Source organism: Dreissena polymorpha, chromosome 2, assembly GCF_020536995.1.
Source record: "Dreissena polymorpha isolate Duluth1 chromosome 2, UMN_Dpol_1.0, whole genome shotgun sequence".
NCBI lineage: Eukaryota > Metazoa > Mollusca > Bivalvia > Myida > Dreissenidae > Dreissena > Dreissena polymorpha.
In genome coordinates, this window is record NC_068356.1 from 70,881,906 (window position 1) to 70,953,994 (window position 72,089).

At 35.5% G+C, this 72,089-nt stretch overlaps 2 protein-coding genes and 1 long non-coding RNA gene across 4 annotated transcripts in view; all 3 read right to left on the bottom strand.

Annotated features, from left to right (window-relative positions):
* Positions 1–423: 423 nt before the first annotated feature.
* Positions 424–5,401, bottom strand: LOC127867539 (guanine nucleotide-binding protein subunit gamma-1-like). Its single transcript, XM_052408797.1, has 2 exons — positions 5,261–5,401; positions 424–3,250 (listed from the first exon to the last, which is right to left on the bottom strand). Exons 1-2 carry the CDS (start codon positions 5,277–5,279, stop codon positions 3,030–3,032), a joined length of 240 nt encoding a protein of 79 aa, XP_052264757.1. The 5' UTR covers positions 5,280–5,401; the 3' UTR covers positions 424–3,029.
* An 11,745-nt stretch (positions 5,402–17,146) lies between these two features.
* On the bottom strand, positions 17,147–33,231 carry LOC127867540 (uncharacterized). 2 transcript variants are annotated; one of them, XR_008043542.1, is made up of 5 exons: positions 33,108–33,231; positions 26,761–26,852; positions 26,059–26,118; positions 18,467–19,291; positions 17,147–18,174 (listed from the first exon to the last, which is right to left on the bottom strand). It is a non-coding gene; the product is annotated as an uncharacterized LOC127867540 (long non-coding RNA). The 2 variants fall into 2 exon arrangements; XR_008043541.1 differs by having other exon boundaries at positions 18,321–19,291.
* Positions 33,232–66,494: 33,263 nt separating this feature from the next.
* Positions 66,495–72,089, bottom strand: part of LOC127870302 (eukaryotic translation elongation factor 1 epsilon-1-like) — an 11,897-nt gene continuing 6,302 nt past the window's right edge. The window contains exons 4-6 of the mRNA XM_052412937.1: positions 70,590–70,685; positions 70,156–70,215; positions 66,495–66,676 (exon numbers count right to left, since the gene is read on the bottom strand). Of these exons, the coding sequence (XP_052268897.1) occupies positions 66,593–66,676; positions 70,156–70,215; positions 70,590–70,685 (240 nt within the window). The 3' untranslated portion in view covers positions 66,495–66,592. The remainder of the gene's footprint in view (positions 66,677–70,155; positions 70,216–70,589; positions 70,686–72,089) is intronic.

A 72,089-nucleotide genomic window follows, 5' to 3' on the forward strand; every position in this document is an offset into this window, starting at 1 on the left:
CTATACGTTGAATGAAGCAAAACCATTTTTATACAATCGTTTAGATGAACATCAACAACGTGTAGCGAAATATTGTGATTCTATGATTATATTATTCTATAGATAATCATATTTAAGCATCGTGTCTGTAAGTTTCGCAATGACAAACCAATTTAATTGTTAAATAATCATCGATGATTAGTCTTAAAGGGTAATTTATATTGAGTCAAGTATTTATAACAAGATGGACGTCACGTGGAAATATTTTAAACGCATTGATTAAGTACTATATTTGAATGTTCAGATCATATATCATTTTAGATGTGTGTAGATACATTGAATAAGCTTGACCGGTCATGAACCAATTGAAATAAGTAAAATAAGTTTGCGTTGTTTATGCAATCGTTTGACTAAATTCGGAACAAAGAAAATACAGAACACTGATTTCATCCGACACTTTATTATTTATTGAAATGTTCACAAAGCATGAGCCGTATACCGAAGTTCACAGTTTACAATATCATAGTGAACAAAAAGAAACACGTATATAGGAGAAAACAGAGCTATCATGTTTGGCATTGTCAGAAACAAGAAGATAGTTTGGCAGCTTCAACATAAGATGGTTTGAAACATAGGAGTAATAAATGCATTTCTGCATAACAAACTAAACACAATCATATATATGGTTTCACAATTCATCAATAGTAGCGCTATTTTTATGATCTTCATCTTTTTATATAAAACGAATTTTTAAATGACAATTAACATTCGCTTTTTATATGTGTGCACATTGTGTCAACATACATTTGTTAAACCCTTGTAAATTGCGTTGTTGATTCTTTTAAATTAATATTCCTGCACAAACGCATGCTACAATATATTTACTAAAATGCAAAATAATCACTTCAAAAACTTACACTGTCGAAACATAGCAACAGACTATAAAACAGTGAACAATATTATCTGGTTATAAAACGAATTAGATTGTGAATTACATTATTTCTGAGCTAACATAAACGTAAGGAATCGTGTTTCACACACGTGGCTTAAACAATGCATGTTTGTTTAGCTCGGCAGATACGTCCCAAGTGGTATACGTGGACACCAACAAGTTCAAAAGTCCTGTGATATAAATAAACTAGCTTAGGCACTTACAGGAAATACGTAAAGAAAATAAAAATAAAAACGTGTTTACACGTGAAACGAGTATTTAAGGGTTAAAGGCTGGAGTATTATGTATAATAGTGTATACCACATGTGAAATTCTAGAAATTTCGTTTTTTACCTATACTATTTCTAATTGTTAATAGTTTCACTGCAGTTCATGACATTATCTGTTATTTGAGAAACATATATTAAGGAACCGGTAAACCATTCGTCAATGCCTGTAACTGAATTATAACCAAACATATAAAGCACACGTGATACGTGCTCATCGTAATATACATGTAGTGATACTTAATAAATGAATTAACACAACTTCAATGAGTAAACAGATGTTCAAATAGCGGAGAAGTTCAATACCAGAAGTCATCTGAGAGATGGCTAACGTTTATCACTATCACGTGTATACAAGACTTTTTATACATGTACCAGTAAATATGTTTGACGTATGTCCCTTAGTAACATAAACTGCTTGCTATCAAATAATCAAAATATAACTGTCATTACAGTTGGAAAACTTTATAAAATAATTTCAATATAAAATGTATTAGCAAATGATTACAGGTTTAAAAAAGTAATCAATTTAATGAGATTAAACATGTTTCATACAGCTGCAATATCGTTATTAACGAAAGCAAAGCTATAGTTAACTTACGAAATCCAAGGTCAATACACGAAGTCATTTCTGCGAAAGGATGCTAGAAAACATGTTTTTAAGTTTAGCGCAACAAACGCTAAGCAAAATTGTGCGTCACATATTCGTTTCTAAAAAAAATAGAAGTGCTTATAATATATGTCACTGTTGTTAAGCTGAAAACTTGAAATGTGCCAGTACAAAATAGTATAAACCCATTAACCCATTAATGCCTAGCCTATAGAAAAAAGGCATTGGCAAACAGCGTAGACCAAGATGAGACGCCGCATGATGCGGAGTCTCATCAGGGTCTGCGCTGTTTGCTTAAAGGAATTTCTGTAAGAAATATTCTAAATATAGAAATCAATATACTAGACATCCCTAATTTTGGAAATAAATTGATCCAATTTAGAAGGATGGGAGAGTCCACTAGGCTTAAATGGGTTAAATGAACAGGTCCCATTCCGAAAACATTCCATTTCGATTAATAGTGATAATGATGACACATAAATGAACACAATTTATGGGAATATAATTTCAGTGTGGAGAAATCAGACGATACATATACGTACGAAGCATTAAATGGGCATGTACACTAAACATTAGCCGTGTGGATATAAGTAGGTAATGGTCTGACAAATAGAGACATACATACACACAGTTATAACATTTATAACGCATACTCCATGGGATTGATTCACAATAAAATCACAATATTGAATTCAATAATAAACTCATTCACGCATTCACGATTTCGGTCTCGGGAATTTTTCCCTTGTAAACGCCATCTATTTCTATAGGTTTAGATTAAAAAGTAAAATAAAAGTTGCTTATTAAAAAAAACACATTTTGAAAGTAATTTTTGGGTTAAAACCCATTATGTTGCGAAGGAAAAAAACATTTTGAAATAAGTTGTTTGGGTTTTAAATCTTTGTACGTTTCAATATATATGCAACAACACCTGATCTGACCCAACATTCACTTTAGCATCTAAGCGTATGCATCCCTAGTATAGACACATTATTAAGTGTATTATTTTTGTAAACATTAAACAGTTCACTACAATCATTCAATTATCAAAAATATAAAGACTTCATCGAGCAGTTTTTTTTGCTTATTTAGTTTTCGTATCAACGGACCGAAGTATGAACGTTCACATTGCACTAGACACAAATGTTTTGTAATGTGTTCACATGTTCAGACGAATCATCCCACAGCAACCCAAGTTTATCTCCCACACGACGCATGCGTTTCAGAGTATTGTGCATCCGCCCTTCTCCTTATATGGGTTGTCTCCCGGCTTAAGAAAACCGTTGATGAGCACGTCCTCATTTGTGTGCTGCTCGCAGTATTTCATGATATCCTCTATGCACTCGGAGACGCGCAGGCGCGGTACGGCTGCCTCCAGGCGGAGCTGCTCAACCAACTTCCGCTGCTGCTGCAAACCTTCCTGGAATTTGTTCATCCTCGCTTCTGAAAATATACAAGACATGTTAACATTATTAATCAGTGTTATATTTAAGCATATTACTAGATTGATGACCTGTAATCTTGCTTTTATATATGTGTATATAATTACAGGCGTTAAGCTTTGATGTTCAAACATAATTGAAGTGCAACGTATATTAAACTGAAAGTTCAAAGTTTGAAATGGTCAGCCCTGCATACCCCGCGGTAATAAGCGTACGAAGCTAAAACACATAAAGCACCCGTTAAGAATAGCGAAACTAGGTATGGTTTGGAAAGGAAGTGTCATATAAATACATTTTGGTTATGATACAAGTCACCTGCAAATAAGTAGGTAAGCGAAATAGCAACCTACGTGCATAATCGTTTAATACACTGTTAAGGACATTCTCAATACACGTAAGTCATTTTGTAAGTCATTAACCGTTCACGACACTATCCGTAAAATGTATTCAATAATGCTTCATTCTGGAAATAAAGCATTGCAATATCAAATATAGCATCAAACAAAGAACACCGTTTGCAATCCTCATTGATTTTGCTGCTTCAATGAGCGTCTTTTAGTATTGGAAAAGCGGCTGTACCAGATTAACCCTCTAGCGCCTTTACATAATTTTTTCATATGGGGTAGAAGATATTTTTTTTACAATAATTTTTTAATAATTATTGTAACCCTTGTGTTCATAGGCTGGATGATAAAAAGAGCTTTCAATAGAAAGAATGCCAAAGTCCCTAGGTCGCTCACCTGAGACGCGAAGGAACTGAACTATTTTTAGCCGGTTCATGATGTCTCTGTCAAAAACGAGGCTTCTGACTTTGCCTATTTACAAGAACCTTTTTAGAACTCAGTTGAGATGTTATTAGAACAAAAGTTATCATCAAGTTTCATGCTGATTGGGAAAACTGTGACTTCTAGCGTGTTTACAAGAATTAGTTCTAAACATGTAAGGAAAACTGCCCCATTGCTATGGTGGACATATTTTTCAAATGGACCAAAAGCAGGAAGAAAGCCAAACTATCCTTTGAAAAAATATTCCGATGAAGTATCAATAAGATTGGACAAAAATGTGACAGCTAGTATTCAAAAGGTTTCATCATGAGAACCAGTTTTCTGATCAATTTCGCGGAGATTCAACAATAAATGTGTGGAATGTGACTTCTAAAGTGTTTACAAACCTTTACATAAATGTGACCAAAAGACCTCATTCGACCCATTTTCGAACTCGGGCAAGATATAATTTGGATACATGTTCTAACCCAGTTTCATGAAGATTGGACAATAACGGAAGCCTCTTGAAAGTTAACAAGGTAAATGTGGACAACGGAGGACCGACAACGGACGAAGAACATTGGACAAAAGGCGATTACACACTTTTAGCATAAGCACGCTTTGTTCGTGCCTTCTCTAATTTGATTTAGGTAAGATTGTCATTAGCTTTGAAAGCTTTGTAATTTACTACGACTCGTTTGAAACTCATTTAACTGGCTTCGTCGCTGCAAACATACGGCAACGGTCAATAAGTTCAGCTTATCCGTTGACTATCGCTTTTATGTTTAGTTAATGGACATGTGATTTTCAAGGCCTACCTCCTTTGACCCCCTCCCTCGGCGCGATTTATAGCGGAGACGTTTTTCTCCCAAAATCAGAAATCCATGAATTGACGGAGCCATTTTTCGAATCAACCCTCATGCCGACAAATTGATATGATTTTGCAAATTAAAAAAAGTTCGCAGGAATCGCTGGAGACTCTTTATAATACTAATTAACCACCTTCATAACTATTTCGTTTTTTGTGTAAGGTGTTTATTAAGCCTTTGCTGTGGCATGCATTATTATAACAAGACTGCTTGTACTGTATTTTCTTGATATTCCAGATATGTAAATGTACAACGCATATTGGCATATAAAGTTTATTCACAAACAATAACATACAAACTGTATGATTTTGCAGTATTATAGTAGGAGATTACTAGAATCGTTGTTTGTGACAAGTTTGATCAAGTTAATATAATTACCTTTCGCGTTTGCATCCATTTCCAATGTTAAAATATTAAATCACTATTAATAAATATATAACAGAATGGCGTCTTAGTTATGTACTTCTGAATTTTGATACATACTGGTATATACAACAGAGAAAACCACATAAATGATCCAGACAAACGCACACGGCAAATTGGATTTTACAATAATAACGCGATATTAATGCTCTATTTTCATAATATATTGATAAAATACTTCTTTCATGTATTCATCGGTGCAAATGTTAACAGATCCCATGAGAGCAGCGAGTAGATGATCGCCTTCTCGGAACATCACACTTAATATATTAAAATACGAACACAAACTGAAACACCACTTTATTTCCTTGCAATTATTGTATTATCGACACACGGAGAATACATGGCAGAGAATCGACAAACAATCATTGAACTTCAGACCATCCTTATGATTTTTGCATGTTTTGAAGTTTGTCATTAAATGCTTTATATTGATAAATGTAAACATTGGATCTAAAAAGCTCCAGAAAAAAATCAAGAATATAATTTTAAAAAAAGTAAACCTCAGCAGGGTTCGAACCAGTGACCCCTGGAGTCCTGGAGTAAAAAAAATGCGACCTAGCCCACTCGGCCATCCTTCCAGCAACAATGTCAAATGTATTTTATAATCTTTATAAGTAATCCTCGTAGTTTCACAAAATATATCGACAACAGAACTCTCCAAATTATTAATTCGTTTAGCGCTGCAACGCTTTATAATTTTCAGGTTTGTAAATCGTCAAAATATGCATATAATGGCTATTTTAAAGCGTGGTAATTGTTTTATTTCTGTTTCCTCACAAATATCAAAACTAAAACGAAAATTTGCGAATCTGAAACAACTTTTTTCATTTTTGTCAATTTACCCAAAAATGTACCCAAACGTGAAAAGGCCCCTTTAAAACATGTTAACTAAACCGAGTACCATGCATTACATGCAATCTATAACGCTTACATATCGGAGTCAAAACGCAAAAATCATTTTATCGAAAGGAGTGAATGCATATTATTGAGCAAGAGTAAGAAATATTTTTTTCCATTTTGAGTTGATTGTCTTTATGAGACATATGATATAGATCGTTCACCTGAGACGTCGAGGAATAAAACTGTTCTGAGAAGCTTGAGTAATGTTTCAAAAAACATTTTCGAGATTATGAGAACAAATCTTCATGAAGACGACTTTCAGAGTGTTCTCTATGTTTCCTAAAAGCCATATTTAGGAAATTTGCACTCCACTGGTTGGTTATGTTTTTCAACGGACCGCGGCAAGTACTTTCTATCTATTTCGAGACATTATTTAAACAAGTTACCCCAAGGTAAGAACAATTGGACCACAAGGTGAGAACACTTTGACCCCAGGGTCATGGGTTTAGGACGTGTTCATATGTTTAATCTTGTTAAAGCTCTGGTGATATGCATATTAATTATTTTATGGACCGGAACTTTTTGAACAACTTTGAATGAGGGTCACCATAGATCAATCCTGTGAAGTTTCGTTTAAATCTGAGAAACGGTTCATGAGAAGAAGTCGTAAGATGAAAAAGTAAACGCACGCACGCATGGTCGCACTCATGTAAGGACTGACGGGCGACGGAAAACACCGTATAAAAAGCTCTACATGAGCACTACATGTAATCAAAAGAGCTAAAACGATTTTCAGTTCTGTTGCGAAGATCTTTAAACTGAAATTTAAATTATATACCTGTAATAAGAAAATCGAGGTAAAATCGATGCACATGTCAAAGTGATACAAACAAAACAACAAACAAGAGGATCATGGGCACTAAGGCGCTCACCTGAGACCCAGAAGAGTTAGACTATTTAAAGAAGATGACCAGAGACCCACTGTCGCTCCCCTTCAGGGAACTGAACTGCTCTCAGGAACATTTGAGATGTTTCAGAAACTATTTTCAATGTTGACAAAAAATTAACTAGAGAGTAAGCAATGTTTTACTATAGCCATAAAAGGAAAAATGTTCCGCCCACTGGCGGCCATGTTTTTCTACCAACCGGAACCATTTTCGAACTCGTCCAAGATATTACTAGAACACATGTTCTGTCCAAGTGGCATGAAGATTGGACTATAGATGTGAATTTAAGAGTGTTATGAGTTTTTATTATAGCCATATACGGAAAAAGCCACGTCCCCTTTAAACAACTGGAACCATTTTCGAACTCGTCCAAAATATAATTTGGACCAATCGTCTTACAAAGTTTCATGAAGATCGGGCAATAAATGTGGTTAAGAGTGTTAACAATGTTTTACTAAAGCCATATTAGGAAAAATGCCCGCCCCCTGATATGCTTTTCAAGCATCGGGAACTATTTTCGAACTCGTCAAAGATACGAATGCGACAAATCTTCTGACCAACTTTCATGATGATCAGACAATACATGTGGCCTCTATAGTGTTATCAAGGTTTAAAGGGACCGTCAACCGCGATATTTTAATCAATATAAACTAATAATTGTAAAAAAAACGGTATTTTAGAACTTTTCGTTTTTCGTCAATCGCGGTTGGCGGCCACTTTAACTATACCCATAAAGAGAAAAATGTCCCAATTGCGGCCATGTTTGTCAACCAACCGGAACCATTTTCGACCTCATCCAAGATATCATTGGAACAAATCTTCTGACCATGTTTAATGAAGATCGGAGAATAAATGTGGTATAAAGAGTGTAAACTAGGTATAACTAAAGCCATGTATAGCCATATTAGGAAAAATGCCCCGCCATGTTTTTCAAGCATCGGAAACCATTTTCAAACTCGTCCAAGATATCATTGGGATAATTCTTCTGACAAAGTTTCATAATGATCAGACAATAAATTTGACAACTAGAGTGTTAACAAGGTTTCACTATAGCCATATTAGGAAAAAATGCCACGCCCCCTGGCGGCCATGTTTTTCAAGCATCGGGATCCATAATCGAACTCTTCTTAGAAATCATAGGGACAAATCTTTTGACCAAGTTTTATGATGATCAGACAATAAATATGGCTCCTATAGGGTTTTCAACAGACCGGAATCCTTTCGAACTCATTCAAGATATTATTGGAACAAACGTTCTTACCAAGTTTCATGAAGATTGGACAATAGCTGTGTATTTTAGAGTGTTTACAAGGTTTTACTATAGCCATATAAGAAAATGCCCCGCGCCATGTTTTTCAACCAACTGCAACCAATTTCGAACTCGTCCAAGATATCATTTGCACAAAGCTTCTGACCAAATGTCATGAAGAACGGACACTAAATATGGCCTCTAGAGTTTCAACAAAGAAAATGTTGACGCCGCAAAACGCACGACGGACAAAAGGCGATTATAGAGAGAATAATAGGTTAATGCCTGATTTTTATCTTTATCAGGCAAAGCTTAGAACAATATAACGGCGAGGCTTGCCGAGCCCTTATTTTATTCGTGCCGAGCCCGATATATTTCAAAAAGATCAGGCAGTAACCTGTTTTTCTGTTTATCATACCTCTTATTCCCCGATTTTAAAGAAATCATGAAAACAAAATCGCTAAAAGCTGCATTTTAGCGGGAAATAATATGACTTGTCATTTGACGAGTTAATAATTACGTCATGAGCACGCGCGCTTAATATTTGTAAAAAAAATAATATTTTTTTGCAGTCTGTTTTGCATTTTCTGTTTAAAATATTTTACATCTTGGTATCAATTTGTTTGTTTTGTTGATTCTGATTCGATTTTTATCAAAATGATTACTTTATAGTTGATTTCGTGTAATATGACCTTCATCCTACCATTGACTGATATAAGAACTTCCTGTTGACCATGATATAAAATAATATATCAGGCAACGTTATATCAGGCAGATATCAATGTTGTGGTATGATAAATGCTGTATAAAAGCATTCTGAAATAGCCTTTGCGTGGATATATGCATTGTATCATTTTACCCGGTGATTTTAACATCGTTTACCAACACACGGGATACGCGTTGAAATGGCCGATTGTTTTAAAGTGTTTTTTTAAATATCAGTTTTAATTTTGCACCAAACAACCACGTATTTCAACTGTAGATTCCAGACACTCGCAGAACAGATTGATAGCAACATTTCTACAAACCAAATATTTACACGTGTTCATTTTTGTTTCGTAATGCTGCGCCAACCGAATAGGCGATCTCTAAATTAGTAATTTAACAACTTGAGCTGTTCGTTTCTGTGGAATTCTTTACGCATGTCCCCTAAAAATTAAATATGAATGCAATCACAGTAGAAACACGTATTGGTCCATGTTTGTTATGTATCGATAAATATACGGTAGTTAAAGATGAGTTAAATGTTAACCGTTTGGGGACTTACTGATTTATATTCTTTAGTGGAAAACAAAAGGGCAGTCTGCCCAAAATCGTCGCAGTCAACATTTATTTCAATACGATCATCAACACGTGCAGGTCATTGAAATGTGAAAGTTTGAGGAAAGTCCACCCATTAATTAAAGAGGAGTTTAAAAAACAAGCTTCAGATTTCTTATTATATATGTTGGAGCAAGATGGCCAACGTCCTTATGTCGCTCACCTGAGACCCGTAGGCCCTATACTGCATTGAGCAACTACAGTGATGCGAATGTAATACCTAACATGGTTTCCGACTTTTCTTGTTACCCAGACCATTAATGGACTCGGCTAAGACGTCATTAGAACAAATGTTCATGCTATCGGGCAAAAACTGTTACATTTGGAGTGTTTAGAAGGTAGCACAGTAGAAAAAAAATCTATCCCATGGTGACCAAAATGTGTATCAATGAACTTTTCATTTGACAAATTGTCCTGAGCAAGTTTCGAGAAGAATGGACCAAAAGAAGACTGCTAGTGTTCACAAGCTTTTAATTAAGTTATATAAGGAAACTGCATTGCCCCTTTCAATATTTTTTTCAATCGACCTTACATAAATGACATATTAATGTAAATGCTGGTTAGTCACTATTGCATTCTTGTAAATGGGGTAAAAATAGTATTACATAAAACAAGGGCTGTTTGTAAAACATGCATGCCCCCCTATATGGGCTATAAGTTGTAGTAGCAGCCATTGTGTGAATACGTTTTTTGTCACTGTGAACAACGGTGGTGGTGGTGGTGGTGGTGGTGGTGGTGGTTGTGGTGTTGGTGGTGGTGGTTATTGATACAATGCATTACAAAAATGCAGTTAGCCTTACATTTGGTAAAATTTTAATATATTACAAGGGAGGGAAATGCTGTAACAAAAAGAACATGCATAAACGGTAGTTCTTTCCCTTGTTTGAACCATGCTAAATCCTTAAAATGCCTATTTCCAGTAACTGTGACCTTCACCTGTGACCTTTGACCTAGTGACCGCAAAATCAATAGGGGTCATCTGCGAGTCATGATCAATGTACCTATGAAGTTTCATGATCCTAGGCCCAAGCGTTCTTGAGTTATCATCTGACAACCACCTGGTGGACGGACCGACAGACCAACAGACCGACCGACATGAGCAAAGCAATATACCCCCTCTTCTTCGAAGGGGGGCATAATAAAAACCCTAACAAACATATAAACATATGACATGCAGCATGCATGCAACTACTGCCTCTCTTTAAAATTTTATTGTTTTAATTTATATTGTACTAGAAGTTTTAGCTGAATAACCAAATAGTTGGTCCTTAAAATATAAATACCATCCATGCACATACAAGCCGTTTGTTAATAATCATGAACTCATGTAATAACCAATAATTTTATATTCAACAAGAGTGTATGAATGGCCCAAAGTTGCTCACCTGAAATACGAAGGAACTGATCTGTTATGTGCAGTCCAAAATATTATTAAAACAAATGGTCTGACCAAGTTTCATGAAGATTGAACTATCAATGTGACGTTAATAGTGTAAACAAGATTTTACTGAAGCCATACAAGGAAAAATGGCCCGTCCGATGAAAACTATGTTTTTCAACAGACCGTAATATTTTCCAACTCATCCAAGATATCCTTAAAACAAATATTCTCATCAAGTTTCATAAAGATTTTACAATTAATGTGACTTAAAAAGTGTTAACAAGGTTTTACCATAGCCAAATAAGGAAAACTGCTCCGAACCATGGCGGCATTTTTTCGACAGACCGGAATCATTTCCGAACTCCAAGATATCATTAGAACAAATGTTTGGACCAAGATTTATGAAGATTGGACTATAAATGTGACTTTTATACTGTTAACAAGATTTCACTTTAGTCATGTAAGGAAAAATGCCCGCTCCCTGGCAGCCATGTTTTTCAACCAACCGGAACCATTAACGAAGATATCATTTGGACGAATCTTCTGACCAAGTTTAATGAAGAGCCAAAATAAATGTGGAATCTAGTGTTCACGAGGTTTTACGATAGCAATATAAGGCGAAATTCCCCGCCCCCTCTGGCGTTTATGTTTTTCAACCATCATGAACCATTTTCGAGCCCGTCCAAGATTTCAGAGTGACAGATCTTCTGACCAAATTTCATGAAGCGGACAATAAATGTGGCCTCTAGTGTTAACAAGGCAAATGTTGACGACGCACGACACACAAAAGGTTATCACAAAAGCTCATCTTGTTGTGCTCATGTGAGCTAACAAGAGCACCGCAAAACGGGTGCCAACGCTCGGCTGGGTGCATTTTTTAATAAATGAAAGCTTGTCAGAATTTTTTTAGAGGTCACATTGACCTTGACCTAGTGAGCTAAAAATATAATGTTAAAACTGGTCTAAAAGTTGCATGATTTAATGTCACTGCATATGTAAACTCTTAACTGCCAACATTAATGTTGACTAATTAATTGAAATCCATCTCCAAGTTTCTTCACAATCTTAAGATGTTTTCTGCAAAATGAAGGCCAAATCTTAGATGTAAGAAATTGTGGCTTTGTATTACACCCTTTAGACATTAGAATATGCAGAATTCTAATAATATGTAAGTTTTTAAATCAAGCCATCAGTGAGCGGAAAAGTATAATGCGTTTGATTTTTCCTGCTAAGAAGGTGGCTGAAATGCCTTAAAATGAGTTAGTTGGAGGGATAAGGATTGGATTCCAGATAAACCATACATTCAGGATTGGAGGTCAAATACAGCTCAAGATATAACCATTTTTTTCAGCGAAAACTAAAGGTTTTATCCGATTTGTGTTAGAATACCTCATTAATGGTGTTTATATATCATTCCTTAAAGCGAGATTATACGATCTTGTCAGATATTTATTTATTTATATAAAATGTGCAAAAATCTTATAAACATATATTTCAAAATAAATTATAATAAAGTTAATAAGAACATGTGTCGAAAAATGCGAAATAAGCCAGATATTTAATTCTGAAATAGAAAATGTCTGTATTTAATTCTGAAATCGAAAATGTCTGTACAGTCGACTTCGCCAGCATGTAAATTATGCACGCACGATGTGAATCTAAATTTAGTTTAACGATTCATTTTAAATTCCTGCAACGATATCTATTCATACGACACACGAAAACTTACTTAAGAGACGAATGCTTCGGTTATTGTAGGAAAATATGTACGAAATATCTTCGCCACAATCGGCTTTGGGCGCTAATTTGTCTTTGCTGCATTTTATGAAACTCGTCTTCAATGTATAATTTTTCTTGCCTATTTTGTGTTATTGTAACATATTTTATCAATATATTACAATTTAACACATATAAACAATCATATAATCTCGCTTTAATGTACATCAACAACTCATCATCATTTTCTTTACAACAAACCAAAATCGACAACGTTTTTTGGCAAGGTATTCTATATTTTAAAGGCAGAATTAATATTCGGATGAATGCATTGAGGCGGTGAATGTCATACAATGAATAAATTGTAATCATATGGCACATTTGTATTCTCTTAAATGTACTAGTTAATAACATGTGTAAACGAGAGGGCCTGAAAAAAACAAACAAAGTCGCTTACCCGAGATACATAGGAACTGACCTGATCTGTGCAGCCAAAGATATCATAAGAACATATATTCTGACCAAGTTTAATGAAGATTGGACTATAAATGTGTCTTTGAAATTGATAACAAGTTTTTACAATAGCCATAAAAGGATAACTGCTCCGCCCCCAGGCGGCCATGTTTTTCAACCAACCGGAACAATTTTCGCACTCGTCCAAGATATCATTGGCATAAATCATCTTACCAAATTTGATGAAGGTCGATATGTGGCCTTTAGAGTGTTAACAAGCAAATGCTGACGCCGCACGACACACAACGCTCGACGGCAAAAGGCGATCACAAAAGCTCACCATCAGCACATTGTGCTCGGGTGAGCTTAACAAATATGACTTCCGGCGTGTTCAACTAGTCATATAAGGAAAACTGTCACGCCTCCCTCCCCGGGCCCGTGATTTTGAACGGACTGAAGCCATATTTGATCTCATCCGAAATATCGCACATGGTACCTTTTTGCACCAATGGGGCGAAATGTTCTGAGCAAGTTTCATGATGATTGTTAAAATGTTGAATTAGGGATCATTTATTCTTAACAACTGACCTAGTTTTTGACCTCACGATGGCCGAATTTTAACGAATTTCATGAAAAAATGGCAACAAATGTGGCCTCTTTGGTTTCATGAAATTATGGCAACAAATGTGGCCTCTTTGGTGTTTACAAGGTAATTTTGATAAAAAGTGACCAGAAACGCTCGAGACGACCACAATGTGCTCAGGGGACCTAAACATTTAAGTGAGATTATCAGGGTGCAGAATCAACGGGGTTTTCTGGGGTTTAAACATGGGTTGGACAGAATGTTATCACGCCGTTAAGAACTTTATTTTTGCAAATATCTCAAGTTGTTGAATTGCATTTGCAAAATTCTATAGTGCATAAAAGACCGTTTTAATTGCAGTTTGTGCCGTTTTCTTAAGATAAAAGAATTAATCCTTGAATACGTCTGAAATCGGTGACAAAATTTCACGTTGCGCGACACAACCGTGTACAGTGAATGCAGTAAAAATTGAATTTTTGAACAAGAACACATGCTTATTAAACAAAGTAATTCCATTGTAATTCAGATTGTCATAAGCAGCATTAAAATCTGCCTTATATGCACTCGTTGAAATTCTTAAGAAAATTTGTTTAAAAAAGGTTATTTGAAATAAAGCAAGACTTACCGTCGTGTGTAAATCCATTAAAGTTTAAAGGTGGAACCCCAAAAATCACGTGATCCTGCGCCCTGTTATGTTAAATGGTTCGAGGTAAATTAGAAGTGTATTATGTGGAATAGCAGTGTGCATGCGCATGCGCACGATGCCGGGTGCTACTTACCCATGGACATCGTTGGTCTCAGAGAAGCAAACTTATAGAAAGGGAGACGTACAAGTGTAACGCCTCTGAAAATGTACAACACATTAACTAAACTCTCATAACAAGCGATGTACAAACACAGTATTTTCATCATGTGCATCTGTCTATATTGAGTTACGTTATATCGATATTATTACGATGTGCAATTTTCAAAAAATAAATTATAAAACATCGTATAATACATCGCTTGAATACTTGGAACGCGAAAACGATTTAATCCGGAAAACTGGATAAGGATGCGTTTGAGATTTTCTACTACTTCCTTATGTATGTTTCAGGTCATGAATGATTATTTACTTGCCAAGAGCCTACAATACATATACCAAGTTTAAGATCTGTCTAACGTTTTCTTGATAAAGTGCGCATTGTTAAGCGACAACATTAATAGATTGTATGAATACCAATGTTACAACATATCAAATAAAAATGAACTAATACTTTTTTTCTTAATATATTATAGATTTGTCGAATGAAAGCACATGCGTCATTGTATACAACAGTCCTCGGTCGGTAAGGTTGTCTAAATATTGAATTATTCTTACCGTCAAGCCTTGACAAGATACACGTACATCTTTAATTCTGGATTATTATCATATGTTGTTTAATACTCATGTACGACGATCTGTACAGTTTCAGATAATTAAAATCCACGGTACCAATGCAATTCACAACTGATGCAGCGTTACTTAAGTGGATTAAGTTTATAAAAACATTAACAAATGCACATATCTTTATAATACTTTTTATTTACTATGTTATCGATTTGTCTAATAATCGCACATGCGTCATTGTGTACCACCGTCCTCGGTAAGGTTGTCTAAATATTGAATTATTCTTACCGTCAAGCCTTACCAAGATACACCTTTACTTCCGGATTATAATCATATGTAGTATTGTAGTTTAATCCTCATGTACGACGATCTATTCAGTTTCAGATTATATAAAATCCACGGACCTAATGCAATTCACAACTGATGCGGTGTTACTTAAGTGAGCATGCGTAAGACAGAAAGTCAGAACATGCGAGTCACTAATGCAGAACAACCAACACCAGCGAGTGCATAACTATTGAATCTACCTCTTGTCGGCAGTGTCACTACATCTGGCAGGAATTGATTTTAAAGCAGAGGTACGAACTGACAGAAAAGTACCCGTGACTTTACATCTTTAACAGGAATGGAAAAGTAGTAGGTAACATATTGATTGGCACAAAATGATATACTGTGCGAGGCTCTTTAACGGTTTGTTATTCGGTAGTAACAATGTATTGACACACGCGTAACATATTGATCACAAAAATCGATAGTTACGTCTTCTGAATTATTAACAGTTTCTATGTTATGGACTGTGCAGAGGTAGGCATAATTGTTTGAAAGCATCAAGCGAAAGAACACTTGCGTAATTCATTGGCTTTAACCAAGATGTCAAAGATTACAAAGATGATGAAATTCGCAACTCCCTGTTAATGAGGTTGAAAAACTATGTTAAGGTAATTTTGTTAAGTAAGTGAAACGGTTTTTGAAACCAATCTTCATACGTTTTGATGAATTGGAGCGTGTTAGTAAACAAACTTGGTGTCCGGTCTCCAAATACATCATTGTCAATGGCAATGTCGGGAAAACTATATGTCAATCCACTCGCATCTTCATGATTCAGTCATGATTCTATCAGAAATACACGAGTTCAGTGGTTCACGTGGTTTCTGTTCATAACCGTCAATATTATGATATCGATGTCTGTTGAACGCCATTCACGTACCATACACACAATAGAAAATGGAAATGGTACATGGATACCTTACTTTGTCTTTTTTTGCAACAAAAATACACGGAATAAAACACCACAAATAATCAACGATTTTGCTCAAAGCAGAGTTTGAATGCTTATTTTGTTCAGGCAACTACAAGTCAATGTAAAGAATTTTATTTAAGAAGTCAACATATCTTTCAGATTACACCTAAATGTACAAGAGATGTGTTTGTCAGAAACACAAGGCCCCCTATTGCACCGCTTTGAAGCCATAAATTTGACCCTTGACCTTGAACGATGACCTTGACGTTTAGCCACTCAAAATGTGCAGCTCCATAATACACATGCATGCCAAATATCAAGTTGCTATCTTCAATATTCAAAAAGTTATGACCAATCTTTAACGAAGGTTAAAGTTTTAGGAACGAAAAATACAATGATATTTGACCTTTGACCTTGAAGGACGACCTTGACCTTGACTTTTCACAACTCAAAATGTGCAGCTCCATGAGATACACATGCATGCATGCCAAATATGAAGTTTCTATCTTCAATATTGCAAAAGCTATAAAAGTTTAACCAAGGTTAAAGTTTTGTGACACACACATACAATGACTGAAACAATGACAGACAGACAGACAGGCCAAAAACAATATACCCCCGATCTTTCGATCCGGGGGCATACAAATATTATTTACCATAAAGTCTGTAAGTTGTAATGCCTAAACCTTCAAATAAATACTCAACAAAAAATAACGAATACAAATTCTGACTCAACGCCATTTAAAGAAACAAATAAATATTTTAATCCTCAAGATTGAAGAATAATACAAAATTTATTGTCAAATATACCCTTAACAGCACCAACATCATTATGGAAGTGATACAGGAATGGATAAACTTGATGCTCTATGAATCCAATGGCCGCCTGAACATGAAGCACCATGAATAGTAAAAAAGGTTTTAAAATTATTTTACTATTTGTTTCAAATTATACAATCAGTAAAATGAAAAGCAAATAGAAAGAACCTGTTTAATTTAAGATTTGAAGAGCTGTTTTCAACAAAGCAAAATTTACAAAATGTCTCAGTGCATTTGAAGGACTATAGATTTCGTATTATTAACAATATTGATTACAATCTTTACATGAACTGGTCACTAACGGCAAAACCCCCTCATAATTGGATGTTAACAAGAATTTTTCTTTACAAATGATTTTGTGACATAAAGATGCCTGATTATTTTTTCAAATCATAGTTTAAATTTTCACAAACACATTCTTTAGTACTTCAGTTGAGTTAAACACTGTTCACAAAAATCAAACACATTTAACATTTCATCATATAAACTTTGATTGAGTTATGCTTTAATCATATTTTCAAAGCCAGCCACCCTGTAATGATACGGCAAAAATATGGTTTGTCATGGAAAAGTTGCACAGCCATGTGGTTAATATTGTCAAGAGATTTAAATAATACGTCAATTTTAAGATTTCTTTGGTCCAAAACTTAAACACAATAGCTCAATTGTTTTGGTCAGATATCAGTTGTACTATTACACCAGTGGTTATATGTGTAATATGTGTGGTTACTTCAATACAGGAACAACAAACAAAATTTAACAAGATGTGTTTGTGAAACACAATGTCCCCCTATATGACGTTTGACCTTGAAGGATGACCTTGACCTTGACCCTTCACCACTCAAAATCTGCAGCTCCATGAGATACACATGCATTTCAAATATAAAATTGCTAGCTTCAATATTGCATTAGTGACATTACATGAGCAATTTTGACCCATATATTTGACCTTGAAGGATGACCTTGACCTTTCACCACTCAAAATGTGCAGCTCCATGAGATACACATGCATGCTAAATATCAAGTTGCTATCTTCAATATTGCAAAAGTATTCATAAAATAAGCGATTTGGGCCACATATATTTGACCTCTGACCTTGAAGGATGACCTTGACCTTTCACCACTCAAAATGTGCAGCTCCATGAGATACACATGCATGCCAAATATCAAGTTGCTGTATTCAATATTGCAAAAGTACTCATAAAATGAGCGATTTTGTCCACATAATTTTGACCTCTGACCTTGAAGGATGACCTTGACCTTTCACCACTCAAAATGTGCAGCTCCATGAGATACACATGCATGCCAAATATCAAGTTGCTATCTTGAATATTGAAATACTGCAAAAGTGTACATTAAATGAGCGATTTTGACCCATATATTTGACCTTTGACCTTGAAGGATGACCTTGAACTTTCACCACTCAAAATGTGCAGCTCCATGAGATACATATGCATGCCAAATATCAAGTTGCTATCTTCAATATTGCAAAAGTTATTGCAAATGTTAAAGTTGGCGCAAACCAACCAACAAACCAACCAACCAACCAACAGACCCAACAGACAGGGCAAAAACAATATGTCCCCCACTACTATAGTGGGGGACATAAAAATCAGGCAACTAATAATTCGTAACTAAATGTTGAACATAGGAATTCTCATGCTTGTAAGAAATAAACTGAACTGAAAATAGAAACACAACAATGGAAAGCACTTGAAGTCTACAAAATAACAGTGACTGGATGGGGGAAGACACGACAACATAAGTCCACCCGAAGCGGCTGCAAGGGTCTACAATATCTGGCAAGTCTTCTTCTCCTTAAAAGGGTTTTCTCGCACTGGGAAGATGAGCGGGTCTTCCATCTGGTGCTGCCGACAGAAGTTTATCATGTCTTTCAACGTGACAGATACTTTCTGTCTGTTCATGCGATAGTGGCGGTCAAGTGCATCTCGCTCATTCTTCTTCTTGATCACCTGCTCAGACTTCTGAGTAAAAGGCATGCTGGGTAGATAGCGTGCGGGCAAGGGACACGGAGGCTACGACTACACAACACAAGGCACTCACGCCTAAATAGACAGTGAAAACAATAATGAAAAAGGTGAGCTAAAAACAAAAAGAATTAGCTAAAAATGTGTTCAGTTCACAACAGCAATCATGCATATTCACATGGCAAACAAGATTTCAAACTCAATGTACTAAATGGTCAGGAATTCCGAATAGCTAGTCAATCGACAGAACTTCTATTAGATTTAACAAGAATATAAACGTTCAAACAAAATAAAATATTTATAAATAAATTCAATAGTTTAACTTAGTTTAAAAAGTATTTGCCTATGATGATAATAAGAATGAGAGACTCAACCAAAACTGTCAATGAAGATGATGAATGGCTCATTTCACAAACTTGCATTACATTAGTATTACTTTTATTTAAATTAATCTCATGTTTTTGTTGTTTCCTACTCCACATTAATTGCACACATGAGAAAAGTACAAAGTACACAAAAAAGTCATGTACGATGTCAGTGACAAAAAATTAATAAGTTGAAGAGCACATAACTCCAGGGCTTTCCAAAGAAATTTTTCTAAACTTTCTATATGTACTTATTCAAAATCGTCACTGCTTCAAGAGTTCTAACCATATCTTAAATATTGTCCCGTCAAATAAGACTGTATTACATATAAGTATTTTGTCATGCGCATAATTAAAATGTGATCTGAATTCATTTTTTTTAAGTTTTTTAAAGTTTCATATTGATAAACAGAAAACTAAGAGGAAAATTTACAACACAAAGTACACAGGTGCAGAGTGACAGAAAATGTGATAGACCGACTCATTTTATATTTTCAGTGACTTGTTTCCTTTTAATTGAACACAAGAGGGTAGCTTAGCCTCATTTAAATAAATAATATAAAATTAAACATATCATAACCATCTCTACAAGAAGAACACTGATTTAATACATGTGATGTACTTTACTTGCACAAAAAAATGCTTACTTCCAAGTTTTAGGCAAATTCCATTGCAAGAAATCATAGATGAATAATCAAGTAATTTTGCAAAGCATTTGACTACTTTAGACATCAACAAATCCAAAGTTGAACAGAAAATTTTTTCCAAATGATCTTTCAAAAGCAACACAAAAATCATCAGCCAAGTCAGACTAAGTAAAGGCTGCTTAACACAGTTGATAAGTTAATGAAAACTTAGTTTGGACTAAAAGTGAGAGCATGGGAATTCTGGCTTTATATTTACTTCTGAAAGTGTTCACGTATCAACACAATTAATGATTATCATCCTGTATCAATTGATCACTGTATTATACTAGTAGTTACAATCTTAAGATAAAATTTAATTTGTATTAATTAACCACTCCACAAAGACACTGTGCAAACAATGTGAGGGAGAATGTGATCAGCAATTGGGGTCCATCTGTTACACAGATGCCTATAATCAATACTCAGCAACACTCCTTGTGAAACTGGCAAACAATTCACAAAGCCCATTCAAATCTACATAACAGCAAGTTTGCATTTTGGTTAATTGTCAGTTGTTAAAAGTACACTGCAAATTGTTAAAAGTACACAGCAAATTGAAGAGATAAGATTGGGTAATGCTACATTGTTATTTTTACTACATGAACATTTCCTTTCCAAAAAACCAACCTAGCTTAATTTAGTTAAATGTCTCAATACCTTTGATTAATACACAGAGGTTAATAAATGGAGAGAGTTTTCTCTACAATGGCTTTAAGTAATTCCATATTGATTTAGCAGCAACAGAACAGCTAACCAAGCTGGGGTCAGACAGTTGTAATTTTGTAAAGACTTTTACATAGTCTTTCAAAGGAAATTGTGTTAAGGTAGCGCACCCCTAATGATTTCCCGCGATTTATTTTACGATCATTGCCGATCTTCAATAATCGGTTATTTCTGAGTGATGCATTTTATTTTTTCAAACTTCGAATTTTGATATATGATTATGTAATTCCTTTAGAATACATTATTTTCACAATAAATATTGACTTTGATCCAAATATCATCTGAAAAATACGATTTCGCGATTTCTTCAAAGATCGACAAGCCTTTTTACCTGTTTACTTATGGATATCTAATTTAAGCTTGCACTAATGTGAAGTTATCGTGGCCGAGTGGTTAAGGGGATGGACTAGAAATCTTTTGGGATCTTCCCGCGCAGGTTCGAATCCTACCGACATTGCATACTTTTTGCGACGCGTTTTATTTCTTTTCTAACGTAATTTGATTTAATATAGCATATAAGCTATGTTTATTGTTTAATATGTTGACATTTTTATGCACATCCTTCAATTTTTAAAATTAAAACAACGTTATGGTTGATTTACTGCTGAAAATACGAATGATGCATGTTGCATTTTTATTTCAAAAAGTAAACAGTAAATCTGTCTATTTCTTGGTATTTTTGCTGTATATAGTGTTTCTAAAAAAACTAAGTTTAAAATATAACTTAAATGATACTTTTTTGAATTGTATGACACTTTGTTTTTACTTGGCTGAAATCACTTACATTTCATGGCGCTTTTCCATAGATAAAAATTTGTAAAAAATAAATGTCTGTAAACCAATACTTATTTCATCTTGTTTAAACTTTAAACACCTTTACTGCATCTGTACACACCAACTGCATGCCCATATTTGGAAATTTGAATGAATTATGGAACTTTTATATACCCCAGGGGTGAAAATAAACTGGACAAAAGCCGAGCGTGGGGGTGGTTAACCGTTTAGAAAAAAATCGGTATATTTTTTTAAAAAGCATGGAAAGCCTACCTACAAATTTGCATGTAGTTCAGTGAAATGATGCTGATTAAGAAAATAATTAATTAGGTTATATTTGGATATGTGCCCATTAGGGGTGCGCTACCTTAAAGAGTGAAATAACAATCTTTGGAAGAATCATCTCAGCATGATATATACTAGTAATATCTGTTGTAACAAGAGATGTGTTTGTCAGAAACACAATGCCCCATATTGCGCCGCTTTGAAGCCATATATTTGACCTTTGACCTTGAAGGACGACCTTGACCTTTCACCACTCAAAATAGTGTAGCTCCATGAGATACACATGCATGCCAAATATCAAGTTGCTATCTTCAATAATGCAAAAGTTATTGCAAAACTTAAACCAAGGTTAAAGTTTTGGCACGCACACAATGAATGACAGACAGACAGGCCAAAAACAATATACCCCTGATCTTTCGATCCGGGGGCATAAAAATACATCATATGCCACACTGAATAAGCTACATTGTTTAAAGCAATATACCCATGACCAAAGCCTAAATGAGTAAGTATGTTAATTAATTGAGGTTAAATCCAACTAATTGATAACTTTTTAACAAGAGCTGTCCCAATACAGGAAAAATACTATTATTTCACATTGATACAGCAATGTACATTTTCTGTCAGGCAGGAGGTTGCAGTTGGAACATGTTTACTGATTGAACCCATTGTGCTTACAGATGTCAAAGACCTACATGTATTCTATAGATCTTTGCAGATGTCTGTTCTTGACAAACTGTGAGGCTCATTAATGTTGTATGATGGGTAATACAGTTGTATTATATTCATTTTGCACAAACATATGCATGAGGCAACAAAAATTGGTTGGGCATACCTTTGTTTACACACTAGTTCTGTGCATCATTTAAATCAATAAAAAGCTAATTAACCGGATGATGAGATGATGAATAAACAAACGTTTCCATCTCCAATGTATATGCTTCAATACTTATTTGGATTTGAAAGTAGAAACTACATGACATCCATTAAAATGCACACTTATGTATAAAATCAATGTTTCTAGTGTTTTAAGTTGGTAAATCGTTAAGCTTATCATGTTAAAACATGACTGATCATACAAATGCAAGAAATTATGCTTGGTTAGCTCTAATTTCATTCCTCTGAAGACTATCTCTTTGTGAATGCAGGAATGTGCTTACACATCTGTATATAGACAACAATAACATAGAGACTTCAAGATATGTATACCATGTGACAATATACATGTATGATGCATGATAATTAAAAAAACATGTCCTTTCCCAATTACAAAGAGATCAATACATGTACCAAAAAGTCAACCTATTTACTTCTTTTATGAAAAGCCTTGCACTAGTTTTTTTTATTTGTTTGCCATATACATGTTTGGTTTACAAGAATTGTTACAAATTTGAAAACTGTGAGGCAGACCGTAGGTGGTTAGCGTGTGGCTATGGTATTAATTAGTGAAAACATAATTTTGAATGATAAATAATCATATTACAACGAAAAATCAACTTTTCTGAAAAAAAGAATTCACTATCAAACATATATATAACGTATCTTCAACTCGAAATCACCCGAAAACAGGGTGTATCGCTTTGAACAGCCATTACTTCATCAATTTTGCAGCGATTTTCACAATCTCAATCTTATTCAAAGCATAAATGAATTTCCTTTCTTGAAATGTACATGTCTTGCACTATTTTACAAATACTGGGTCAACTTATAAGAAATAACTCTAAATAACTCGCGTGACCCACTTAAAATCGATAGGACAGGATCTAAGACTGAAATCTTCACGGAGTAAAGGGCATTTTCCCTGCAAAGTTCACGGACCTCGATACCATAATTCATTCAAACATATGAAAACACATTCTGACCGTGATTTCCATTGCAGTATGCATCAAAACTAACTGTCCAGCGCAGTTTGAAACCTTTGTTTACATACATTTCAACAACGGACATTTTAAACACACAAGTGATTTCATTGGTCCAATGCGAAGGTGTGTCTTTACGCCTGGAGATTTCGTTCATTAATCCTGTCTGATCGCTGTTAAGTAGGTCACACGAATTGTGTATTGTGTTATTTCTAAAAATTTGACCCAGCATGTGTAGAAATATAACAAGATATATACATTTCCAGAAAGGAAATTCATTTCTGCGTTGAATAAGACCGGGTTCATGAAAATCGCTGCAAAATTGATGAAGTAATTGCTGTTCAAAGCGATGCACCCTGTTTTCGGGTGATTTCGAGTTGATAATAATATATATGATATATATTTGATAGTGAATTTTTTTCTCCAGAAAAGTAGATTTTTCATTATAATATTATTATTGATCCTTCAAAATTATGTTTTCACTAATCAATATCAAAGCCACACGCTAACCACCTGTGTCTAAGACCTAAGGGGGATCCATAGGGTTAGAAAATATGTATACATGCAAATTTAAAACACGTGACTATAAACATGACCTCTGAAGTGCGTCAAGTGATAATTAAATTTGTTGGTTTTTTTTTATATGTTTTTTATCCCTTATCAGGCAATTTTGGGGGCATAATCCTGATTAAGGACTGGTTAGTTAAAGGTCATTTACGGATGAAAAAGACCCTAAACAAATCTTCAGTGGATTTAAAGTTACAGAAATGTTGCACACAATCATTATTCTGAAAACAGGAGAAAAATACTTTTAACTTGCAGTTCCTAGTTATGGGCCTTGTTAGATACCTAATATGATCAACATGATCGTATTGGCAAAAATGTCACAATTTCAATTAGGAATGGTAGCAAGTACGGTCGCCACTAAATTTTGCAATTTAAAACATTATTTTTTTGTCAATGATATTGGACACAAGTCAGTCTTTAAATGTTAGTGTTGCCATTAAACTGCAATACTATGAGTAGAACTAAGCATTAAAGTTCTTAACAATAGGAAGTTTATACTTAATGACACTCGGATGTCAACATATTAAATAATGTAAATTGTTGTCAATATTGTTATTACTTTTTTAAGAGTCTCAAATATGTAAGAAAATATAAAAATAACATTTCACTAGCAGGTTGATAAATACTCCTTCTCATCAACACCTGTTTTGTGGACTGTCTGTCAATTATTCATAATAAAATCATCTTTACTCAGGACAGGACCGGTTATTATGTTCCAAAATTAATCTAGACAACAGTTGCCCCTTTGCTTCCACTCCAACAGTCAGCCTCATTTTGAAATGAAAGCAAACCAAGTCACAAAATAATCTTATCCACTATTTGTTTTGCTATTTTGAATTTACACTCTACCTATTGCAAGCAAATCATTATAAAATGATATCTGGTCAGAAGATGAAAAACAAACATTGATATTAAAATTTCATTGTTTGCGCCTAGCCAAGCAGGAAACTTGTGATGTGACATCAGAGAAAAGCTTGTAGTATCACTACTGCTCTTGTCTGCAACATTAGGCTCAATAATCATCGGATAACAAACCATGCTCTTTGTGCTTAATCTGCTTGAATAAATGACTGCCATTTAATGACTGCTCAGCTTTCGTGAGTTTAGTTAAGAGTATCCCCAAAAAATGGTCAATTGAAAAATGACCAATTTTTAAAAAGTATCGCACATTTTGTAAATTTGACGACAGGAGGACAAGGAACCCTGATGACAATCTGACATCTGGGAATTTTCAATTTATTAACTGTCATAGTTTCAGAGATATGTACTTGTTGCACATAAAAAGTTCATCTTAATTTCATTTTGCACACATACCCTTACCAGACTTATAAGTTAAAAGGGGCCATAAAACTACTTAAAATCTTATCATAGTTAAAGGTCTTCGTCTATGAATGTTCATTACCACCTTAAACATGTGAAGTTTGATTTCAATATTTGTAACAAATCCCAAACTGATTAATTGATAAATTGTTTAATTACAGAGAAAGTCATTATTTTGCTAAATTGCAGGTCAGAGTTATTCAAGCCTCTATGTAGTATGTTTCCTCCTTCAATCCAATTACAAAACAATGACACCTTGAACTTACCAGTCTCTGCAGATGCTTTCGTAAATCACAGAACTCAATGTGCGCTCACTGTCTGGTGACCTGAAGTGTAGGAGAGACACACGGACAGTCACTAATTGAAATTAGCAGAAACCAGCATGCCCTGCACTGGTTAATTTTCAAACACGCTGGCTAAGATTCTCAGTTTTACATAGACAGTCCTTACTGTTTACATTTTCATGGTTGTAAGATAAAATGTATGTTTTCAGACATGCTTTGTGAAACTTTAAATGACTGGAACACTAACACTTAGTTCAAGTGCTGGTTAACATGGTATAAAATTCAACCCTTTAGGGGCAATATTTTGAAATAAGGCAAACTAAATAAGTTTACAACAAATGACAATATTTACATCCAAATTATTAAGGCTTCAGAAGCCAAAACAACTCAGACAGGAGAATACAAACTTTTTGCGAACAACGTCCTTGGATAATCTTTTAAAGAAATTATTATTTTTAAGTCGGAATAAGGCCAGGGTCAAAGCTTATTTATCATTTAAGAAATAGGTGAATAGAGACCAACTGTGTGAATTTCAAAGACAGAAGGATAATCACTACGCGCCTCTCACTTCAAGATTGGTGTATAAGGTGAGGTGCATAAAAATGAAACTTTTTCACGAAGACATCTACATGCTAATCTAAATGCAAATATACAGAAAGTTTTAATTTATAACTGTTTACTCACCAACTTTCTTGTGAACGTTACTAACAGCTCCCAACCAGCTATGTTATGTAATGTCAACTGCCACACTGGTTCCTATCCCAGTTTTGATATGGCTACAAAGTAAAATACCTCAGAAATTAAACACTGCGCTGGTGGCCTCTTAGTGGCAACATTTTATTCAGTTATAATTCATTTCATTGCAAACTATTAGTTTAAACCTATTTATTTTAGCTCGATTGCATCGAAAGCCTAAGGCTTATATAAACGCTCTCGAGTCCGTTTCCTGGGCCTAGAACCAGTACTTGGTGTCTTTGGGGAAGATCTAAAGAACGCTCCCAGGGTGGGGATCGAACCCGTGACCTCCCGGTCGCTAGGCGGACACCATATCCATTACACCACAGCGACCTTGAAAACTATGCAAACTATTATCATAGCATATTGAGAAGCTGTAAAATATCATAACCTCTTATACTATGTATGCATTGATAACACTTTTTTATTCACAGGTACACATACTTTTAATGTTTTCAGGGTAAGTCATTTAGAAAATTGTCAGATTTTTTTTTTATACTTATATCAAATTCCACTCAATTTTGATGGTACAGTAAATGTGCATAAGAATATCATAAAAATACAAGAGTTCCACTTTGTTCAAATACACAGACAAAAGAATTATTTTTTTATAACAGATGTCCAATCAAAACATTGGTATTCCCTATTGTTATGTATCAACACGTAACTAAATGTGCGCGCTTCTTATTCAATTATAATGATCAATCAAAATGTAAATTTATAATCAAATTAAATGTTCCAATAATGTCCTGAAAATGGGTGAAAGCAATGGGAAATGTTGGTGTATCATGAAAACATTTGACTGCATACAATTAAATAGGTTATTTTGTATGCTACATGGCAGATGCTTTTCTAAATCTCAGTTGGTTTAAAACACATCATCATCATCATGTTAGTAATGTTTGGCTACACATAATAAAAGCAGTTGACTTTTTCAAAAGCCATATAATATTATTCTCTTTTATATTGGTAGCAATTAGCAATCACCATGAATGCATGACACAATATACAGATGTTCACTTTGAATTTATGTGCAAACAATAATTGCATAACATTTAAACACAGAGTAAAGAATTGTTTTGTCATTTTAAGATTTATTTTTGACAGAAACGTAACTGTAATAAAAAATCAATCATACAGAAAATGATTATGAAAATGGAAAACCCGATTACAATCAATTCATGTGCTCTGTTGTACTCTGCTCTTAGTTCTGCTTTATTATTGCTGAAATTAAAAAGACAAGTTTACAAACATCAGTCCATTATTTTAAACATAAACAACCTCTTCTACCATTTATAAATTGGCAAACTCCAATCTTGATCCATTTTTAAAGTAATTTTAGTGCGACCATTGTGTTTGTAGGGTAAAAGCTGACAACTTCGGACGTCCTGAAATTTCAGACACTTAACCGATTATAAACCACTTGCGCTTACCACAGATGAATACTTAAGGCAATTTAAACCAAATTTTTGGTTACAGTGTTTAGATTTATTAAACCAGTCAATCAAGCATGTCTGTCACGTGATGTTTATTTAAACCGCACACATTTAACTCCCTTTACACCCTCGCTTCGAAGTTCACTAGGCGCGAAATTTGAAACACGTGAAAGGTATTGTGGTTTTTTACATTAATTAAAAGGTATATTGCATATTTGACATAATTACCTTAACAATCGTGCAGTTTAATTTTAAGACTTGATAAATGTTATAAATAGATGTCATTTTCTATTTAAATTCTATTTTAAAATCCCTTTTTAAAATGTATGAAATTACAATCCGCAGATGATCCAAGTGACTGTAATTTTGAACCTTTACATACTGTAATTTCGGACAACTTCAAAATATCCTTAAATGAAGATACATTAGACACAGCAAACTGATTTTTTCAGAAGGCGCGAAAAAAAAAATACGACGATAGCGTATTAAAACAGGCGGTGGAAGCAGTAAAGGGGGTGCTTAAAGCTTAAGACAGGCTTCTAAGCAATTTCAAGTCTCTAAATCAACCCTTAGTGATCGATTGAATGGCAAAATTGATATGGATGCTAAACCAGGTCGCCCTCCTGTTGTTCCTCTTGAAGTTGAAGAGAAAATTATTGATCAAGTTACAACTGCCGCAAGCTGTGGTTTTGGCATAACGCAACAAGAGCTTCTTGTAAAGATGGGACAACTTTGCCAAAAGATTGGATTGAAAACGCCGTTTAAAAATGGAATTCCCGGGAAAGGCTATTTTAAAGGTAAAAAAAAACGGCATCCATCAGTTGTCATACGCAAGCCTGAAAAACTCGGGACATCTCGTGCCAGAATGTTTAATCCAACAGTTGTTAATAATAATGTCAACAATCTGGGCAAAATTCTTGGGAGCCTTGGTTTGTTGGAAAAGCCAACCCAGATTTGGAATATGGACGAGACTGGCAAGTAGTTTGAACACAATCCCGTCCGCGTTGTTGCCCGTAAAGGTGTCAAAAATCTTCCCGGCAGAACATCGAATCAGCGAACACATACAACCATCGTAGCCTCTGTTAATGCTGACGGCAGAGCCATGACCCCTTTGTTCATCGTCAAAGGAAAAACCAGTCGCTGCCTTCACTCCTAGAATACTTTTGAAGCTCCAGCTGGATCAAAATGGACTTTTCAGGAGAACGCATGGATGACCGATGCTATGGTATCTAAGCTGGTTTGAGGACATTTTCTTAAAAGAGTGTGGCCCTGAACGTCCTCAGCTACTGATATGCGACAGTCATAATTCTCGTGAGGCATTCAATCTCATCAAAACAGCAAAGGCCAACGACATACACATCTTAGCATTGCCACCTCACACAACTCATAAATTACGGCCCCTCAACAAGAGCGTATTCGGTCAACTGAGCTCTTATTTTAACCAAGCCTGCACGGAGTATTTCTCTTCACATCCGATCAATACCATCAGCAAATGGTCATTCCCGCGGTTGATCGCAAGAGCTTGGGAAAGGTCGATGACGTCACGCAACATCAAAAGCGGCTTTGCTTCCTGTGGCATTTACCCATATTCTTGCTCTCCATTAAGAAATGAAGAAATGATGCCCTCTCGTGTTTTCGACAGACCACTTCCGGTTCCAAATGCAACTTCAACCTTTTGTAGCAGCCATGGAAGCCACCAAGAATGCGAGGCAACACCGAATACGGAACTACCATCTCCGGCTTCACCTGAATGTAACGGCACACTCAAAAAATCAACAAATGTCACAGATAGTGCCATCATGCTAACTCCACAAATCTTCCCCAGTGACCCCATTGTCTTTGTTGAGCTTGTGCCTTCGTGGAACATTGACATAAATGATATTACGTCATTTGGCGAAGCAACAGATATACCAGCATGCAACTGGAACGCAGACGTCGACGCTATATTTGCTCCGCCACAAAACATGACTGAAACGCGTCCGACTGCCCCCAAGAAAGCGTGTTTGACAACGCACAGATTACTGACATCCCCGGATATCATTAAAAAAAAGAAAGAAAAGAAAGAACATAAGGAAAACATTTTGAAGAAAAAGGAAAACAGACGAATCGATAGGGAAACCAAAAAGGCCCTTACATTCCTAAAATAATGACGTTGTATTTCCCCAAACACTCATACTTTGTCAATCATATTTTACATGATTTCTTAAAATTAGTCAACGTTTTATTTTACAGATTACATTATCAAAGCTTTATGATGGTACAGAGTGTTAACATTAGTCGGTGTATAACTTGGTATTATTTTATTTTCAGGATACAAAGATAAACAAAAGTAATGTAGGCTACTATGCGACATCATTTTGCTTGATTTCAGGATGCAACGATCGGCTGTTCTGAATGTACACAACTGTGAGATTAATGGTCAGCTGAGTAATAGATGGCAAAAACGTTTTGAGATGGAAACCGATTTGAAACATTTGTACTACATGTATCATGAAACTGTATATGAACATCACTTGTTATACGATGTTTATGTTAACCTTGTTGATGTTATTTACTATGACGCAGACTTTATAAAATTTAACATGCTTTGTGAATGTTGGGAGCGAATGAAATATGACGAGGATAAAAGTATCGTATGGTTAGCGTTGAGATTTTGTTCGAAATGTGTTGATGATTATTTGTTGACTATTGTTGATGAAATCAGATGTTATTCTTTGCAGATCCAGTTGTAGCCAGGGTGAATTAGTTAATTTGTTTACAATGATGTTTGCTTATATTATGTATAACAATTAACTCCAATTTATTGGCTTAATTGAACCAATGTTCATCTATGTTAACCAGTCGTATCAAACTTTGACGAATTCTTGTTTGGTCGCTGAGATGTATTTAAATGACAATGACAATTGTTAAGAACATTTGATTTCCGTAAAATAACTTGTAATCCGAATTTCCCCTCCACGGACCGAAATTCCTCGCCTTTTAGCCTCAATGGTTTTGTCTGAATTTTAATCAGTTTATTTTTCGTACCACTGAAAAGTTTAATAAAATACGCGAATATGGTGTTCCTTCAATCGAGTACGACGTGACATTGCAAATTAAAGGCCGGGGTCCACTTGATACACCTCATTGACATCCTGAATTACAACAACTGTCCGAAATATGCGTCCTTTACCCTAGTAAGAAGGTTTGGGCCGCTGATGGGAAACTCATCAACGGAAAGCGCTTCTAGTATTTTTACAATTTGTTATGGGAACCGAAATGTCGATAGATATTAGACAATGAATTAAAAGTCACACAAAAACATTGACAATGTGAATATATAATGCCTTTATTATTGATTAATAGGAATATGCATTCATGATTGAGCATAGCTAAAGAAACTTCAGCGTACAGTTTATTTAGTATTGACATACGTGTACGCTGAAGCCAACCCCATATCGAAAGTCAACCAGAGCCGTAACATATTTATGTCACGCTATAAATCAAAGAAAGCTAATTTTCTTGGATACATTTCTATGTATATTGGTGAATGATTACAAATTTCTGCATCGGGGAATATTTTAAGGTTCAAATGTTTCAAATGCATCTTACAATAGATGAAAATAACTCTCATCAGTCAGAAATTCACAATTTTGACGCCATTGTCGCTTCGTCATCTGACGAGTTTTCATTTGGATACTTTCGGATCGACCTTGACATTTTTTGCTGAAATTGTAAACATTACTTTCGCTTTCTGAAATCTATTATTTGAGATTAACAACTTACCTGTACTTCTGGTGGATTATTAGACTGATTTCAGTGTGAATCAGGTAGTTTGAAATACTATTTACCTTGAGTTTGTATTTACACTACAATTTGTTTACAAAACAAGCCAGAATAATCTAAAATACCAGGAAATGTCATTCTGAATTTGAAAACACTTGAGCACATGGTATGTTACTAAAAATAGAAATAACATCATATGACAGTGAAATCTCGGGAGATTCGCATTTCAAGAAAGTCTGTCACATCGCTGTTTTTCTCGATATGTAAGAGCAGAATAGATAAATTTAAAATGTTTAACATAGTAATTTGTGCAAGAATATATCAGTTAAATGTGAAAAATGTCAATCTTTCTATCAAGTGGTTGATTCGGGCCAATAACTGCATTAAAAGCTGTTTTGGACCGGTCTTTGTGAACTGTCAACTTTTCTGGAATTTCTGGTTGACTTTCCAAATGGGGTTGGTCCATTACTATAAAGTTGCCCCTGTCAAAATTCATAAAAAGCGACATTTGAAGTTACGGTAGCCAGAACTAGATTGAGCATCAAACAAAACTAAAAGGCTCATTTCATCCAGACATATAGCCTTATAGGTACGTTTTGATCAAATTGCCAAAGCTAATCGACAAACAGTTTTGAGGCAAATCACTTTTTTGTTACAAAAAGCTTGTTTTGAGAACTAATTTACATGAAATCTTATACGTTGACTTGATAAGATTTCGGACTGGAAAAAAATAGACGCTTCATTATCATTAAATCAGGGTACGCATTGCATTTGGGACGAACATGGTCATGGAGTCGGAATGGTTGACATTCACGCGCTTTCCACTTGTTTAAATACTCAATAATATAAGACAATCACAAAAATTCGTCATAAAATTCAAAACTTTATATTTAAATCTTCAGAAATAGTTCGCTTCGGCAGAAAACACACAACCGGCAGAGACAAGATGACGTTTTTCATCTGTCAAACTATCATGCGAATTGAATAACGTCTATTTAAATTAAATCAAATGATTATCGATGAAATAATTGTAACACTATTATTTAAATTCCGCCCTAACATTCGTTCCAGTTATTTAACTCGCTTACAATTTACCTTTATCTATTTCGGACATTTAGTATCAGTGCTACACCCTATTTTTCTTTTGTTTTCTTCCAATATGGCCGCTGACTTGATGTAAATGTAGCCTCGTTTCCGGCTTACAGGGTTAAGGCTGCACACCACACTTTTTAGCCACCAGGTCATAATGGGTCAGTATAAAACGCGGCATTTAGCGCAGCCTGCAAATTCTTCATCGTGTTTCCGGCAGCCATTTTGAACAGAGATCAATTTTTGTAAATAAAGATTAACCGCCACTTCAAAGAAAAACAAAGAGAAACAGACGAACCAGAGAGCCACAACAATACCAGAACATCTATCCACTACGCCGCACTGTCCCTTACCCGTCCATTGATTCTTTTTTTTGTTTTTTCGTAAATTTCTAAAACTTGCAGCATTTCGGACGTCATTTGGTATTCGGAATTATTTTTGGCTTCTTCATCGTATAAATTAAACATTACCAAATGACAAATTAACTACCTTATTTACTTATATAAACTATATTGGGTTGTTTACCGGTGCGGTGCCTGCATTTAGTGCTTTGTACGTATTGAGAGCTGTGTCAAATAAAAACCATTATTATATCACACACATAACATCTAAGATTTCCACGAAACTAGCGTCGTTCCTTCTTTATTTCTTTTTCATTTCTACAATATGTCGTCCTACAAAAGAGCATCCATCTACCCATCTAAGGGGCAGTGTCAAAACCTGACCCCTTTACTAGGGGAGGCACGTTCAGGGTCGGATAGGCATCACCTATCTCATAACATCATGCCCTTTAAGTGCCTCCTCCAGTCAGCTGGAAGTGTAGCCCCCATCATGTCTCTTCTTACCATTTTTCAATTGGCCTCAGGTTTGGCGGGGGTACTCCCCGGACTAGTTGAGCGGGCGGTGCCCCTGGCGTCTGGCTGCGTGCTTTTGCAGCTCAAGTCCGCTCAAGCGCTTGCCACCCTCCTTTCTAGGGGTACTTTCTATCTTGGCAAAGTCGCGGTCCGGGCCTTATCCCCGTCGAACATGAGGACGGTTCATGGTTATATAGCAGGGATCCCGGAAAGCCAGGATTTGATGGAACTTCAGACATCTCTTTCTTTTAAACCTGCAATCTCTATCTCTGATATCCTGATCACTAATTTGGAAAGGGTTGAGCCTTATCGCCCTGCCCCACCTGGCTTTCCGAGACTGGTCAAAATCTCTTTCTTAGCGTCCGTACCAGTCCCAAATAAAATCTTAGTCAAGGACACCAGTATCACGCTTGACATTCGTCCCTGCCCCGTCACACCTGCCCGTTGCTTCAATTGCCAGGGCTTTGGTCATATAGCCAGCAGGGGTAAATGCTCTAATACCACCTCTTGCTGCCGCTGCGCCGGCGCTACTTGCCAAAGAAGGTGCACAAACAAATTTCGTTTGTGCGCCAACTGTGGCGGCCAGCACTCTGCATCCTACCAGGGGTGCCCCTCCTATAAGAAGGCTATCCATATAGCCACCTATGCCAATTTTTATGGGGTCACCTGGTCCGAGGCGGAGAGCAGGCTACTTGCACCTGACACTGTGAGCCACAGCGTGGGCGCCCTAAACACTATCATCACAACCGGTTCCGCTTCTTCACCTAAACATGCCTCTCCCGGTTCTATCTCGCCCCAAGCCGGGAGGACATGCACCATAGTTGAGGGGCTAGTGGGTAAGAGTACCCCCCCTCAACCTATAAATAGGGAATCCCCCCCCAAGGTTACCTTTGCGGAACCGGCGACCAAACACACACCCGATTTATGCACCACCCCCCCTGTATCGCCTATCCAGGGGGATCCACCCACTCAGAGACGCCCTCCTGTGGCTACCAGGGGGTCCTCCCCGTCCACCACGTTGACCGACGGTGCTAGCGACACCACCTGTAGTGGTCCTACACTGTCGGACGACTCTATGTTTGATATCACGGGGAGAGACTCTCTGGTGTCAGTGCACTCCAGTATATTGGAGAACCTTTCTATCTCTGGTATCTGTGAAATAGAGGAGGAACCCCGAGTTAGTGTCCCCCCTAACCGTCCCAGAATGGTCGACTCCCAAACATCCCCAATGAGCTCCCCTTCCGACAACACCAGCAGACGTAACTCGTTTGCTGGGGACTCATTTATTAAAATCAAGGGTCCGCCAGCAACAGGTCCCACCTATAGGAAAATATATCTCAGCGAGCTGGCGGATCTGGTTGCTGAGATAATAAAGGACCAGAAAAGGCCCACTGGGAGTCGAATTATATCTTACATTTATAATAAAATTGATTCTCGATTCAAAAATTGCAGAGAATCAATAACAAAGGTTATCCCCCCTGATAAAATTTTAACTTATAAAATCCATTCTGGAACTGGGGATCCTCCAATAGTAGTAGCAGATCCAGGATGCCCCCCCCCGGCCAGCGGTACCCGCCCTGCAAATAAGAAACACGTTCGGCTTGCCAGGACCCCCGCGAAACTCAAAGGGGCCTGTGCAGGCCACAAACTAGGAGTTAAATCTCCTCACCACTCAATTAATCAGATTAAACGCAAGTTAATTTCGCACCACTATGGACAGTAACCTGCAAATAATATCATTCAATGTTGGTGGTCTTTCCGCCAACAAATTTACTGAATTAAAATATTTTATTGACTGCAACCCTAATACCCATATTATATGTTTACAGGAAACTAAATTTTCAAATATTTCTGTAAAGCAAATACCAGGGTATAACTGCGAATTTAAGAATTATGTTACTTCAAACCAAAATATTGCTGGTGGTCTTGCCATATATGTTAAAAATACAATTAATTATGAACACCTGGGAGTGAACAACCAATTTAAATCTGATGGTAGCACTGCTATTGAGGCATTAGCAATTAAATTGGTTATTGACAAGAACCGGCCTCTTATCCTGGTCAACTTATATTCAAGAGGATGTGATCTTGAAACTCTGAACGGCCTCTTTAAGGAATTAAGGACCATTAAAGGACCCTTTGATGTAATATTCACAGGCGACTTTAATGCACATCACCCTGCTTGGGGTTCCATAAATTCAGATGCAGAAGGTCGGGCGGTAATAGAATGGTTGGACGAGCAAGATCTTATACTGCTCAATGACGGTTCTCCAACCAGGCTAAACCCCACTGGTTTAAACTCCCACATTGACCTTACTGCTGTTAATGCCAGGATAGCAAGTGCGTCTGCATGGGCAACTGTTAAAGATACCATGGGATCTGATCACCTCCCACAACAGGTTACCCTGCTCAACTATATTGCACAGGGAACTGAGGCCCAATGCTCAGGGGAGCAAAAGTTTTTATTGGATAAAGCTAATTGGGCTCAGTTTAGGGACCTCTGCTCAGATCTCTCCCTTGCAGATGTTCACTCCCAGGATCCTAATCTGTTTTGTATTAACTTAACCAGCAGGATACTGTCCATGGCGGAATGTAGCATACCGGTCTCCTCCGGCAAGGTCAAAGCCAGAAATAGGGTCCCGTGGTGGAATGAGGCGTGCTCCAATGCGGTACAGGATCGTAAAAATGCTTTAAAAATCCTTAAAAAGAACCCCGCTGAGCATAATCTTCTTAATTATAGGTCCCTCGAAAATCAGGCAAAGCGGGTTATTTTGGACGCAAAAACTCAAAATTGGAAAGAATTCTGTGATTCAGCTATCATTAATAAGAAAAATACTAGGGATTTTTGGCAAAAAATTCACAGAATTAAAGGAAATTCATTCACTCCTGTACCGCTACTTAAATACAAAGGCGAAATTGCCACAACCCCAAGGGACAAGGCTCAATTTTTGGTACAACATTTCCAATCTGTCTCCAGTGACTCAAACCTTCCCGTTGAAACTCTGAATTATCAAAAGCGGTTTGAGACTGAGCACCGAAATATTTTAAATGAGCCTGGGGATAATAGCACGCCTCTCAATTTACCTTTCACTATTACAGAATTATTAAGTGCCATTAACAGCAGGAGCAACACCGCCACGGGGCCTGACAAAATAGCATATTTAATGTTTAAAAATATGCCAGCCATAACTCTAAAAATCTGGCTTAACCTATTCAATCAGGTGTATAGGACAGGCAGGATACCACCCGAGTGGAAGCAGGCCACAGTGATTCCAATTCCTAAACCTGGTAAAGACAAAAATGATCCAAACTCATATCGACCAATAAGTCTAACATCACATGCAGGTAAATTACTAGAAATAATGGTCAAAAATAGATTAGAACACTTATTGGAATCAAATAACATACTAAACCCCTTCCAGTCTGGCTTTAGGAAGGGGCGATCTACTCTTGATCAGCTAGCTAGATTACAACATGATATTCTTTCTGCAAAAAATCAAGGGCAATCAGTATTAGCAATTTTTTTGGACCTTCAGGCTGCCTTTGATTTAACATGGACCTTCGGCATACTAAAAAAGCTAGCTGACTATGGAATCACTGGATACTGTTTCCACTACCTCAGAGCATTCCTAGAGGGCCGTAAAATCCAGGTCAGGGTCGATGGGGAGTTATCAGAGGTAGCCATAACTGATCGCGGAACCCCTCAGGGGTCCGTAATATCCCCAACTCTGTTCTCCCTCATCGTAAACGGTCTACCTGATGCCGTAAAAGACTCAGGAATGGTTATCTCCCAGTTTGCCGATGACTCAGGCACTTGGTTAAAGGGGTCTAACATGTTACGCCTGCAAAAGAGGGCTCAAGCAGGCTTAGACTCCATATGGAAATGGGCAATTGAATGGGGATTCAAAATTTCTCCAACCAAAACAGTAGGAGTACTATTTGGCGAACAATTTCAGCACTCTTTGGACTTAAATTTAGGCGGCACCAAAATTATCTTTGAAAAAGTGGTGAAATTTCTAGGTATGTACCTAGATAAACAGTTAACTTTTACTCACCACTTTAAATATTTGGCAGAAAGGTGCGAAAGGGACCTAAATTTAATGAGAATGTTAAGAGGCACAGGTTTCGGATCAGATAAAAATAGCCTCTTAACACTCTACAAGTCCCTTATACGTCCAAAGCTAGATTATGGAGCCCAAATCTATGCATGTGCTAAGCCAAAGGCCCTAAAAATGGTTGATGCCATTCAACACAAGGCCCTAAGGATAGCTCTGAGAGCCCTAAACTGTACACCGGGTGCACTGCTAGAGGAGGAGGCCGGTGTGTTACCTCTTGACTTGCGTAGAAAACAACAGTCCCTCAATTTCTGGGCCAGGGTTAAGTCTCGGCATGGTTCAAACCCCGTAAACAAACTTGTCGGGACTGGCACCTTCGTCAAGGGGAAAATACTTAAGCGTAAGCATGTCGCCCTACCTTTTGGTGCGAGTATTAGGACCCTGGTTGAGGATGCCGGTCTCGACAAGGTACATGTAGCAGACCTGAGGCCCTCCAAGGCCCCCCCCTGGACGCTTGGACCCATTGATGTTGACCTATCACTCTCTAATAAAATAACGAAAACTGACTTGCCACAACTCATCAAGTCAGAAGCTCTCTCTCTTATAGATAATATGTATGCTGAGCATCTAAAAATCTACACTGACGGCTCCAAATGCCCTAACTCTGGTTTGGTAGCCAACTCTTTTGTAATCCCTTCAAAAAACATTAGTAAAACGCACAGGCTCAGCAACAATCTCTCTATTTTTACAGCAGAACTTTTGGCAATTAAATTCTCTCTGTGCTGGATATTGGTCAATAAACCTACCAAAACTGCTATTTTATCAGACTCAATGTCATCTCTTGAGTCCATAAAAAACAGAAATAGCAGATCTAGGCCTGATATTTTAGCTAGCATTTTGGAACTTCATCAACAGTGCCTAGATAAATCTTTAAAGGTCACATTAGTATGGTGTCCAGCACATGTCAACATCAGTGGGAATGAACAGGCCGACAGGGGGGCCAAAGAGGGCCTCTTGAGGGGGGCCGTAGATGTTGGGGAACCCCTGGCACCTTCTGAGATCTACTCCCTGACAAAGAAATTTGTTTTGGGCGAGTGGAATCTCCGGACCGACAATTTGTCTTCCCGTCGACATACTTTTACTAGACCTGCGAAAACCCTCAGGCCGCCTGACAGATACTCAGCAAGCATTGTGCTTGACAGAGCCATCACGCGCCTGAGGATGGGAACCACCCTATTACCCGGTGGCGCAGGAAAGTATGTCCTCGGTATAGACCCTGCATGTCCTAGGTGCCAGGAACCTCTCACTGCGCCCCACATGCTGCTACACTGTCCTAACCATAAGGCGCAGAGGGACCACCTTGAAGCTGCATTGCACTCCCATGGACTAGTTTTTAACCTTACCAACGTGCTAGACCCCAAGGGAGCAGCTAGGGGCCCGGTCTTCTCTGCCCTCTCCAAATACTTACTAGATTGTCAAATAACTGACAAAATCTAGGTCATTGGGGGAGGGAGAGCAGCCAACACCCACCTAATTATACAGTCTTGTGACTGTTTTCTTTTAAAAATGTGTAATCTCTGCACAAACCTGATGTAATCAAATAATTGTGTTGGATTTGTGTCGCTTTTACACAACCTTTATTTTAGTTTTTAATGGGTTTATTGTTCTACCCCGCCCTTTCTAAATCAGGCCAATGGCATTGACCTGGTCTTCTTTATTTTAACACATTTTTTATGAGAGCATGACGTTAGTCCACCATTTACATTTTTCAGTTTTTTAATACAATCATATTTTATGGCATTTCTTACTACAAGAAAGGACGAGGCTGTCCAGTAACCTGGGATTGTTGGCTGCATTGCACCCCCTCCCTTCCTCTTTGACACCCCACCCTTTCTCCTTCAAACTCGAAGAACCATGTCGGACTGGAGTGCACGGTGCAGGGCCTTATACCATTATAAACACCTATTTAGCCCTATCTAGGACAAAGTATTGTCGACCTTGTTGAAAGTACTAATCTTGTACCTTGGAGTACATTAAGGATTACTATAACTGCTATCTTGTGTAGCAATTTCCTTATTTTTGTGAAAACTGCTATTTTATATAGCAAATTGCCTTAATTTTATTATTATTGCATTAACTCATGTTAAAATTGCTATTTTTATAGCAAATATCCTAATTTTTATATTACATTGCTATTTTATATAGCAAATTGCCTCAGTTTTACTGTCTAATTGTTAATTGTTAATTGTCAAAATTGCTACTTTTATAGCAAATATCCTAATTTTTATATTAAATTGCTATTTTATATAGCAAATTGCCTCGGTTTTACTGTCTAATTGTCATCTTGGATACCATATAAGGTACTTTAGTACTATTTCTTCCAATGTTATCATCAGTATACTAATAATATTGGATAGATTAGAGCTTTTAGGGTTTATCTTAACGTATCTAGGTAATATTTGGTCTTTTTACCATTTTACATCTTACCATTATCAATTTTCCTTCAATAGTATACAAACTATTTTTTATTGACCGTGCACTCCCTCTGGTCCAGGGGAAACAACCATTGTAGACTTCATCATCATAATTACCTCCCTTGTACAACTGAGTGACACCACCCCTGCTGGCTCTTCTTTTCCCCCACCCATATCGGCCTACACTTCCATAAAATCTCTCCTTCTTTCAACCCTCCAGGGTGGCAACATGTATTTTAAATATATAAATGCATATAGTCCTGTACATATTGTAAATAATGTACATCTTGTACAAATTTAGCTGTCTGTCTTATTTTTAACTGTAAAGTACATTGTCTTACCCTTAATTTTTATGTGGCCCTATGAAGGTGACCGTTTGGAGACACGTAAGTTATTGCCCTTAACATAAGGGTTTATTACTAAACCCACTTTTAAAATATTGTTTTATTGCCACTCTGGGGGGATCTCTCTTTCCTATAGCCCAATCCTCCTTAAGTTCCATACAGACAGGGTCTTATGTTGGAGCATTACGGCTATATTCCCTGTCTGCAAGTGTTCAACATTGAGCCACATACATAAACTTGTACTCATTAATTTTTTAATAACACAATACTTAATTGCAATATTAATATATAATTGAGAGTTACACGCTCTATGTGACATCATATATTGTCTTTTTTTTTTTTTTTTTTTTCCTTCCCTTCTCATATAATTGCATTTTCACATGCAACTTCACTCTACATTTGAGAGCTGTTAAATCAGGCTCTGGCATCCCTATTAATAAATGTTCTTAGATATAAACATATCTCTCTTATGATTAGATCTTGTTGTTTGGCATTTAGTTTAAACTTTAAACATACACATAAAAATGGTACTTGACTATGCATGTAAACATATTGTGGCAATGTTCAACCACTTTGTGATCTGGAAAACCCTCAAATATTATTATATTGTTACACAAACATATTACACATCTGTGTATTCCTTTTTCTATAATTAATATATTAAATAGTCCTATTTGGATTCAAATTTTTAAACTACAGATCACAAAGTCTAAAGACTCCAACAAACCCATTGCAGTATATACTGAACAATGGGTCTGGTAATGATGCTGCCACATACAACAGTATGTGTGTTTTCACCATCTTTACTTATAAAAATTGGGCTATTCTTTCTCTCTCTCCTCCTTAAAAAACAATACAAAGAATAACATACAATAACAACATCATATGAATGATATAAATTAATAATAAGCACAGTAATGTAACAAAAAACATAGTAATCTAATACTATAAAACAAATCCAAGTTCTTTTGGATTAACTCATTCTTGTTCTTTCATTTATATTTTTGCATATCAACCATCATTGTTTACTTTTTCTTAAAAGTACAAAGTCAGCCGTGGGAAAATCTATTTTAAAACGGATTGACCTACTGGCAATCCTTAATAAGAAATTTCGGCCAATCAGCGCCATCGTTATATAAGCGCATCAACCAATTAAAACGCCGCTTTTTAACCGCGTTAGGCCTATTCACTGTATAGCACTGCGTCTTTTTAACGCTTCATATAAAGGTTATATATTTTTAAACCAATAGATTTTTATTAAGGCACCGCACCAACACTGCAAAGTTTTATATTTATACCAATGGTACAGCCCAGTAAAATCGGGCTGTCCATTTTATGGCCGTTTTCGGCTTTTTATGCAGAGTTCTATGTTAAGCAGTGTGCTCGGGCAATGGTTTTTAACCGAAGTCCCGAGGGTAAATAACCCCAATAGTCAGTCAGCCTGCAAATTGCAGGCTGCGTTATCGGGCCATAAAACGCAGCCAATATAGACATCGTTGCAGTCAATATAGATATCGTTGGAAAACGCAGGCAATATAGACAAAGAAGGAATACGCGGACGATATAAAACTATAAGGCAAAACGGGTGAAATTCGAGAGAATTACCGTATCAATAATTCGAAGGTTTTAATTAACAGTATATGTATGAAACTGGTAAAGGTCAAAACAATTATAAGACGTAAATTATCGTTTTAATCGCTAAAATGGCAGTTTAATTATAAACGCATTGAGTTTTTCTGTATCAAGAAGAAGACATAATAATATGTTTTGATTGTTTAACATAATTGTTTATGAAATAAATGTATGTAAAGTATATGTACAGATTAAACGGGTTGTTATTTTCAACGCAGTCAATGCAGCCAATGTATAGACATCGTTGCAGGCAATATAGAAATCGTTGGCAAACGCAGCCAATATAGAAATAGAAGGAATACGCAGCCAATATAGAGATAGACGGCAAAAAAGTTCGAGAATGACTGTACCAATAAGGTTTTTATTTATGGGTCCAAACAATTTTAAAACTTATCGTTTTTTATCGCTATAATGGCAGTAAATTTATACAAATTTTATTATTTTGTTTATCAAGTTGAAGACATCATAATTTGATTTTATGAGCACACATGAGTAATAAAAATTGTATTAACATAATTATATAAAATGTATAAAATGTATGTATGTATATGTATGTATAGATTGAACGAATTGTGGTTTTTAACGCAGACAATATGGACATCGCTGCAAATTGCAGACTGCGTTATCGGGCCATAAAACGCAGCCAATATAGACATCGTTGCAGTCAATATAGATATCGTTGGAAAACGCAGGCAATATAGACAAAGAAGGAAAACGCAGTCAATATAGAAACAGAAGAAAAACGCAGCCAATATAGAGAAAGAAGGCAAAAACTTATTGATGTTGTTTGTGGCTAATTTTATTTTATCGAGATTGTCTAAGTGTGAATATAAGGATGTACATCAATTACCTGCCAATTAATACTTCCCTTTGAATTTTAACCCAAAAGACCCTTAATTATGCCGGGTGTTTATTTGCTCAGATGACTTCAAAGTTATTTAAATTGCATCTTAAGGAATGAAATTTCACACATATTGTTAAAGAAATTGTTATATTTTAGCGAGTAATTCTTAGTCGTATATTTATATCCGATTTTTTGTATCCATTTCATATCATTGTTATTACTTGTAATATCAGTGCTGGCAGTGATTAGTGTGATATTTGGAATACGTGTTTTGTGTGTGTTGTGTGTAAAGTGCTTTTTCGTGTTTTTCAACAGTTTTTTTGTGTGTGTTTATTGCGATATTTGGAAGAAGTGTTTTGTAATTTTGTGTTCTTTTTGTGTGTATAGTTCCTATAGTGTTTTCGTGTGCCGTCTAGTGAGTGTAAAAGAATGGCTTTGATTTTCGGACACAGCCAGGTGAAGTATATGCACCAGTATCTCAAAAGTGAGGACATTATAACATTGTCATACTCCGGTTTCACAACGGTAGATCTGTGTGAAGAGGAGTCGATTTTTGAAATCGTGCCCTCCTGCAAGGTGAGTTAACGTTACCTGTTGTTGCTTTTGTGCGTGAATAAAACCATATTGTTATGAAACATTTTTAAATTAATTTGGAGAATTAGAAGTTCGTCTTTAAATTTACCACAATTTATAAGTATGATGGAAATCATACAAACAATAACTTACTTTGTATAGCAGGCTTATATCAACATTACACATTCCTCCATATATACGAACAAAAATTTATTAACAGGCTGTATAATTAAGAAAATAAATCCGTTCCAAAATGCACTGATGTTTTATTGTTAAGTGGCACCACTTGTTTATTGTTTGTACTGTCATCTTAATAGGAATTTTATTAATATTGCAACTTAAAGCAAAATTAATAGTTGCATTTGATGCAATCGTCACATTTGCAGGGGTGGTAGCTTGGGTCCTCGTGACATCTCATGACAACTCTCTTGTGTGATGACATATCTGAACTGTTACTTGGGTGAAAAATATTGAAGCTATTGTTTTTGCAATTTCCTTGTTAAATGTATAATATATGGGTGCCGGTCCACTCGCACGGTAGTCAACTCGCACGTTTTTTGGTCAACTCGCACGGCATCTCTGGTCAACTCGCACTTTTCGAAGTCAACTCGCACGCCTCGAAAAAATATATAGAAATAGATGAAGGATGTAATATGATCAGAAGTTTATAAGAAGTAAAAATAATAATGTCCTTTTTTAATTATCTGAATAAACGGTTGTCACATTTAATTGCTCTGTTACACTTGTGGTCGGTGTTTTTCACGGGTTATATGAATGTTTGCAGTAGTTGTGAAAGGTCTTATATACAACTAACAATTATTAAAGTAGCAAAGCAATAATCAAATAAACTAAATTGAATGATAGATGCATGTTTGTTTTTGTGGTACTTCTATCACTCGAGTCAAGTATTTTGAACCAATATTGGAAAATATGTAATTTGCAATTATTAATTCAAATACGTGTAATGGTTCGGGTGTTGATTTATAATAGTGGAAAGTCTATGTAGAGCTCTATTTCTGCGTTCATGTTTTTTTGTTTTTTAATTATTTGTATTCGAATTTCTATTTAATTGTTATAAATTTTGTATAATCTTATATTTTTTTACTTCTAATGAGCTATGAAAGAAATTGAAAACAGCTGTCTCCTAATCAGTAACAATACCCTAATTCTCACCACTAAAATTACAATAAACCGATAATCTGTCAGTCATTCAGAGCTGATGAGGGCACTGATTATCGAGGAGTAGATAAGGCTATTACTGATAGGGGTTGTCTAGAGATAAGGCTGTAGTATGGAATACTTAAATAAATATTTTTTTAATTTGTTCATGCTAAACAATTTAATATTAAATTAATTAATGTAGAACCGTAACTCATGTTCACATTTTAAAAATGTTGGTAAATTTTTATTAAAGTAGAAAATAAATAAACATTTGATTCTTGTAAAAATTGCATGATAAAGAATTGGTGTAAAATTAATCATTGTTTCGTACAACCATGTTTAAATACATGTAAGTATGATAATTATATATGCGCGGTTTACGTTTTTTCCCTATAATTGTGTGCGCAATAAGTTTTCCATACGTAATGGGATCTTCATTAATTGTTTTATGACAAATTATTAACTTCTTAATAATTAATAAACGGACATGTCGGTTCTATAAAAGCTATACGCGAACGATTCAACTCGCATCATTGCAGCGCGAAATGCTTCAACAAGTCGTCCGTTTGTCAAAGTGTGAAAAAATGTTGAAGCTATTGTTTTTGAAACTTCCTTGTTAAATGTAGTATATATTATTGACTGTTTCAAATAAATGTATACCATTGATATTTCGATATAATTAATGCTTGGTGACTATTAAACGGACTTGTCGGTTCTATAAAAGATATGCGCAAAAGATTCAACTCACATCATTGCAACGCGAAATGCTTCAGCAAGTCGGCCGCGAAGAGATGCGAACTAAATTAAACAATTAAACACTGATAAAAATGACATCTAACCCGACCCGAATGAATACACCGTGTATTTGCAACTTGCTGTGGTGATCCCTCTATTATAATCTCAATACAGGGATACACTCAATACACTGATTAACTTTGTAATCCGTCTTATTGATCATATATTGTAAATAAGATACATTAAAACAATATATATATAGGACATTTGAATATTTCATTCAAAAAAAAAATCAGCGCGTAGTCGCATATAAAAAGATACATTAATGACAAAGACCAAGTCTGGGTAATTAATATTAACCCTTTGCAAACATCTCCCAATTGATAACATCAACTCAATACATTTTCATCCGATGGCTAAACAACTCAATTAGTGCACACGCTTGTCGACTAAAGGTGTGATAATCCCTATTTATACCAATTTACCGAATCTCTTAAAATAATAGTGGTAGTCATTGTTGACTTAAAGACTGAAATAATAGAATTTCTTCAGTTCCTCGCCTTAATATCAACCTGATGCATGTTGTCTATTATTGTATCTTATCACTATATTTCGATTGTGTTTGCATCACTTAGAAGATTTAATACTATTAACGTTAATGATATTGAGTGTAAAGAGTGTCTGAATTACTGGTACGATTGAATCTCAATTAATTTCCTAAGTGTTTGTTTTATTAATAAGATCTTTGGGCAAAATACAACGTTCGACTGCCGTTTAATACATAGAATTATTTAATCAAATTATGTCAACAAGTCTGTGGAACGTTGCCGTGAGGTATTGAAATTTATCAATCTTGCATAAAACGAAAAGATGTCATTGATTTATTGATTTGTATGTGTTATATATTACTTATCTGTACCTGTGGAATAACATAATCAATAAATCATACAGTAATTCTCGGTATAGCCAAACTTCATCTTATTGTGTATATGTATTTATGATATGATTCATTTTGCCAAAAGCATGTATCGCTGATTATGGGAATAAATAAACAATAAATGTACCAAATTTCTTTCACAATTTTTGGAGTAACGTAGCTAGTGGCCGCCTTAGTGCGTAGATAAGATCTGGATCACCACAGCAGGTCGAAGAAGAGCTTATCGAGCTGTACCACTTAGAGCTGTATGATATAATTGAGTTCATGTTAATCAGAAATACCATCCAAGAAATGCCGTTGATTGGATATATTGAGTACATATGTTATATTTTAAAAAAAATTGAAGTTGCAAACAAACGATTCATTGTTTTTAAACCGCTTGCATAAATAAAAAAAAAATGAAAATGCTCAAGCAAGTTGTATAAATTGATCATATAAAAGCTATACGCGTTTTCTACGTATGTCGTTTTTTGTGTTGATATATATTACGTATTGAATAAATCTAAAAGAAAGTTTGATTTTAATTGTTAGGTCGTGGTCATCGTTGCGGGAGCGAACGACATCGGACATTCGTCTCCTGCTGAGATCGTTCGCGATTTCCAGCAGTTGTGCGAAAAGGTTCGCTCTGCTAACCCACGGTAATGCCAATATTGGCCACACTTTAATAATAAATGTTTAAAAAAATATAGAACTTTTGTTATGGTCAAGTCTTCATATTTATTCATCACACCCATAGAGATCATTGGGTTTCTACTATCTTATTCAACAACAAAATATATTTTTTGGACATTGTGGGTATCGAACGCTCGGACGATGCAATAATTCCGGACGGTTTAAAAATTCAGTTATCACATATATATGGTCGCGATAAGAAACAAATTTGTATTGAACTCCCCGAGGTTATGCGTCAAAATAATAATGTAGACTGTGGGTTATTTGCCATTGCTTTTATTACTGCTTTTTGTTTTCGAAAAGAGATTTGTTTAAACCTCATATTCGATACGACACAAATGCGCCAACATCTAATTAATTGTATAGACACCGAACAAATGACCGAATTCCCATTAACAAAGAAAACAATCAGCGTACGACGACAAAAACATTGTAAAACTATTATTATTAAAAACTATTGTATTTGTAATTTGCCTGATTGCGTCGAGGATATGGTTCAATGTGATACCTGCAAAGAATGGTTTCATAAAAGTTGCGTTTCTGTGCCACAAGATAAATCGCTAGATGATTATGATTTTTCGTGTAATGTGTGCATTAAAAGTACTTGATAAAAGCATTTCTTTTGCCATATAGGTTTTTCATTCTTACGTGCCGGTAGTTGAAATGATCGTCGTACGAAACGCAGGGATGATTCTCGTGTTCTCCGTTTCAAAAACAACAGTTTACTTTCTTTCTTTCAATGCCCCAATTATCTCACGGCTTTTGCAAATAACAGGTTTAATACAGTGCTTAACGACCAAATAACGAATAATAATGTATTGATTGGTTTAATATCTACAGATTCCGAGTTGATTTACTACTGTGATTGTTATTATTTACGTTGTGATTATATTGGCTTGTGCTTTTGTTATTGCTTTTTGTTGTTTGCTATTTTTTTTTCACTTTTATTGTTGTTGCTGTGCAGTCAACACAGGCTAATTTGGGACGACACTTTCCGCTTGTATGGTATATTCTGTTCAAACGAAGTCTCTTCTTAGCGGAAATCCAGTTTGGGCGGAGAGTGTCGACTCTAATTAGCCTGCGCAGACTGCACAGTTCTAAGAAATTGCATCGTTTATATTGTGATTATATTGGCTTGTGCTTTTGTTGTTTGCTATTTTGTTTTTTCACTTTTATTGTTGTTGCTGTGCAGTCCGCACAGGCTAATTTGGGACGACACTTTCCGCTTGTATGGTATATTCTGTTTGAACGAAGTCTCTTCTTAGCGGAAATCCAGTTTGGGCGGAGAGTGTCGACTCTAATTAGCCTGCGCAGACTGCACAGTTCTAAGAAATTGAATTGTTTATATTGTGATTATATTGGCTTGTGCTTTTGTTGTTTGCTATTTTGTTTTTTCACTTTTATTGTTGTTGCTGTGCAGTCCGCACAGGCTAATTTGGGACGACACTTTCCGCTTGTATGGTATATCCTGTTTAAACGAAGTCTTTTCTTAGCGGAAATCCAGTTTGGGCGGAGAGTGTCGACTCTAATTAGCCTGCGCAGACTGCACAGTTCTAAGAAATTGCATCGTTTATATTGTGATTATATTGGCTTGTGCTTTTGTTGTTTGCTATTTTGTTTTTTCACTTTTATTGTTGTTGCTGTGCAGTCCGCACAGGCAAATTTGGACGACACTTTCCGCTTGTATTGTATATTCTGTTTAAACGAAGTCTCTTCTTAGCGGAAATCCAGTTTGGGCGGAGACTGTCGACTCTGATTAGCATGTGCGGACTGCACAGTACATGTACTAAGAAATTGCATTGTTTATATTGTGATTCTATTAGCTGGTGTTTTGGTTATTGCTTTTTTTGTTGATTGCTATTTTGTTTTTTCACTTTTATTGTTGTTGTATAGCCGCACAGGCTAATTTGGACGACACTTTCCGCTTGTATTGTTTATTCTGTTTAAAGGAAATCTCTTGTTATTGTTTTACTATTATTGTTGTTGCTGATAGAATTATGGAAAAGAAATTATTTTAAACAAATTTGCATTGCTCATATTTTGCTTATATTTGTTGAGTAACAGGGGCGTTTACATAACGTGCAAATGAATTACTAATTTATTAAATTTGTGAGACCTCCATTTTCATAACTACACAGACATATTTACGAACATAAGATACATAAGCCTTCAGACCAATTAAGTGCAGTTAAAACCCCGGTGACCGGCGTCCTTCGAACGTCTACAAATGTCAAATATTGAGAAGTTAGTCAACAGGTGTCACATTCATTATATTTGTATATTAAGTTGACAGATTTCGCACCTTTTTCGAACGCACTATCCCACAATAAAGGATAATCGGACAGACACTGTAACAGACCCCTGGTTTAACATGTATAACACTCCTTTCAAACGGTCTTTTGTTTATTCTTAAGCTTCTCATATCGTTCTTCAATTCTAATAAGTAAACATGGCAAAATGAAACTTTTTCACGTGTCAGAAATATGCTTGCTCCATTTTCTCCCTTGGATGAGGATTAATTTATGGATGATAACACAAAACAAGGTACAATCCAATTCTTTATTGCTCTACTGAGTTCGAAACGTATAATGCTTTTATATTTCATCATTTAATATAAATAATGATTTACAGACGTTTCGCGCCCAAGTCTTTTCGCACCCTAGTTATTTCGCCCCCAAGACGTTTCCGCCCTGGTCGTTTCGCACCTGGTCGTTTCGCCCCCATACTAGCGGAACAATAGTTGTTGAGTAGTTTAAAGAAAACAAGACTTTAAACAGCATCTGAATTAATGTGACAATATGAATTAAAAATGCATATTTTTCAAGTATTCTTTATGTTATAATTACATGTTTTAATATATATTTCATGGTTTTTTTTCTGACATTTTAATGCAACTTGTGTCACTTAATTAACATTTTTTAGTAGTTTAGTTACATAAAACGACAATGAAAGCATTCTTTATTTATATAGTTTATGAAGTACATAAACATGACAACACGAAGAAATGTCCGTAGGGTCTATTTGAACACATTCGATATTTCAGTAGTTTTCCGCAGGCACGCGGGTAGGTGAGTTCGACAGCGTACATCACTCCATGTCTGGCGGTCCGTCAATATCGCCGTCATCGTCCCCGTTTCCAGTTGTGTCGTCCATTTCGTTTCCGGTAATGTGATCACCGTCAATAGCGCCGTCATCGTCCACGTTTCCATTCCCTTCTGCCCGCGTACTGTCCAAGTCCTCGTCGGTGACGTTGTCATGAATGTCGCTTATGTCGAATCCCATTTCCCAATTTGCAGCAAAGTCATCGACATCAATATCGGCCTCTGATCTATGTGTCTGTTCTTTTTTAGAACAAGGACTGCAGACGAAGTCAAGCTCGCATCCTGACGTCACAGCGGCTTTGTATTCATCAAGAGAAATACCTGTGAAACGAAGGAATTATTGTTTAATTACTGCATAGCGTCTCTTAAAATAAATACATCTAAAACAAAGGCCTCGATCTAAGAAAAAAGTAATCGCCATACAAATTACAACTTCTACCTTTACGGAGAATTATTAGAAATAGTGACATCCTTTAAATACTTAGGTATTACAGCCCAAACACTAGCAGAACGCGAAAATAGAGCTCTACATAGACTTTTCACTATTATTAATTAATACGAAAAAATACATACAAAACTACTGCCATGTAATTTAATGTTTGTATAAGTAAATAATTCTTCAATTTTCTCGTATTACAATTTAATAGATTAAGTACTGATGAATTACTGTCTTTTTGTCAACTACATACAAAACTACTTAGACTATAGCAATGTTATTTAATTAATTACATATAATATATCGATGGATTATATAATAACTTTTTTATAATAAGTAAATGTATATCGTTTTATTAGTAAATCAAGTACATAGATGAACAAGTTGAATTATCATTTCATTATAAATAAATAATAATAATAACCCTAAAAAAACGACATTTTTAAAATCATTTTTACTGTGAAACGAATACACGACGATTTTTATCTGATAGTTAAAATAATATTACGCAACAACATCGGATTAGTGGCAATGTTAAGATAAGCTGTCCGCATTGAATGGCATGTTTATAACACCTGTTCATACTGTTTATCAAATATCCATTTAGGGAGCACTTTAAAAGAAAACTGATTTGTTTATTTATTGACAATCGAAGGCGGGTGTCAGTAATTGATTGTTGCCTAAGCACCACTTTGTGCGTAAGCTGTCAAGTTAATCAATGGAACTTATCGCACTTAAGATGTTTAATTATGTCTTACGACTTAAACATAGAGTTTCAAGGTTTATTTCTCGTCCATGACATGTACAATATAATAATACATAAAATAACACAATTTACAAACATGCATGGCCAATCTTACAGATTTGCCCTTGTTAACGTTATGTTAAACACCTGTTATAAAATATTGAAGTTGATACAACACTGGTGTTTGTAAAACTGGGTACTAATGCGCATAGTGAAAAATGATGTAAAAGAGCGACGACCTAAGTGAACTGGTTAACAGTGGCTTTCTGTATTTTTCCTATATAATAGATTCTATACACAAAATATATTCAATATACCATCAACTTATGACTAGAATTTCTTACTATACACAAGTACATTATATAACAGAGATAATAAATATACTATCGCTGCTATTTAGATAAAATAAGCAACACTACTACTTATTTACACATGTCATCACTTTCTTATTATTATTTCCATTTACAAAGTCATTTTTAATTGAATTTAATAAATAGTAATACTAATAGAATATCACGCATACAAGAAACCAACTGTTTTATTTCCATACATTGTATTGTATTAAATATGAAATTGCACTACATGAATATTTTTTGGAATATAATAGAACAGAACAATGAAATGCATTGTTAATTTAAGACTCATGCTATTTAAATTTACGGTCAATTGCCTCATATATATATATCTATATCTATATAACCCGCTTATAAAAGATACTCATATCAAATTGATTGGATTGTGATTATCAAGTCAATTAAAAAAATATCTGCATTCATTGTACATTAATATATATACTTATGGTGGCTAATTGCTTTTATCACCTACCCTTTGTCGGATAAATGCGTGATATACTTACATTATTGAATATAATGGTCACCAATTTAACTACTCAACACCTAGTGTTCCACTAATATACTTACATTATTGATTCAGGGTACTTTCTTTGATGATTATATAATGGTCACCAATTAAACTACTCAACACCTAGTCCCTGGTCGTTTCGCACCTAATATGGGGGCGAAACGACCAGGTGCGAAACGACCAGGGCGGAAACGTCTTGGGGGCGAAACATCCGAGGACCTAAATAATGACCACCCGCGCGAAACCTGCCCAATTAGTTTGCCTCCATATCTACATAGGCTGCGCTAAAAGCTGCGTTTACCATATATATATATGCTGCGGTGTCAGCTGCCTTCCTGCTCACGCATTTAATTTCAAGTAGAAATATAATTATTTAAATAATTTGAAAGCAATAAAATGTGTAAAATGTGTATTTCATTAATAAAATAATTTTTAATACAAATTAGTATTCTTTTATTAAAACTCGTTTACATTTGTGTGCTTTGAAGATTAAATTCAACTTGTTCGATATTCCGATTGAAAATATATTAGGTTAAAAGTTTTACAATAATATGGACTTTATGTACTTTCATACATATAATGTTAATTAAAACCTTCGAATTATTGATACAGAGTCTGTCATTTTAAAATTTCACAAGTTTTTGATTTCTATTTCCATATTGGCTGCGTATTCCTTCTATGTCTATATTGGCTGCGTTTTCCTTCTATTTCTATATTGGCTGCGTTTTCCAACGATATCTATATTGACTGCAACGATGTCTATATTGGCTGCGTTTTATGCCGATAAGGCAGCCTGCAATTTGCAGCGATGTCCATATTGGCTTCGATGAAAACAACATTGCGTTTAATCTATACATACATTAAATATACATACAGTTATATAATTATATTATCTCAATTTTAATTATTCAATTGTGCTCATAAAAACACATTATTATGTCTTCATCTTGATACAGAACATCTAGGTTCCTAAATTCATATAAATAAATTCTCAATACAATTTCATTAGTTCAACGGCTTAAATGCTAGATAGTTTTTATTTAAAATAAATTTTGCCCATCATCGCGAAACATTGACCTAATCTGTTTTCTTCCTTTTTATATATTGTCTGCACTCAAAGCTGCGTATTCGTTAATGAGTTTAAAACGTATAAAGCTTTAATATTTCATTATTTTAAACAAATAGGGATAACCATCGCTCTTAATTTAAATTAGAATTTCCTATTATTCGAATAAGTTTCACGCAATGAAATGTGTATATACAGTCTTTTTTTTTTATTACAACTTTATATTCTTTTTTATTTATATATCGTATACATCTTGTAAAATAAACCTCCTGGTATCAATATTCAACTTCAAATTGACTGATATTCATTTTTAGAATGTTCTTGGTTCATAAATTCAACGAAATGCAATACAACTTACAAGTATTTAATTAGTTAAATATAGCACATTCATTTTAGAAATGCAATAAATTAATTAGTTAAATATAGCACATAAACTATATTGCATATCGTCTGCGTATTCCTTCTTTGTCTATATTGCCTGCGTTTTCCAACGATATCTATATTGACTGCAACGATGTCTATATTGGCTGCGTTTTATGGCCCGATAACGCAGCCTGCAATTTGCAGTCTGCGCTAAATGCCGCGTTTTATACACACCCGGTCATAATACACCAAATAGTTTCCCTATAGGTTACGCATGCGCAATTAATTTCCTTCTATATTACATATAAAATAGTTGAAGTTCGATATCAATTTTTACCATGATCAAGCGCATACCCACTATATCATCATACATCATTGGAAAGATTAATGCATAATCTTTTGAAAAAAATGCATGTCATTAAATTCTATACGCGCAAACTCAAAATAATTACCTTAGAAAAGGCAAACCGGTTTTGACAGCTGTGCAGACAACCATTTTGGGCTCAAATAGTATGACCTACTTTCAAAGCCGGGAACCATCAACACAAAAAGTAGAGCACAAAAATGGCTTATTTTCTTATTGCTTACAAATATACCTTCATGTTGATACCAAAACCAACCATTTGCAATGTATTTTACAAATCCTAGGCAGCATGCACTCAACAATGTGTGCTAAGTATCAAACTGACTGCATGTAACCCTAAAAACAGGAGTTCCGGTTTGGGGTTATGTGACCTATATAATTCAATGTAAAAGCGACAACGTTGAGCGAAAATAAATGCAACATTTTGCACATAGAGACCCCCATAACCATACCTTTTCTTAAAGGCCATTCTAAGCGGAATCGATTTATGCAATAAAAAAGATATGTCATGTACAATGCAAGAAAGAACTTGACACAAATCAAAATCGACTGTTTTTGCAACTTTTTTTTTCGACCGTTTCTTAGTGGAATGTAACCTTTTCTAGTGAAATGGTTTACTATAGTCTTCAAGTGTATCATATTTCAGGGATTCAGTAGTGAACACCTATTCATGCCCTACCATTATCTCCGCAAGATAACACCTGAATAATGGTAAAAAGTGTAAAACATGCCTTCCTGTCAACTATGATATTTTTTTAGAGAGTACAGCCCTACATGAAGCGTTCATTTAGTGTATTGTAACCTATAAGACAACGTTTACTGTTAACATCGCGAAAAATAAGCACTTCTCGATACTTATAAACCTATTTTCTATGTGCATGCCAATTTTCAGACCGATCTTTCACGTAGAAATGCTTGAAAATGCATTTTATTATAACGCCTGATAAGCCATGTGGCTTTCGCGTTAGGAGCTTTGATTTATAACGGGCGTTCAGGCGTAAAACGATTACCCTAAATAATTACAATCGGTCAAAATACTGGAATATTGTTACAAGCTTTGTAGAAAAAGAAGTGAACAACTATTAAAACGTGTTCATGAGCTCTTTCAGCACAAATTGTTGCGATTTGAGATGCTCTGCTCAAGACGAGTTTTTGTACATTTTTTTTCTTATTTTCCTCTGAAAACGTATTTTTTCCTTAAAAACTCACGATGCTCCTTAAATTCGTGAAACAAACGCATTTATTCCGTGAAATTTGCCAAAACGCATCATATCTCACTAAAAAAATGATGATTTTCTGTAAATACAGCTTCTTTGTGACTAGGCCTGGTTTTGCGTTTAGGTCATAATACACCAAATAGTTTCCCTATATAATTCAATGTAAAAGCGACAACTTTGAGCGAAAATAAATGCAACATTTTGCACATAGAGACCCCCATAACCATACCTTTTCTTATAGGCCATTCTAAGCGGAATAGATTTATGCAATAAAAAAGATATGTCATGTACAATGCAAGAAAGAACTTGACACAAATCAAAATCGACTGTTTTTGCAACTTTTTTTTTCGGCCGTTTCTTAGTGGAATGTAACCTTTTCTAGTGCAATGGTTTACTATAGTCTTCAAGTGTATCATATTTCAGGGATTCAGTAGTGAACACCTATTCATGCCCTACCATTATCTCCGCAAGATAACACCTGAATAATGGTAAAAAGTGTAAAACATGCCTTCCTGTCAACTATGATATTTTTTTAGAGAGTACAGCCCTACATGAAGCGTTCATTTAGTGTATTGTAACCTATAAGACAACGTTTACTGTTAACATCGCGAAAAATAAGCACTTCTCGATACTTATAAACCTATTTTCTATGTGCATGCCAATTTTCAGACCGATCTTTCACGTAGAAATGCTTGAAAATGCATTTTATTATAACGCCTGATAAGCCATGTGGCTTTCGCGTTAGGAGCTTTGATTTATAACGGGCGTTCAGGCGTAAAACGATTACCCTAAATAATTACAATCGGTCAAAATACTGGAATATTGTTACAAGCTTTGTAGAAAAAGAAGTAAACAACTATTAAAACGTGTTCATGAGCTCTTTCAGCACAAATTGTTGCGATTTGAGATGCTCAAGACGAGTTTTTGTACATTTTTTTTCTTATTTTCCTCTGAAAACGTATTTTTTCCTTAAAAACTCACGATGCTCCTTAAATTCGTGAAACAAACGCATTTATTCCGTGAAATTTGCCAAAACGCATCATATCTCACTAAAAAAATGATGATTTTCTGTAAATACAGCTTCTTTGTGACTAGGCCTGGTTTTGCGTTTAGGTCATAATACACCAAATAGTGCCACCTTAAGGTAAAACGACAAATTTCCAAAATGATCAAACACCCATGAAACATGCTTTTGCTTAATTATATATTCCTAAGGTTTTGTTTTTTAACAGAGTGTTTGCCCATAACACTATTGTATGACCAATACTGTTCGAAAATCAAGGGAGGTAATTCGGTATCATGTTTACTGGTTTCTGCAATTCTCAAACAGTTCTGTATGAAGAATGTGTTCAATTTGTAGCCGGTATGGACAACTTACTACTCTGTGGTGAAGGAGGGCTTTATATTCATATAATGTCAAAAATTATAGCAAACAATATAAGAATCCAATCAAAACAATGATTCAAAATGGCCGTTTGGGCAGAATTTAGTACGGTTAAGGACTTATGGCCTGGTAACAATCTTGTTAACATTGTTTCCATGTTAACATTGTGCATGCTTTCGCATTGAAATCAGTGTGGAATGTCATTTATTTCAGGTTTTAGTCGTTTGCTTGTAAGGCAAGATAGTCCCTGGAGAAGAATTAAAATACGTCAACAGCCTTGTCAGCGGAAAGACACTCCGTTGCAGTTACTGAAGGTAAAACGACATCTTCAGTGGGCTAGGTAAATGTTGGCATGTTTGTCGGAATGTGTTTCCTGGTCTATACCGAAATGTCCTGCGTGCTTTGTTTAATCTATAACTGCGCCATAACTTACTTTTCGCCATTGTGCGCAATTCAACTGATGATATTTATAAGCAAATAAAAGTTATTGTGAAGAAGTGACTCTTGCAAGTGCCTCACATTGTTGTATGCCTTTTAACAATGATCTGAGCTTACTAGAAGTTTTACTTTTTCTGTTTCCAAGAAATATGGATTAATATTTATCTCAGATGTCAATTTTTAGGCAATCATTAGTGTCATATCAGGGGTATTTCCTCAATATGTCAGCCCCAATTATTTATGCTATGATTGGGTTATCTCCCTTGCATGGGCCTGTTTAAGGGATTACTTCACAGGGGCCTTAAATGGTGTGTTTTTACAACAGATTAAAGGTACAAATGCTTAACTTGCCTTTCAAGATCATGCTAAGCATGCAATTTATTTATATTTTTATTACTTTAAGCAAAAACATGTGCATTTGTTGTGAGAGCTGTAAAAATCTAAGCAACGCCAAGTATTTATTGGCCCAAAACTGCGTGTTTTTGTGTTGCTTCTTTGATAAAGTTATGATTTAAAGGCTGACCAAGTCACCTGCACTACCATTTGTCATCTCAATGTGATTAAGACTTCATTTAATTGTTGCAATATGTTTCTGTGAGGTAGCTTTTCACTACCATGACTTCTACAATGACCCTGAAAATGGCATAGAAAAAAAAGGGAAAACAGGGGTCGGATTAAACGCTTTATAAATAACAAACAAGCCTTCAGACTTGGTCAAAAATGTATTATATTTGCTTGTTTTTGTCAAAATTTCAAGAAAACAAGTCCATATTTTGCAGTTCTAAGACTTTGCTGGCCCTTAAGGCTGCACACCACACTTTTTAGCCACCAATGCGAATTGGCCCCGGTCAAATTTCTAAATAAAGAGAACATTGCTCAAGTAAGCACCATTTTGAGTGTCTTAATAATAATGAATGTCAGGTTTGAGTTGTGGTGATTTTTCTTGGATGTTTGTAAGTTACCAAAACATTGGTATTTTAACTATAGCTGCATACAGGAAGTAGAATTAATGCAATTCGAAAACAGGTGTAATGCTGGCTCCGGTCAGTATTTCTGTTGGAAATTTGAAAGGGCGTACGGACATTGAACTATTACAAAAAATCTAATCCTTTGACCCCCAATTTTCTCCATTGCTGTTTAGTACTTGGTAAGTTACCAATGTAAAAACATGGTTTCCAGGCACCTTGCTTCTGCAGGAAAGTGGCAGTTTGTTGTTGAAACTGGCTTTAAAAGGCTCGGAAACACACATAATTCTGATGTTTTGATTTGAAATAATCAATACTAAAACATTTTGCCCCAACTCATTTGATTTGAATGTTACTGATTTTTCAGAAGGCACAGCCTCAACCATTCTGGCAATGTGCTTGGTTTATTTTCAGATTTGCGAGGTGACCAGTTTCCAGACATTGGTTCGCTCCTGCTTGTGTACGCGATTGGCCGAGACTAAAAAAACTGTAGTGTGCCACCTTAAATACTATTTCTGCTATCGCTGTATTTTGAGAAACAGACTATACATTAATGCAGACAACCAGTTATGTCTCTGATTAATGCAAGCGCAAGTAGGGGCCTAAATTGAGAATCTGTTTATGTATACAAATAATCAGGAGAGTCAAGTTATCGACATAAAGGCAAACAGTGTAGAATTACGATTTGTATGAAATCAATGTGCTAAAAATAACTATAACGATATACTTATAAAAAAAACTATGAATAATAGCCTTAACGCATCACTTTCACGTATCCGCTTTCTCTACACTTGTCATCACAATAATACTTTCTCTCTTTAACATAAGTTGTCTTCGTATTTCAATAATCACTGTTATTTTTCCATACTGTCTGCCTTAGTCACCCCACTCTTCCAGATTGTCCACCTTTTTAACTTCACTCACCACTTTCACTCTCTCATATTGTTTACCTTTGTTCCCCCCACGCATCACTATAAATCGTTCTTAGTTTCTACATTTGGTACTCCGCTCTTCCAAAACGTCCTCTTTTTTAATTCAAACACCACTTTCAGTTTTCTTAATTGTCTATATACCTCTGTCTCTCCGCCGCTCATCACCGTCCCTCTTGGGCACTCTCCCTCCACGTTATCTTAGTTTGTCAACCCACTGATGTCTTAAAGTCTTCCATAAAGCTTACATTTGTCAATTCAGTCAATACTTTTACTCTTCCAAATCGTCTTTAAACTCATCTCTTTTATGCTTAAACCGCATAGTCGACGTTTGTCACTCCACTTTCTACCTTGACCAAAACCTGTCGACCAGTTCACCCACATGAATCACCAAAACTCGAGCTCTTAATTTAACTTCGTTCGCCATCTTCTCATTACCCCGATATCTTCATTTCGTACTGAAGTTAATACTTTCACTCTATCTCTTTCTACACATGTGACGCTCCAACCATAACTTTATATCTCCCTTGCTAAAGACTTGTCCATTGAACATTACATGTAATAGCGTGAAAATGGCATATATACTCATTCTTAAATACACCTAGCTAAAATCTATATGCAGATCGACCACCCTAAAATACCACGCTGGAAAAGTTACCATGATGATAACTGTGTTCCATAAAATAATCATTTCATTTTCATCAAAGTGAGTACAATCAGGGGGCGTGCGTATACGGGAGCTTACCGGATTTAAGTGAGGTAAGTTTGAACTTTCTTCCAAGATGGCGTCGATTTTGTGTTTATCGCGGATTAGCGGATATTTTCACTAGGTAAGCCACTTTGTATTAATATTTATTTTTAATTAATACGCCTTATCGGCTCTACATTGTTTGTGCTTCACTCGTTGTTTTGTTTCAAGATGGCAAACGTTGGGATAAGAAAATTATTGAAGGAAAACCGTCCATAAGTCTGTTGTCTTCTAATGTGACGTTCGAGGAAATTGATGTCCAAATATCATTTTCTTTTGTATTACACCGTATTGACGCACGTGTACAGTAAAATATAACCAAAATCACGATGGTTTCATTTTCCCGAGTCCGTTTCATCTCTGATAACGCCACCGTCAGAGTGTATTCATTTAAAATAAATAGCAATACAAAGTGGATTACTGGTTAAAAATATCCGCTACTCCTTCACGAAAACACCAACCTCCGCGCAGAGATTTGAGTGGAACCAGCAAAGCTCCATAACCAACCACGTGATGATAGCTTAGCCAATAATTTTACCGTTGCTATTTCTTTGCTGTTTTTCGGCGTAAGCTGTATTAAGCCAGCTTTTCACCCTGACTTGACCTTTGTAAGTGTCCAATAATATTCAAATAAAATTTCCCGGGACTAATTACGAATGAATACACTTCATTTATTCCATTGCCTGATTTGAGTATAACACTAGAACATTGGAAACATATCCGCGTCTTTGTAACACTGTTTTACCGCATGAAACAATTTTATCTCTAATGAAAAGGCTCAATAGATAGAACAGTTTTACAATCAATTTTCGACATAAATACAGTTTGTGCGTTCACCTTGTATTTTCAGAGAATTACCAGCGCAAAAGCGTTTATACTAAAGGCTATATTCTTATATTTAGTACTTACTTGCATTGCATTTCAACCCGTGAGGTTTCGGTCAATTCGCGGCCAGTGTGTGAAAGTCAGAGTTTATATACAGTTCATCACCGGAGTTCGCAGAAGGGGTTGCGATCTTTTCATTGAAGGAAAAAATTGGAATCTATGCTATTTTTGTCTGATGGAGTAAATAGTTCGTTTAGTCGCTTTGTCGATATATCAATATTTTAGGCACAGCTGTTGCCTTGGTCGTGTACAGTTGGCGTAAACAAGCCGTCGTTTCAGCAGCAGAATTGTTACCTAACTTTAATGTATTGCATTCCAATCCGCAAGGTATCAAGGTCAGTTTGCAGAAATCTTTATATAAACGCCGTCTCGTAAACTTTGTGCACTTGAAGTCTGTTTTGATCAGAAAGATACTAAATAAAGATATTCGGCGATATTATTGTGGTATGTCAATCATCGATTTTTAATATGTTTTCAACATTTGCATGATAAGGACCAATTTTGATAAAATTAATTAGAAATATTTATCCATTTAGACCAGTTTATTAAGCATGAGCACAATAATTCACTATACTATAATTATGCAATTAATAAGATTCGAGTATTGCCGGCTGACCTATATGCACTCGTTTATTTTCATGTTTCTTGTGTTTTTCTATTCTGTAAATAAAGATATCTGAGTAATAATATCACATAAAGCAAAATAAGCCACGAAATCTGGCGCAACACCCCGTAATTGATTTGCTCGTGATGTAGCTAAGAACTGCACAGAAAAAAGGCATCCGCTACTTTTTATCTCATAGAGATAACTTTTGATCGTTCATAAACATCGACCACAATCAACGCCGTATATCTTTTTTAAAGATATTTCTTGTCTTAAATTAAGGTAATTTATTGTTTATAATGAACTTGAACTTATGCACTATTTTCAAAATATGAAAGAAAATGATCATTCTTGTCATAATATAAGACTCAAACCAAACAATAAAATCCTACCAAATCTGACAAGATTTTCTTGTGTTGTCAGAGATTGTATAAGAGAGCATGGAACGACAAAAACGACGCCATCTTGAAAGTAGGTTCCCACAAACCTCACATAAGGTAAGCTCCCAGATACGCATGCCCCTGACAAAGCAAACAAACGCCCCTAAGGGAATACGCTTAGGGGAAGAAGAACCTTAGAACAATGGGTTTTCTAAGCATGGTCGTAATCTCCATTTAATCAGATTTGAAATAAGTGTCGTATTACAATAAAAATAAACATTTTACTATTATGTACGTGTTACAAGAACCTTATGATATTTGCCTTTTTTCTCAGAAGCGTTTTTTGCTTTGGTGCAGACGTTATATCGACGAAAAGGAACAATTAAACGAAAGTGACATACTACACAAAACTATGCTCACTTTTGACTTACGATCACTCTTTATTTCACATTATCGCCTCACAGGGTTTGTATTGAAAAGAAACTGTGTTATTGAATAAGTCCCACCTTGAAAATTTTTAAAGGGGATGGAGAGTACGCTGTTACAACCCTCTCTGCGGTCGTGTTGGTCTGTCATTCATCCAGCCTTTTGAGATGCCATAAAATAACCACCGCCGTAGGTGCAGAGCAAGTGTTGTCATTGACCGTCCGTACGGAACAATTTTGTGGATAGAGCATGATGCACGTCAAATGCTGTTGCAATCCATTTGCAAACAAGATAAGTATTGATGCAAAGCATCAAAGGGCGTCGGAATTTCAATGTAAAAGGCACTCAATGAAGTTACATGGAACGATTTTTTTTCTACTGTAAATATTAATATATTGGCCGATTATTTTAAACAAAATAGAAAAAGATACTGGTATAACCATTACCTATGATTTTTTGTTATAACCCCCAAATAACCATTATTTATGATGTTGTTTTATAACCCCCAAATAACCATTATCTATGATTTTGTGTTGTAACTCCCAAATATTTCATAGTTCATTTTACTTACATTGGTTTCCTTTTTTTTACTGGTATCCGTGTGCAGTTTTCATTAATGGAACAGAACTGTGTAATTTCATATTTTTCTCAACTTCAAGGGGATATGAGTCTGAACTTATTCTTACGTTGCTCATTTACGATAGGGGTTGAGTACTCATTGATATGAAAACACTGGAAAAAAAATGAATGACAACTGTAAATTGTATAAAGAAGCTGCACTTCACAATACTTTGAAATTCAGTAAAATATCATAATAGATTTGTTGCTCCGATATTCATCATTTTCAATAGGGTTCGAGTAATACTGATATAAAAACACTTAACGAGTTTGGAAAGATTCAGACGAAAGTTGTGAAATTTTTTAAACAAGTGGAAATTGTTTATTTTGTCAAATTTAATAGAAAAAAATTATGGACTTATTGTCCAGATGTTTCTCATTTTAAATGAGGTAAAAATGCTCATTGATATGAAGCCACTGTAAGTTTGGAAAGAATCTGATGAAAAATGTTGACATAATCACCTAACCAAACAGTTTTTCACTTTTATTTTTAAATTCAAAGAGACATAATTCTGGACTTATGGTCCGATATTGCTCATATAGTGTTTGGGTTGGGTCCTCATTGATAAAAAAAACCTGTGAAAGTTTGGGATCAATCGGATGAAAATTTAGGATTTCAAAATTTCTCAAATTCTAAGGAAGATAACTATGGACGTAATGGTCGGATAATGCTAAAGAGCCCATACCACCTGGATAGTAATACGTGTCGCGCTCTTTATGTGGTTTTAAAAAAGAACTCCGAGGAGTGTTTGACTTTAGGGAAACATGTTGCTGGGACACAGCTCCTCCTTGAAGCGGCTGCTTCCTTTATCGCAACTCATTGTTACAATCAATAATACGTGTCGCGCTTCCGCTCTATATGTGGTATGGATAGGCCTATGATAGACAACCATAAAAATACATGGATAATAGATGTGTTGTTTGCATTTATTTGTTAATATAAGAATTTTATTTTAGAAGATATTTAAATGATGTTGGAAATTTTAATTAACGTTGTCACCACGTTGCATCCATTAATTTTAATAAAAATGTTCAATTGAAGTAAAATGGATTTTAAAATGTCTACATAAAATAAACCTTTATATATTTATTAACCTGACTGAAAAAAATGTCGGCCGCCGAACTATTCCGTTCGTGCCGGAACCCGGGATTGAACCGGGGGCCTTTAGATGACTGTTGCGTAAACAACTTCAGTCTAACGCTCTCCCAACTGAGCAATTCTGGCTGACATTCACTCATGTACTGCTATTTGGTGAAGTTGTGTATAGCGATCGTTATTCTATGTCTATTAATAAACTAATACATTGTACGTTTTCGTACCACTACGCCTTCCCATAAACTTGCTTGCGTGAAAGGTCGTTAAATATCGTACTACATTGATTCTCCACTAAATAAGCAAATAAGAAAAACCACAACATAAATATATTTTGTTTCAAATAAAACATCATTTGTTTTTATACAAAACCAGCAAGTTTCGCGTATTTGCCCAGTCCCTGTAATCTATCCCCTGTGATCAGTTGTGGATCAGTTATTAATTAAAACAATTAGCTTTGCATTATTGGCAATAAATGTTGTAATAAATGTAATAGGCACAAATGCAGTACTTATTTACACTTATGTGGAGCTTTGTTTTACGACTGCATTTATATGGTTCAATAAGATTTAATGTATGAATGAATGATTCTTTAAATAGTTTTGAGCAAAGTTTGTAAGCATTTGGCGGAGAATATCAATACCACTATTTTGCTTCTTAGAACCCTGATGCTATTTTACCGCATACAAATTTTGTGAATAATTGGACCAAGAGTGTTAATTTGAGCTCATTGAAACTGGTCTACCCCTAAATGTTTTGTAATAACCGTTTCAATGCTGTGGCCCCAGATTCATTGATGATTGCATATGCAGTTTTATTTTATTTTATCGTCATGTCTCGTACTTGTATTCTGTGTTGCACGGTTTGGTCCGAGATTTTTTCTTCCTAGGTCAAGCTCTTTTGGCCGGACAGTTACATGTGTATATGAGAGTATGAAACGACAACTCTGCAAGGAATTTTGGATTTTCCAAAGTATTGAGAAATCATAGATAAGTCTATTTGTTCCCTGTCATTAATAAAGCCCCACATGCTGCAATGTTTCTGATGCTAATTCAGCTACGTTTTACGTTGTTTTTATTTGTTAACAACATAGCCCCTTGGAGGGAGAGGGCAGTTTTCTTTCTAAGGCTATTTTCACAACTTATAATCTCCAAGCGGGAAACAAACAATCGGATTTAAAAGTAATGTCTTAATGGGGTCCCATTGGTTACCCTCTACCAAACTTATGAAAGTTGTTTTGATTAAAAAACAAGAGATGTGTTTGTCAGAAACACAATGCCCCCTACTGTGCTGCTTTGATACATTTATTTTTGTTTTTGATTATATCCCTTCTTGCTATCTTCAATATTGCAAAAGTTATGGCCTATGTTAAAGTTTTCGGACGAACAGACAGACAGACAGTTCAAATGATATATGCCACCCTACCGTGCGCATAAAAATATTGCTGCCAGTTTTCTCATTATGACTTAACGATTGAAAATTTCAGAGATTGACGGGATTTAAAGTAATTGAACAGAAATGCTCTTTGGGTGATCCTTTACCAAACTCTGCAACATAATAATCATAAATTCGCCCCTTTTGTGCAAAAAGGTACCATGTGTCTTTTAATGTCAATGGCACATGGTACCTTTTTGCACCAATGGGGTGAAATGGTGAATCATGATGGCCCAAAACACTGACCTTAGTACGAATACAGATAAAAACGACTTTAATGTCAGATCTTGCTTTAAATTTTACTTCCATTTTAAATCAGCTAGATGTTGTCAATCTGTACAAGATTGGATTAAAAATCTTGTCCAATCTTGAAAAGGGGCATTTTTGTAGGAAAGCTACAAATAGCTTAGTTCCTTACCACAGGGACAGAACAATTTTCCTTATATGACATTGTAGAAATCAGTCTTTTCTGAGACAGCTGAACACAATTAAACATTATTCCAGAAAATGTTCCTTTGGGTGACCTATTCTTGTGGTAATAAACTGTGCACTTAAATAAGCTTAAACTTAAATGTCCGAATGTTTATCTTTTCTACATGTTACTTAATATTCTTTTGAAAACGCCAAATTTCTTAATTGTTTGCACCAATACAGTTCAATATGTGAGGGGCCGCAGACATCTATGGCATTTTGTTTTTAATAAAAGGTTTATCATATTAATTAATGTTATTATTTGTCATTAATAATGACAGTTTACATTTCTTGACGCAAACTATCTGTGATACTGCTTATTAGTGTTTGAAGTAATGTATTACGTGTTTCGTAAATGTTATATAAGCTGCTTAGTTTAGAGAGGTAATCAGCCAGTGTTTTCCCCTGTTTAAACACATGTAAAACCAAATGGATGATTGTGTTTAATTTTTTTAATAAATTCTCAAATTAAGATACAATTCACTTGCAAACTATTTTTACCAGTATATGGAATAGTTCATGCCCAGCTCACATAATTACCAGCGCAAAAATTCTTAAGAAGGTAAGACTAAATGAAGTCTAAATAAGCGCTTAAATCTTTATTATTAACATTCATCACAACACTATTAACTGTCTATGTTTCTTAAATTGTTTTTGTCAATAAATAACAAAGAAGCAAACATCAATGAGCAGAGCCAGAGTAAAGTTTTGTTTTGGAGAACTGTACCCTCTGGAACGACTGGCGAATGGACTGGTCTTGTTGTATCTGAAACAGGACAGAGCACACTCACGTCGGGTATCAAAACATTTTAAGTATCTGATCTTTTTGAAGGACGACTAATTGACTGTTAAGATCCAATATATGTAAATACCCAATCAACATCTGGTATCCGCATTTTCAAAGGTGAGACATGCCCTTGTTTTGGTTTGGGATTGCTGTTTTTGTATCCTTATAATAATGAATTATTATTGTGACACTCTAAATTTGATTCCTTAAAACATGTAAACATTTAATTTGATACAATATTTCAATTAGTTCTAGTATTAATACTCTGACAATAATTTAACATACAGTCAATGAAGTAAGTCATTGATACTTGTAAGTAAGACATAATAATTATCTACAGCACCATATAAAGTGACACATACCGGACTTATAAGTCTCATAAACTTAGTATGCTATCAATTCAGAAAGGCACATGACATTTATAAACATGATAGTAATTATTTGGGTCAAAGTCTTAAAAAACAAACAAGAGGGCCAAGATGGCCCTAGTTCGCTCACCTGAGAGGAGTCGGTTCATTCACTCTTTACCAAATGTCAAACTTGACCTAGATATTGTCCAGACAAACATCCTGGTAAAGTTTCATCATTATTTCATCTGCGAGTCATGATCAATGTACCCATGAAGTTTCATGATCCTAGGCGTAAGCATTCTTGAGTTATCATCCAGAAACCATTTTTCTAAGTTGAGTCACCGTGACCTTGACAGTCATTGTGTGAATACGTTTTTTGGCACTGTGACCTTGACCTTTGACCTAGTGACCGGATAATCAATAGGGGTCATCTGCGAGTCATGATCAATATACCTATGAAGTTTCATGAACCTAGGCATAAGCGTTCTCGAGTTACCATCCAGAAACCATTTTACTATTTCAGGTCACCGTGACCTTGACCTTTCACCTAGTGACCTGAAAATCAATAGGAGTCATCTGCGAGTCATGATCATTGTACCTATGAAGTTTCATGATCCTAGGCATAAGCGTTCTTGATTTATCATCTGGAAACCATTTTACTATTTCAGGTCACCGTGACCTTGGACCTAGTGACCTGAAAATCAATAGGGGTCATCTACGAGTCATCATCAATGTACCTATGAAGTTTCATGATCCTAGGCCTAAGCGTTCTTGAGTTATCATCCGGAAACCATTATACTATTTCCGGTCATCGTGACCATGACCTTTGACCTAGTGACCTGAAAATCAAAAGGGGTCATCTACGAGTTATGATCAATGTACCTATGAAGTTTCATTATCGTAGGCCCAAGCGTTTTTGAGTTATCATCATGAAACCATTTTACTATTTCGGGTCATCATGACCTTGACCTTTCACCTAGTGACCTGAAAATCAATAGGGGTTATCTGCGAGTCATGATCAATTAATCTATGAAGTTTGATGATCCTAGAAATAGGCGTTCTTGAGTTATCATCTGGAAACCATTTTACTGCTTTGGGTCACCGTGACCTTGACCTTTGACCTGAAAATCAATAGGGGTCATCTGCCAGCCATGATCAACGTATCTATGAAGTTTCATGATCCTAGACATAAGTGTTCTTGAGTTATCATCCGGAAACCATTTTACTATTTCGGGTCATCGTGACCTTGACCTTTGACCTAGTGACCTGAAAATCAATAGGAGTCATCTGCGAGTCATGATCAATGTACCTATGAAGTTTCATGATCCTTGGCATAAGCGCTCTTGAGTTATTATCCGGATACCATCTGGTGGACGGACGGACCAACATGAGCAAAACAAAACTGCCCCCATTCCAGCAGCCATGTTATTTAACTGACCGGAACCATTTTTGAACTCAACTCTCGTATCAAGGAAACAAATGTTCTGAGCAAGTTTCATGAAAATTGGGCCAAAAATGTGACTTCTACTGTGTTCACATGTTTTCACTTTAAACATATAGAGAAAAATGCCCCGCCCACTGGCGGCCATGTTTTTTCACCGATCGCGACCATTTTCAAACTCGTCCGAGAAATCAATAAAACCAATGTTTTGACCAATTTTGATGATGATTGGGCAAAAATTGTGCCTTCTAGAGTGTTTACAAGGTTTCTCTATAGCCATATAGGGAAAACTGCCACTATATACATATAGAGGAAAATACCCCGCCCACTGGCGGCCATGTTTTTTCACCTATCTCGACCATTTTTGAACTCGTCCGAGACATCAATTGAACCAATGTTTTGACCAACGTTCATGATGATTTGGCAAAAATTGTGACTTCTAGAGTGTTTACAAGGTTTCTCTATAGCTAAATAAGGAAAACTGCCCTGCCCACTGGCGGTCATGTTTTTTAACAGATCGGAACCACTTTTGAACTCAACCAAGATATCATTAAGACAAACATTTTGACAAAGTTACATGAAGATTGGGCATGAAATGTGACTCCTACAGTGTTTACAAGGTTTTTGTTTTTTTTACCTAGTGACCTAGTTTTTGACCTAGCACAACCCAGTTTCGAACTCGGCCGAGATTTTATTGGGACAAAGCTTCTGACCAAGTTTCATGAAGATGGGACAAGAAATGTGGCCTCTAGAGTGTTTACGAGCAAATGTTAACGGACGGACGGAATACGACAGACAAAGACTGGTCACAAAAGCTCACCTGAGCAAATGGGTGAGCTAAAAAAACATTATATAATAAATTAAATAAAAAGGCAGTATCAAGTATTTCTGTTCATCAGATTTCTATGCACCATATTTTCTATCAATAATAAAATATTTATCACACCAATGCCTTACATCTAGCGAAAAATAGGATGTGGTGTGACATTTCAAGTCTTCAAAATTACGTCATGAGCAATGGCGCTTATTATTTCTACAGGACATTTTTTTGCTTTTTTTCGCTTTTTGTTTCTAGAATGTAATACATCTTTACATCAAATTGTTTGTTTTGTTCATTCTGATTTGTTGTTTTTTTACCCCCCCCCCCCCCCCCCCAAAAGACTTTATAGCTAGTAATGATATATATGACATACCACCTAACATTTACTAATATTAGCACCTACTGTCCTGATACCAAAAAATATCAGAAAGCTTAGTTTCAGCCTGATAGCAGCTCAAAGGTATTATAATTACATGTATACCAGTAGTTTACTGGAATGCATTATATGTACATATAACTTCTGACAGCAGTGAAATTCAAGCATATATTTACTGCAGTCCATTAAACTGCAAACCTTGATGTTCTTATAAATGCCATTAAATTTCTTAACATTATTGATTTGATAATTAATGAAAATAATAATAATAAGAATATTTGCATTGCTTTTTTGTCTTAAAATAATATTGAAATATTTTACATAAAAAGCTGTAAGTTTGCAAAAGTTATGTCTAAACTTACAACTTTGAACTCAACAATATTTTTATTAAATAATCTGTGAAAACATTAACACTGGCTTTATTTTAGCAATAGGAGTAAATTCTTTAAAACACATTTCCTTTACACTTACATTATCAAACCACCTGGACAAGTTAATGTACTTCTGTTTTTCGAAGAATGTCAAGCTTGCCTGAAAAAAACACACTAAAATAAAACGCTGACAAAAAGCACTGGTCAAAAAGAATGGCCAATAATATACCATTAAGCCAAATGTTAAAACCTGACCAGAAATATGGAGTTCATGCCAGTTAACTGTATAAAATGACCAGATAATGTGTCCAGGACGTAAAGGATTTCATGAAAACAACATTTCCAGGTTTTAAAATCATAGGAGTTACAACTTGTATTGTGTTCAAGAAGTTTGAAACTTGTAATCTGCTTTCACTTGTTGTTACAAGAATGCAACTAGTATCAATTCAACAATACTTTGTGATCAACCATATTGTGAATTTAGTAAACAGCGAATGAATAAGCTGTCATAGTGGTACATTTACCCTTTCTTACCAGTGTATTATGCAGTCCATAGTACAGGGCCAGATCGATGATGGAAAGCTGGTGGTTCAGAAAGTAAACTTTGTCGATGAGATAGCTATTTAAATCCTGAAAAAAAAACAAGGTTCTATAAACATGTTAAACAGAATATATGTCAAAACCATAAAAAATAATAAATGAAATGCCTCAAACAAAAATATGGCACATATCCTAGCATGTAAGAAGCATTAAATAAATATAAATGACAATAGCGTTAACATCTCCCTTTCCTAACATTCTATGGCTTCGGAAAACATGACAACCAAATATCAAAGCAAAATCCTAAAATATATTTTTATTAATCATTATCAGTAAACTAGTGGACAAGTGGGCAGTGATGACCCTAACGCGCTCACCTGTGTTCACAGACACCAATCGTTGAAGACTTAACCTGAGAGAACAGTAAGAGAACAATCGGATAAACCTATATCAGCAAGGCATGTGTACATAGGATGACCAAAACTCTAATTTTTTCTCAAAACTCTGCTTGCATCAAAAACAAGCTGTTTATGGCAAAATTTGTTAAGTGTGACCATAACCTTTGAGGAAATGAGACAGGTGATATACACTACACTCATAATCCTCATGTTTGTCATTTGTGGTAAGCTGTCTTAAAATTTAATGATGGAAGATACACTTTCATTTGCACTTGAAATGCGGCTTTTCTAACTCACTCCCACCTTTGCAACGCCACTTCTCCACATAGCTTCAAAACTTGCTATAGTGCTCCTCTACCACACTTCCACCTTAGCCACTCCACTTCTTTTTAAACCTCACTCCCGCCTCTAAAATATGAGTAATCTAATCACTTTACGGTCAGGGCGTTTTTATTGTAATTTTAATAGTAACTGTCTGAAAGATTTTTATTTCAGTGAAAAAAAAATGTTTACATGTATGCAGCATGGCCTTTCTCAACCATTATTGCGGCTTCTTGCATGCTGATGATCTTAATAATGATTGTATTATCTATAAGGTGAAATGTCTTTAAAGCTTTTAATGCTAAGACGAGGATATTGATCCTTGGTTTAGCTTCACTATATTATTAGCTCAGAAAGTTACATTTAAGTTGCAGTCGCTAAAACACGATTTTTGGCTAGAGAGGGTCGAATATTTCACCTCTAGCCACTGTTAAAAAACACAACAATTTGAACATTTCACGTAATAGCCCAAGCTTCTAACCTCTAGGGTAAGGAGGTATACCATCTTCAAAAGGGGGCAGAAAACAATTTTACCTAAAAAAAGCACAAATCATGAACACATGTTAACTTAATATTCATTAATAACATGTCTCACATGTTACATGTTAGCAATACTAATGACTAGAAAAGTAACAGGGTTTTCCTACCATATTAATTGTTTACCTTGATTTTGAACAGCTATGACCCAGATTGGAACACTTCCTAGATATTGTGAAGATAAACATTCTGACAAATGTTCATCAAGATTGAGGCATAATTATGGACTTTATAGAGT